The sequence below is a fragment of the Musca vetustissima genome, unplaced genomic scaffold (assembly GCF_032173495.1).
Source record: "Musca vetustissima isolate MV318-11 ecotype Yass unplaced genomic scaffold, APGP_CSIRO_Mvet_v1 utg20051, whole genome shotgun sequence".
Classification (NCBI taxonomy): Eukaryota; Metazoa; Arthropoda; class Insecta; order Diptera; family Muscidae; genus Musca; species Musca vetustissima.
Window position 1 is genome coordinate 189034 of NW_026879680.1, and position 70759 is coordinate 259792.

General features: G+C 36.0%; 8 protein-coding genes across 8 annotated transcripts in view; 3 read left to right on the forward strand and 5 right to left on the reverse strand.

Moving 5' to 3' along the window:
- Window positions 1-2228: 2228 nt before the first annotated feature.
- LOC133324727 (serine-rich adhesin for platelets) lies at window positions 2229-13816 on the forward strand. The gene is made up of 8 exons (XM_061533566.1): window positions 2229-2289; window positions 2420-2491; window positions 8794-10172; window positions 10233-10367; window positions 10484-10618; window positions 10684-10745; window positions 12138-12978; window positions 13059-13816. The coding sequence occupies exons 2-8, from the start codon at window positions 2432-2434 to the stop codon at window positions 13735-13737; spliced, it is 3291 nt and encodes a 1096-aa protein (XP_061389550.1). The 5' UTR covers window positions 2229-2289; window positions 2420-2431; the 3' UTR covers window positions 13738-13816.
- Window positions 13817-16341: 2525 nt separating this feature from the next.
- On the reverse strand, window positions 16342-21893 carry LOC133324718 (phosphatidylinositol 3-kinase catalytic subunit type 3). Its single transcript, XM_061533557.1, has 7 exons — window positions 21823-21893; window positions 21141-21762; window positions 20933-21028; window positions 19496-19581; window positions 18260-19432; window positions 16846-17207; window positions 16342-16787 (listed from the first exon to the last, which is right to left on the reverse strand). Exons 1-7 carry the CDS (start codon window positions 21891-21893, stop codon window positions 16342-16344), a joined length of 2856 nt encoding a protein of 951 aa, XP_061389541.1.
- Window positions 21894-24466: 2573 nt separating this feature from the next.
- Window positions 24467-26784, reverse strand: LOC133324725 (mediator of RNA polymerase II transcription subunit 30). The gene is made up of 3 exons (XM_061533563.1): window positions 26270-26784; window positions 25897-26167; window positions 24467-24697 (listed from the first exon to the last, which is right to left on the reverse strand). Exons 1-3 carry the CDS (start codon window positions 26780-26782, stop codon window positions 24474-24476), a joined length of 1008 nt encoding a protein of 335 aa, XP_061389547.1. The 5' UTR covers window positions 26783-26784; the 3' UTR covers window positions 24467-24473.
- Window positions 26785-27538: 754 nt separating this feature from the next.
- LOC133324728 (unconventional prefoldin RPB5 interactor-like protein) lies at window positions 27539-30479 on the forward strand. Its single transcript, XM_061533567.1, has 5 exons — window positions 27539-27568; window positions 27628-27926; window positions 27988-29443; window positions 30129-30284; window positions 30345-30479. The coding sequence occupies exons 1-5, from the start codon at window positions 27539-27541 to the stop codon at window positions 30477-30479; spliced, it is 2076 nt and encodes a 691-aa protein (XP_061389551.1).
- A 182-nt stretch (window positions 30480-30661) lies between these two features.
- LOC133324719 (RNA polymerase II subunit A C-terminal domain phosphatase) lies at window positions 30662-38154 on the reverse strand. Its single transcript, XM_061533558.1, has 8 exons — window positions 37847-38154; window positions 37585-37678; window positions 33859-34295; window positions 33618-33799; window positions 32749-33531; window positions 31348-31749; window positions 31072-31278; window positions 30662-31007 (listed from the first exon to the last, which is right to left on the reverse strand). The coding sequence occupies exons 1-8, from the start codon at window positions 38152-38154 to the stop codon at window positions 30862-30864; spliced, it is 2559 nt and encodes an 852-aa protein (XP_061389542.1). The 3' UTR covers window positions 30662-30861.
- Window positions 38155-41094: 2940 nt separating this feature from the next.
- LOC133324729 (peptidylprolyl isomerase domain and WD repeat-containing protein 1) lies at window positions 41095-43976 on the forward strand. The gene is made up of 10 exons (XM_061533568.1): window positions 41095-41239; window positions 41314-41517; window positions 41584-41767; window positions 41827-42056; window positions 42121-42334; window positions 42624-42926; window positions 42988-43106; window positions 43344-43464; window positions 43528-43747; window positions 43823-43976. The coding sequence occupies exons 1-10, from the start codon at window positions 41095-41097 to the stop codon at window positions 43967-43969; spliced, it is 1887 nt and encodes a 628-aa protein (XP_061389552.1). The 3' UTR covers window positions 43970-43976.
- Window positions 43977-46348: 2372 nt separating this feature from the next.
- On the reverse strand, window positions 46349-47533 carry LOC133324730 (uncharacterized). Its single transcript, XM_061533569.1, has 4 exons — window positions 47281-47533; window positions 46985-47140; window positions 46574-46931; window positions 46349-46505 (listed from the first exon to the last, which is right to left on the reverse strand). The coding sequence occupies exons 1-4, from the start codon at window positions 47531-47533 to the stop codon at window positions 46349-46351; spliced, it is 924 nt and encodes a 307-aa protein (XP_061389553.1).
- A 4853-nt stretch (window positions 47534-52386) lies between these two features.
- Window positions 52387-70759, reverse strand: part of LOC133324720 (cuticlin-4) — a 26041-nt gene continuing 7668 nt past the window's right edge. The window contains exons 3-6 of the mRNA XM_061533559.1: window positions 55862-56388; window positions 55641-55800; window positions 55416-55574; window positions 52387-52641 (exon numbers count right to left, since the gene is read on the reverse strand). Of these exons, the coding sequence (XP_061389543.1) occupies window positions 52444-52641; window positions 55416-55574; window positions 55641-55800; window positions 55862-56388 (1044 nt within the window). The 3' untranslated portion in view covers window positions 52387-52443. The remainder of the gene's footprint in view (window positions 52642-55415; window positions 55575-55640; window positions 55801-55861; window positions 56389-70759) is intronic.

Consider the following 70759-nt stretch of genomic DNA (forward strand, 5'->3'; position numbering starts at 1 on the left):
TGCCAATACTACACACTGTATACTGACAATTGGTCGCTAACCTTATATATGGGATATGTCAAAACATAGCTATACTGATAATTTTTTTGTATATTCAGTGCTGGCAAAAATAATAGAAACAAACATAACATAGTAGTTTGAACTCTTTTTTCATCGGAATTGAACGGCAGATTTTTATAATTAGCACATCGAAAGACGTTGATCATGGCAAAATATATAGGTATTCCTGGTGGTATCTTTACTAAAGATGTATAGTTAGCGAACGAACTAGTTCAGATGAACGATACAGTTAAAAGAGCAAGTGAAAAAGTTCAGTCAAAATCGTTCTTAATAGTTCTGTCATTTGTTATTTTTCAGCTATCAGAACTATTTCGTCGTTGGTTAAATCGCAAATGTTAGTCTTAACCTTATGAATTATCTGTTTAAAAGATCTAAATAGGAAAGAATCGTTCAGTAAATTCACAATCGTCGTTCACGAATGTGTCTGCATCGACGAACTATTGAACTGCTAAGCTAAAAGAACGAACAGGTTCATTCATGAGAGCTGAACTAAAAAGAGTGATCTTCTCAATGAACTAAAAAGTACAGCTATATTTTTTACTCGTTTTACGGGAGGCGGGCCAATATACTTAAAGAGGAAAAAAATAGCGCAGCTGATTTCTCGATTAGCTGTCAAAGTGTGTAATTTCTACTTGAATTCGATGTGAAATGTTGCCAACCAGATTGAATATTATAAGGAATATTTATTGCATCATGACGTTTAAGAGGAAAGCCTGAACAGTTTTGCACATGTGAGGAAAGATCGATTTATGAGAACATTTACAGGGTTATATCTCAGCTCATAACATAATAACAGTAGGTAGTCTCATTTGAGAAATTAATAATGGCAATTTTTTTAAATTTGAAACTCATTTATCAATTTCAAATTGTTTAAAAAATAAATTCCATAAAAGTTCCGTTCCAGAACCTAAAAGAATCTATTAATTTTACAAGTTTTGCAACTTTTTAAACGAAACAGGTTCCTGAACAGACAAAATCCACAGGATATTTCCATTTAAATTTTGTAAGCTGAATGTTGTCAAAAGTAAAATTGTGAAAAAATTTGAATCATATGTCTGCATGAGACTACCCTGTGTAATTATGCCATAACTTGAAGAATGTTGCGTCAAATCGCATGATCTTGGTAAGCGTTATGCGACTTTTCTTCCCTGGTTTTGTTAATTTGTATTTTCCTTCTTATGTGTATCTTTTCAAACTAATTTAGGTTCTCTACGACGTTTTTGAGTTCCACGTATATATATTTTTTTTGTGAGACTTTATTTCAAGTGAACGACTTTTTGTGCATTTTTTTTTAATTCCCAGCGGTAACACTGGTCTGAAATCATGTCTGCCATCGATAACTTTTCTTTAATTACAAGAAAAAATACAAAATTATGTCAATTCATTTTCTTATGATTTAAGTATTTAAATACATATATGCCAATTTAGAAGTCTTCAATATAATCCGTGTTCATTTGGCGAATTTGATGCGTTGTGATCAATTAAGCGATCCATTTTCATCAATCCACAAAATGGATAACCCTTTATAATTTTCTTCATTCATCTTTGAAATATTTCATGTCTGGCATGTTAACGCTTGACGCTCTCGTTGTGTTCATTATACCTCACACACGTAAAACGACATACAATTCAGTGTGTTGCTTGGCCGCCACAGTAAACAAAACAGCTGTGATCGAAGAAAATCAAACACAAGAGAAAATCAAAAATTATTTTCATAGAGTGTTGGCAACTCGGGCTGTGCTTGTTGGCTATTGTGTGTTGGATGTGTGAGGAAGAAATCGTCGATCGTCGTGGAAAATATTTACCAAATTCGGTTATATTAATTAATAACAAAATGTTTCGAGTTTCCATAAAATGCAATAAGAATAATTCAAATATATAAATGTTGAAAACAAATCGAAAGAAACGCGTGTGTAGCTTGTTATTTATCACCCAAAAAAAAAGAAATTGTGAAGTAGAAAAAGCCTCGCCTCGTTGAACTTGTTATTGTTGTTATTGCTACGCGACAGCAAAAGTAAAGTGCGCCCGCCGTTTCAGTAAAAAAAAGTAAAGCAGAAGTAGAGTAGTAGCAGCAGAGAAGATCGCGGTATTTTTTCTCTATTGATTCTCTATCCCCACACACTATATTTATATTTTTATCAGCTGTGTGGTTTTTTCATTTTTCCCCCAAATATATGAGAAATTTTAAACAAACATTTTTAACGTGACCATTTGTGAACTTAGGAAAAGGTAATGGTGTGAATAAAGTTGTCCACTACTATGCCTCAAAAAAATAGTGGTGGGATGCTTGTGTTGTATGAAATTACGTGACACACGACGTATGGAAATTAAATTAATTTGGTTTTTATTTTAATTCCAGCAGTACCCCCAAATGTCTCTGAAATTGAAAATTAAGATCAACAACAGCTATGAATCGGAATCGGGTTGTGGTGTAAGTATGCAATATTGAGAAGTGTTTCCCAAAATAAAATATAAATCCCATGGAAAAGAAATCAATGCCCCTCAACCAAATTGATATTGCATGTAATCAGCTGTTCTAAAATGTCCAGTCATATATATATATATGCCTGCATGTACGTGCGTGTAGATATGTATTGATTGGAATGACGACCAGCAAGGAGGGTATATTGTTTACTTTTTACCATTTCCACCATATATGGGAACATTATTATCATTATCTACCTCTTTGGTATGCTTCGCTGACATAGAACACAAGTTAACCATCAACATCATCATCACAACTAACCACCACCATTTTTGGGCGGTAAAACGTAAACTTGGAATATAACGGCACTTGCACTCTGTCGTGTAATTGCAACGTGGGGATCCCTGTGATACAAAAAATGTAAAAAGTGGAAATTTAATTATTTTCACTGTCATGTAAGGTATTTCGAAAATGTGTTTAAAATTAGTTAGACATTGTTTATTAAAAACCCTTTATTTTTGTAAATAGTTAACATTAAATATCGAAAAGGAATGTTATACCGAAGGTTCAAATACAATTGAATGTAATGTTAATTTAAATCCCAATGGAAAAACAAGATCATTGTGTATCCATGCTACCTTTTTTAATTATCAACCATTCCAATTGGAATAGTTCTGGCTTATTTACCGTTCATTGGAAAAATACCATATGCCCTGAAACACACCATGTAAGGTATATTGAAAATGTATTTAAAATTAGTTAGATATTGTTTATTAAAAAACATTTATTTTTGTAGATAACATCAAATATCGAAAAGGTCAAATACAATTGAATGTAATGTTCACTTAAACCCCAACTATGTACATGATTGGCACTTATCTACACTAGGATACAAATTCCTTATATGAAGTGTTAACAATCAATCATAAAAAATAGGGTACATATAGACATTATTTAAATATTGATCATCAATCAATTTTTCTATATATCGGGGTCAGGTTTTGTATTTGTAAATATATATAGAACAGGCATATGCATTCCCTTTTTATGTTATCAGCTGATGCACTACTTGCAGCAGCAGCGGCAGAGTGCACCCACCAACAAATTGTTTTTGTTTACAAAACACAACCGGTTTTACTTGACAAACCACACATTATATCGTTTAGGTTTTAAAATCAAAAATGTGTCTACGTGAAATAAGTATCCCCTAATTTTTTATTTCACTGTTGCCTCTCTTGACATTGTGGTGAAAACGTCTAATCATTCGTTTTTGCCTTTTTTAGATTTAATGCACTTCCGTCTTACATTACAATGTTGAACTAAAGTAATGATATGAATAAGCAATTGCGTAAAGAAAGGAAATCTAGATTTTACGACCATGCGACCCAGAATTGTTTAATCTTGTTTGGGAAGGTTTGATATGGAATATTGTTCTACTTGGCAATGATAATTTGAAAAAGTGAAACTTAGTTTTCTCTCCACCATTAGGTAGATTGTATTATATTAAATTTGTCATTTCGTTTTTAACACCCATATGTTATTAATATACTTGATCTGTCAGTTTAGACATGTCCACCTGTCTGCAGAAATCTTGATGTTTAAGATTGGGCTTTGCAATTTTGTACATACATTGTTGACCAAAACTAAAGCAACTAAAATTGCAAAGTTAATAAATGCCATATAACTTTTTCAAAAATTGGGGGTTTCAGTTTTAAATTTGATAAAATACTTACTTAGCTTGATTGTTACAGAAAGGTTGTTCCATAAGCCGAGCTTAAACATGATTTACAAGCGCGTCGGTCTTGTGCGCATCTCCTCCAATTTGAAAGACCACGTTCCAAGATGTTGTTTTCTACTTGGTCTTTTCATCTGATTCGAGGCCTTCTTCTTATACGGGAACCATCAGTAGGCTCGCTTTTATATGCCTTTTCAGCTGGGGCATTCTCATTCATGGCCAAGCCATTTTAGTCACTGCAGCTCAATACGAATGACTATGTCGATGTCCGCGTATAAATTCTAAAGCTCGTTGTTCATTCGACACCGATATTCGCCGTCGACGCAATCGGCCCGTAGATCTTTCGGAGAATTTTTCTTTCAAACACCCCAAGAGCTGCCTCATCTGCTTGCGCAAGTACCCATGCTTCAGATCCATATAACAGCACGGGTAGTATCAGCGTTTTGTAAAGTGTGAGTTTGGTCTGGTGGGAGGTGACCTTGTTTCTAAACTGCTTACATAGACCATAGTAGCATCTGTTGGCCATCTCAATCCTTCTCCGAATTTCAAAACTGAGGTCATTCGTTTTATTTATGGCGGTACCAAGGTATATAAAATCTTTAACTACCTCGAAGCTGTAGTTCTCAAGTTCCACAGCTGGTCTTCACAATTTGTTCAAAGGTGGCTGTTACCGCTCGCAATGTTTGACCCATTATATCGATGTCATCGGCTTAGGCGAGTAACATGCATCATTTGGTGTACATAGTGCCATTTCTGTTCACCTTTGCGTCTCGTATGACCTTTTCCAGCAGGATGTTAAAAAGATCTCACGACAAACTGTCACCTTGTCTGATCACCTTTGATAAAGTACCCGACTCTAAAAAATAAATAAATAAAAATGATAATTTGAATGATAATTTGTGGATAAGGGATTTATCCACAATTTTTGCTTGGGTAAAAACTAAAGCAACTCTATTGTAAAAAATGTGCTCTGAAATTTTAGTTATTTTTGCCTTCATAACATAAAGTCCAAAAATGAAAGGTTCATGCCACATTATTGCAAAGTACTGGGAAGCATGGAGGAGAGTCTGTAATGGTATTGGGCTGTTTTTCTTTTATGTAGTTCGATATATTTACGAGAATTTTAAGGTAATAATGGCAAAATTTGCTTATATAAGAAAAAATTAAAAAGTTGCTTTAATTTTGACCAAGCAAAAATTGGGTCAATTTAGTTTTCCATAGAATATTTTTTATTTCCACAATAACTTTATTAAAAAAAATGCAGGTCATTTATTCAGTTTTCAATTTTACTTATTGTAGTTTGATTCATTGTAGTTTGATTCATATAGACAAAATTGATATATGGTTTTGGTTGCGACAGTCCGCTTGATTTAAGGTATTTGATGATCTCCGTTACACTCGTGTATTTGCACAGTTCTGGCTATACATTCAGTTTCCACCTACGACGAGAAAACTGTACACAGGCTGAAGCCTGAAGTTAAATTAGCAGTCTGCCGCTGATGCCGTAGGAGAGGGTCAAAGAAAAATTGAAGTCTATAAACGAAATAGTTGGTTTAGTTGCCAAGACTTGGTCGAAAGGGACACGAAAGTCTCTACATATCTTTCGATTTGTATGAAATTTGGCATGGGGAACTGAACTAGGTCCAGAATGATGTGTACTAAGATTCGTGAAAATCGGTTCAGATTTAGATATAGTTTCGTCCGATTTATGTAAATGGCGCATTAGAGCCCCTATATTTCCTTCGATTTGCACGAAATTTTGCATAGCGTACTGAATTGAGTCTAGAATGACATGTGTCAAGTTTCGAAAAAATCGGGTCAGATTTGGATAAAGCTCCTATATATATTTTCGTCCGATTAAAGGTAAACGGGACACCAAAGTCCCTACATACCTTTCGATTTGCACGAAATTTTGCATAGGGTGGCATGTCATGTGTTGGGATTGATGTTAGTCGGTTTACTTATAGATAAATATCGCTTATTTAAGTTCGTTTAATTTCATGTCAATGTTCCTTCGAAAAGGCGATGTCTATTAGGACACATATGTAGTCGTCCCAGTCCGACTTTACTACTTTCCTTACTGGTTCAATTTACTAAAGAGTAACGATTTATTGACTTAGTCATAGCACTCTTATCTCGAAAGTGAAGCCACGAGCAGCTACTTTCGCTCAAGACCTTTGGTCCAATGTGCTCATCCTGAAAAAATAGATAAGAACAAAATATAAGAATTATAACTAAATTAATGTCTTAATTGGATGTTAGTGATCTAATCCTGTAGCGATCTGTTATGATCCCGACAGTAAATTTGATCTCATTTTTTTCCATTGTTCTACGATGTGAAATCTCAGGCCATTTTCTGCTGGCTTTGTTGCAGTTTATGCTGGATAGCACTTTATATGCGATGGGAAGAGGACTTTTTCCTCTATAGTTGGTACATATCGTCTTGTTTCCTTTTTTGTGCACGGGACACAGCATGCTAAGGTTCCAATTATTGGACATGCATTCCCCTAGCCAAATTGTACTAATCAGCTGTTATATGCTCCTGACCAGCATCTGACCACCAGTCTAGAGTAGTTCGGCTGTTAATCAATCGGCTACTGCTGCATTATTATTCTTCAGCCGATTGATTGCTATTCTGACCTGATCTTGGCTAGGTGGTATACACTCTACACCGTTATTGGTTTTGAGGTATCCTCTTCACCGCTACTATTTGATACCAGAAGTCACCTGGTTTCCTTCTTTATATCTACAGGAGGATGGGCCCGACAGTGGTACTTGGCCACTTGTCCAGGATTCCCTGTACGGAATAATTACTTTGGGTATCTACTAATTTTTTGTGGATGGTGTGAAGGCTATCGGTGAAGTATTATATACAGTGTTGTCCGTTGCCAAATTTTCAATGGACCCTTTATGTAGTCCCGATGTAATTTATGCGATTTCTTTCATTCGTGCTTCTTTCGTTTTGTATTTAGCATTTTGGGATACCAGCCCGAACTTGGTGTCATAGTGGTAGAAGCTTCGGTTTCGATCCTCAGTGGTGGTATTACAAAAACAACAACTTCAAATGAATAGGAAATGATCTATGACATGTGACAACTTTTGATCTCTTTGTAAAACAAACCGTCCAACATTTATGACCTTCCCAAATAATGCATATTTTACTTTCACAGCACCGACATTTCTGAAGAAATTTGGTGGCATTCCGACTATTGTTATATCATTCAAAGTTTTACTTCAAACCTTTACTCTGGGTTATTGAGCTTTGCATTCTATCCCAAACAGTTACTATCTGCTATCTCATCCCTAACAAAATAGAATTATTAAATAAGCAAAACTAAAAATTAAACCAATTAAGTTAACATATACTTGGAACGCTACATTATATGATTCGTTGTTGGGATAGGTAATGTGCTGCTGCTGTTGTTCACTTGGCAATAAAATACAAAAATTAATGACTGGGCTACAAAAGTTGTCTTTTCTTGACTTCCTTTCCTCCCTTTTAAAAATAAAATTTTTATTTTATCTGCTTTAAGGCCATATAAAAGAAATTAAACTTCAGTTCTGGAATTAATTTTGTTTACCTCTTACCCTCTTCAATAGATCAGAGAATTTTACAACCCATCCCTTTCGTATACTCTCTACTCTCTCATGACTCCTGTTTAAAATACAGGAATAAATTTTAGTTAATTCTACTCTTCCTTTTTCTCTAACCATAGAGAGAGAGAGAGCGAGGAAGAGCACAGCATTTGCAGGAATACCAAATAGCGTCTGTGACTGACTGGTTTTCTTGCGCCACAATTTCAATGGCACGCACATAAAACACCTCACCCATACATTGGAGGAAAATACTATGTATTTATGTACCATTGGTGTATGGATGATCACAGGCATGCACATGCGTGGCTGGTATACTAGTGGCACAATGTGCTGTTTCATTACTGCTTCTGCTGCTGCTGTTTGGTTCATCCATGGCAAATGTTATTGTATTGCAGTGGATGTGCGCTCGAATGTGCGTGTGTGTGTTTGTGTCTTTTTCTGTGCCAGCCACAATAAAAAATGCCAAAAACTCAGGTCATAAACTATTAGAGTGCCGCGCTCGGATATACACAACTAACCGCCGGGATGCAATAACATAAATATCGGTTGTTGTTGTTTTTGTTAATTTTGACATTTATGTAGAGGAGAGCAGACGACCTCTCTCTAGTCGTGAGAGAAGAGTTTCTTTTGATATTGTTTTTGGAAACAAAAATCCCTTTTTATGTAGAATAAAGGTATACACGAGAATATTTAGTAATGGTCTTCACTCTAAGACCGATAGACGTTTATTTGGACATTTTGATTACGGAATGTATACCATTTACTATAGTTCTTGTTGTTGTTGCTGCTGAGTGCACAGGGAACAAAGGCAATATTTTATGACATCTTGCTTGGGTTCCTTGAAAAGCCTGAATAAAAGATTAAAGCCATGTGTTCTATGTCCTACGATAAACTACCACAATATTCGCATATTTGACATTGGCTAAAATACAGCGTTTGCCTGCTCGGCTATTCGCGCCTCATCTTCTAATTTCAGTCTTCGATTAGTGGAAACAATGATTACAGCAGCATCTATGATGATGATCAACTCGATTATATTATAAAGCCGCCGTCCTATAGCAATGAAGTAACCATTACCACGACACAAACAATGGCTCCCGTAACCAGCCTGAATGCAAACGATAGCATATTATCATCAGTATCATCGTCGTCGTCTTCGTCATCTGCCTCGTCGTCTTCGTCTTCGCAGACAAGCAAGGATAGTGTATTGAACAGCAAGGAGAGCAAGAGAGATATGTTGTTTGGCATTCCCCTGCATTCCAGTCAGGAGTCAGCCTTTGAAGGTTTTGGCAATAGTCCATTTGACAAATTGCAACGTATTTTCTATCCCCAACAGCAGTCAAGTCTTCTGGCACCCAATGTGGTGGTGGCAAGCGCAGCAGATTCCGGTGAAAGTAAAAGTCAAATGGCACCTCGAAAACCTTCTCCCGGTAAAATAGTGTTTACCAAGTTTTATGACACTATTGTCGAGGAGAATAGCTGCAATGCTGTCGATATACAAATGTCATCCAATGATCAACCTGCCTTACCTTTGCGCCGTACCAGTAGCTCCAGTTCGATATCGAATCAAACAGCAGATGCCAATCCATCATCGGAATTGTCATTTAATGGTAAAATAAAAAGTTTAAGTAAACAGGATGAGTCGACGACATTGGATGTATCATTGGAGGCGCATAGCCGTTTGCCACCCGTTTTGGAGACTTCATTGAATACCTCACAACAGCAATTTTCCGAATCGTTTATATTGAAAAAATACAGCAATGAGAAATCACCCGATTTATTTGGTGACGATGATGACGAGGAGGAGGAAGAAGCCATTGTCGAGGAAGAAGAGGAAACCAAAGGTTGTGGTGTAGCTCTAAAAACCATTACTGAAGATCCCACAGCAATTGACACACACAAAATCTCAACCACATGCCTTAATGAAACTACTGAAAACCAATCATTTAGTTGTCCAGTTGATGGCAGTTTTGCCAATGATGATTATACCATGGATTGTAGTCTAACCCAAGCCAGCGTTGGCTTGGGAGGAGGTCCCAATGGTCCCACCGATTCCTATAGTCTATTTAAAGAGAACTGCCGCCGTGAACGTGAAATGCTGAGACGTATACGTAAATGTTTGGCTGGTGTTTTGCCTCCACCATCGGTTACAATACCACAATTGGATATGTTCAATGCCGTTCTATCACGCAAAGATGAACTAATGAATTTCTTTAAACAATTATCACCACAGAAAACGGAACAACAACCAAACACCCAGAAAGTAACCAGTCTATTTAAACCCACTCATACACTAGAAGAGGCCAAAACAATGCCATGGCGTGATATATTGGGTGTTAGACAACATGGTTTAAGGTTTGTTTCAAAAGAAACAACATTTTATTTTTAATAAATTGTTTTCAATTTTCTTTATAGTTATAACCTTAACAAGGCCTCAGAGAACAATGAATATTTGAGCTTATCAATTATGGAAAGATTTATTGGGGCCGAAACCGCCTCTTCATATCAAAATTCACCATCATCGGCCAAAAAACGTAGCACTCGAATGAAGTAAGTTTTTCATTTGGTTCAGTTCGGCTAGATTCTTGCAGTACGGGAACGGACCCATTATTATACTACAAAACATTACTTATTAAATTATTTGAATTTCTCCTTTTTCTAAATAGATTACTGTGCCAATCGCCTGGTAATCGTTTGAGTCACTTGGCTAAACGTCGTGCCATTTTTTCGTCTGCCCACTTGGCCACAACTTCACAAAAATCCAGTACATTACTGGGTCCTCAAATTGTGCTCGATAAAAAGTATGTTTTTAATATGTTTTGTTGTATATAGTCTGTAATATTTTTTTCTTCATATATTGTAATAGGAAGCCGAAAAATCGTCGCAAGGCCACACCAAAACGTATGACACCTGGCAGCAAAAAGAAAAGTGAGTAAAGTACTTTAATATTTCAAATTCAGGATAAGTCTGTAAAAAATCAAACATCGGCATCTAGCTGCAAAGAAGGGTCGGTCATTTCGTCTTAGCCAAAAACAAAAGTCGGCATCTAGCTGCAAAAGAGTGGGTCAATTTCGTCTTAGCCAAAAACATTTATTTGAGGGCAATATCGCAGATACCTTTTTGGTGTTATCTTAATTTCTATATTTTTTTGCATCGATACTTTTACTAAAAAAATAGTACGACGATGGAATAGGAATGCCGAGGAAGGCCACTATATTTTAGCATTAAGTATCAGGCAGCGCGTAGTGCCCTAAGGCTGCATGAAAAAATCTATTGCGAAATTGTACCTACGGGCATGTATTCTGAACGAACTAGATATGACATTGGACCAACGCATAAAACTAAGCGACTATATATCACCAGTCCTGAGATTTGACGAGATAGATGTCGTTATCATCCCTAGTAGAGACGACTGGAACCGTAGCGCAACCCTCTTCTGGACGGTCAGACTTTTTATACAGACGGATCCAAGATGGACGAAGGTACAGGGGCTGGCGTCTACTGTGAAATGCTAGGCCTTGAGATTACCTACAAGCTGGATAGCAACTGTAGTGCTTTCCAAAGTGAATGCAACGCTATTTGGAATGCAGCGGAATTGATTGATTGATCAAATCTGAGATCGTCCTCGAGTGTAGCAAAGTTTTCGAAACACTCACTCACAGTCATCGGCTGTATTGCATACCAGGACACCGTGGCATCATGAGTAATGAAAAAGTAGACGAATTAGCTAGACGAGAATCTCAATATACAGATCTAGCAATCGATGACTAAAGCAAACCACCCATCTGTCATCTTTTTCGTAAATTTGAGGCGTTTTTCGACGCCTCAAGATCTATCTGGCCGACTCTGTCAACCAAGAGAAAAATCTCACTGTTGAACCTGAGCAAAGTTGAAATTAAATATTAGGGCCTTTACCAGTAAATGGGACCATGATGTTACTGATTACTGCAGACTCTGTGCTGACGAGGAGGGGACGGAGACAATTGAGCATCTCCTGTGTTGCTGTCCAGTCCTGGCCTACAGACAGCACAGTGGGTGCTCCTCACTTTCCACCGTCTCCAAGCTTCTTTTCAACTATGGAACCTGCTTTAATCTACAGCATCATTAGACACATAAAGTGGTTAAGAAAGAGCAAACTTAGGTTAGATTAAAGGAAGGTTGACGGTCACCTTAGCACGTAATATGTTTTACTGTTTAATTTCTTTAGCCATCGAAACTATTCCCACCTTCCTCCTAATAATAATAGCTAGCTTCTTATTCTTTTTTTTTCGGGCCACTAAAATGATTCTAATATAATCTAACATTTGTTTCTTTTTACAGATCGCAAAACTCCTAGTTCGTCGGCACGTAAACGTTTATACCGTAATGACATAATCAAACCGGGACCATCGAGAGAAACCTCAAAACGAGCACTGTTCCAAAGTCCCGCCAAACATGTACAACAAAGAGCATCGCTGCCCAAACCGCCGCCAATGAAACCGGAGTTGGCAAATCGTGTTGAAAAGTCTAAACGGGCATTGTTATTTACACCAGAGAAACAACAAGAGCAAACCGATCACAAATTCATTACAACCACAGAAACCAACTCGTCGATCACCACCAACACAACACATTTTGCCCCATACAACAGTTCACAACTCGAATCGTTATTGAAACGTAAACGTAATCCCTGCGATGATGCTGACGATGTTGATATAGCGATGCAGAATAGTAAACTTATGAAAACAGGTAGCTCCGGTCTAACACCGCGCGCCTTGAAAATAAAAAGCCAAAGTTTTTGCATTGGGGCTGGTTCCTCATCAGCAAAACAACAATTGCCAAGTGCTTCGGCGGCCAGTCGGGGTATGACAACAAATGCCAGTTGTTCGAGCATAAGCAGCAGTAGCAGCCACTCGTTGGCAAGGGCCAGTTCGATAACATCACTGGGTGGTTCAAAATTACAAAAATCATATTCGGAAACAACGGCATCGTCGAATAGTCTAACCGAGAACCAGAAGAAGAAGCTGTTGTGGGCTGTATCACAGGCACTGCAGGAACGCAAGATTACAGCCAAACATGAAAGCTTCAAACAGTATGCTGCAACTTTGGCTCGGGTCGTGCGGCGGATATTCCAGGAATACTATCAGAAAAACAGTACAAGTAACAGTGAGACTATGTTAAGGTGTGTAACGATTTTGAGAGAAAACAAAAAGCTTTTAATAATTAAAAACTTTTATTAAATAATTTTCTTTTTTATTTCAGACTGGCCAAAAAGTATGTTTATAATGTAACAGCTGGCGGCACAGCCGATGACATTTATCTCCAAGCTAAATCCCAAATTGACGATACAAAACGCCAGTCTACCTCCCGCCTTTCTGGTTATATCGGCCCCGAGGAATACCAGCAAATGAAAAAACAACAACTTACACAACAATCATCGCAATCTCTGTTACAAGCCTCTCTGTCATCATCGTCGTTCAGCCATAAAGTTTCATCTTTGAATATATTCAACGGTGACAGTTCCTTCGATTCCTTTGGTCCAATCAGTCAAAATACCTCCGGCTTTTGCAGTGGCAACAACACAGCCATGTTGTCACAGACAAACAGTTTCTTGGGTCAAATATCACAGGACATTATTATCGAAACATCGCAATCGTCCAACACCAGGAGTGGGAAGAAACTGATGGTTGATCCCAATAAAAGCTTGCCCAACAGCTCTTCGAAAAGTAACATTTATGCTGATGCTTTGCGAGAGAATATGGACTGTGATGTAAGAAATTCGGCGCAGAAGAATTTCACCGGCAAAGACCAACGCAATATGATACCATATGCAGGCAACGGTGGTAATGGCGGCTCGGCGGTTAAGGCCCACACTCAATTGGTCACAGACATTATAACAAATAGTGCTAAGGCTCGGCGACAAATAACATTTGATACATAATGTTAAATGGTGTGTTGGTGCGGCGCTACTTCTTTAAATTATTCGTGTTTTTCGTTTATTACGACTAGTATTAAGACAACAAGAAAAGAAAAAAAAAAACAGAAAAAGAAGAAAAAAGGAAATCTACAAAAATATATTGTTGGCATTCTAAGGAAATTTATTTTGTTCTCATCAACAATGATAGTGTATAATTTAGTTAAATGTTTCAAATAGCTTTTAAATAATTTTTTAGTTACATTACTAACAAATGCGCTGCTATAGTGGATCGATGAAACCCCGAAAACGAAATGTCAAAACACACTGATCAAAGAAATAAATTTCTCTCTCAGTGTTGGTGAGGTTATTTTTGTTATAACTTTTTTGTTTCGTTTTTTTTTTATCGTTTATTTGGATTGTGGAAACCCACCTTGTCGATCTCTAAAAGTTCAATTTATTTTAAAGTTAATCCATCATTCATTCATTATTATTATTGGGAAACAATTTCTCCAACAGAGTGCACCGCACACATACCTTAGCTTGTATTTTTTTTCTTACTTATCTTTTTGGCGCCATCCTTCTAGCTGTTGTTTGCATTGTCTTTGGCGTCTAAGCAAGCAGCAGCGCCACAAATTATTTTATTACATTTTTTTCTCTATTATAAAAATTCATTGCAATATTCTTAAAAAAAATATCAATAAAAACAAATATTATATATTTTTACTGACCCTAGTGAATATTAAGATTTACCAATTACACAAATTTTCTAAAAATTGAATTATCAATAATAAAAAAAATTTCCAATACTGTGAATCAAAGTGTGTGGTCTATTTATTTATATATTGGGTCCTGGTAATGTAAATGTCGCCGAATTTGAAATACAAAATTCTGTTCAAAGTATTTTGAACAGTAACAATGATTCAATTTTGTATGCAGAGCATTGATATTCTATAATTTGGGACCTGGGCAATGCACGTGTTGCAGAATCGAGTTGGAATCTATATTGCAAAAGTAACAATGGTTCAATTTTGAATACAGAACATGAAGGAGCTTTCTATAAGAAAACGATCTATAATAGGTTAGGTTTGGGGATGTGCAGTCACTTATGTGGCTGTAGCACTCTGAGACCATTGTGATCATACAAGAAAAGAAAAGGATATGGAGAGATCTATGGGGGAGAAAAGAAGGGGGATAGAGAGATGAGAAACTTACAAGGAAGTGTGAGATAGTATCGATGACTATAGAGATCGGACGGAAGATATATATTACGTGTCAATATTGCACTTTCCCAACCACTAGGTTTCTAATTATGCTGTAGATTAGAGCAGGTTCCGTTGTTGAGAAGAAACTAAGACTCGGTGGAAAATGAGCACCACTAGTCTGTGCCGTCTGCAAGCCTGGACTGGGCAGCGACACAGGATATGCTCAATTGTCTCCGTCTCCTCCTCGTCAACGCAGAGTCTACAGTAAACAGTAGCATAATGGTCCCATTTACTGGTAAAGACCCTGATATTGCCATGACCAGTAATGATTCCTGTCATTACTCTTATTTCTGCTCTGCTCAGGTTCAACAGTGAGTGTGTCCTTTTGGTAGACAGAGTCGGCCAAATAGATCTTGACACATTGAACCTAGGTTCGTTGTGCCAGAGTTCATTGGCTCGTTCGTCGAAGAACGCCTCAAAGTTCCGATAAAGATGACAGATGGGTGGTTTGATTGAGCAATCAATTACTAGATCTGAAGATTGAGATTCTCGTCTAGCTAATTACAGGTTTTTATCACTTTCATTCCAGATTCGTTCTTTTTTTAGCAGATTTTGTGTAGAGACATGTCCGTCCGCTGTATCCTGTAGAGAAAAAGAGGTCGAAAGGGAGCCTCTAGATCAACAGGCCTACCAAGCAGGATTGAATCGTATTCACACGGATGCAGTTGAGGGAGCAATTCGAGAATATCGTGTGAATACAATCCTCGGAGATCACCCGCCTACGATGGCTGCAAAAGAGCAGCAGCTACTTCGACAAACCAGATTGGTCATGGCGCAATTAAGATCAGGATGTTATAGCGGCCTCAATTCATATTGGGCACGAATTGAAGGAGAGGTCGATAATATCTGCCCGGCATGTGGTAATGGACCACAATTAAAACAAAATATAAGGATTTTTTGAATTCGTTCAATTTTTCCATTGTTTTTTTTTTCTTTTTGTTTGTTTCGGTACTAAACCTGGTCTGCTGGAACTCATTCGTTGTGGCATATATGCTGTGAATATGTATATACTTTATAATGATAATTGTCGAACTTGTGGCTTAAAAAATAAATATTAATAAATCTTAAATTTTTAAGGGTTGAATTGCCAACCATCGTTTAAAAATCTAATGACCCGGGCACACCACAGATGCTAATGGATCGCGAGTCCTGCTGGATATATGTATCATAAAAATGAATTAATTTTAAATTTCTTTCAATAAAATTGAATTAAAAAAATAATCACAAGTACTTTCATATAAGTAAGAGTATATTTTTCCATTATCATATTAATTTAATCGCATATTATGAATTGTAATTATAATTCAACAAAATTTAATAATAACTAAAGCTTAAAAAATATAATATAAATATAACACCCACTATTTTATTTACGCCAATATTGCGCTAATTTATGTATTTGCTCGACCAAAGCAGGCATCACAGCTGTAATGGAGATATCCAAAAGACCCTGTAAATGTTGAACTGCCTCCTCATCGGTCAGGCCCAATTGTAGATTATCTTCAACTTTTTTAACAGCCTTATCGGGTTCCAATGCAATATCTGGCACAGAAGCATCGACCATTAAAGAGAATAAATTCAACACCACATTTGCATGACGTCTCAAATGTAAATATGCTGTATAACATTGTTTACGGAATTCATGATGATGTTCCGAGGTAACACCACCCATGGCTTCAACCATTTCTTTGCTCAATTTCATGGGCGGTGGCATTGGTTTGGGATCACGACCAAGTATATAGCCGAAATCGATGTGGAAAAGTTTACCGTTTGTGGTCAGTAGTAAATTATCCAAATGACGATCACCCACACCTGCAACAGGAGAGTTATTTTTAATTAATGAATTATAACATTTAATGAAAGAACCTACCCAATAAATAGGTGATAACACAATAACCAGCACAACTTTTTATATAGGTATCCATGGTTTCCGGTAGTATACCATATGGTGCCGAATCACAGGGATTATGTTTCCTAAAGAAATTCAATATACTACCTTCGCGCGCCAAAACATCAGCTACTGTATAGGAATCGATATATTGTAGAAAACCATGTTTGGAACTGGTTGCCAAAACCTTATATGGTGTTAATTTAAGATCTAGATTTTCCCGCCTCAACAATTTGTCCATTAGCGTGATCATTTGTAAAATCAATTGATCTTGCCGCAAATCGTCGCCATGTTTGAAAATTGCCACATATTCATGTTGGGCAATCGATGTAACAAATGTTAACCTGCGGAAAAGGAAGATAAAAATTATTTAAAAGCGAAGTTCATTATACCAAACAAAATTTTGATCTTCTAAGAGAAGAAAACCTTCTGGTCTTATAAAGAAGTATCAAAGAAGCTGACTTCTATGATAAGAACATCGATTGGTCGTTTATGAGAAGTTTGTAGTACAATGTTGAACAGAACTAATTTGAGAGTAAGTGTGGGAGAACGTGCTTCTGCTTCTTTCTAATTTCAGCAATGGTGATATGACGACAGTCAGGCTGGATAGGGGAAACTCGAGACCCCTGATAGTCTTTGCCGTCAATCTCCCCTACAAAGCTCTTGGAGGAGATGAGCAGCACTGGTGATCTTATCATCACTTCCACTGGGGAAGCAGCAACACTAACACGAGAGGTGAGTCCATTTTCGAATTTATACTTAGTTATAATCATAGAATGTGTAATAGGGGCAATACACCAACGTTCGATAATAGATTGAGAGGTGTCGTCATCGACATAACCCTAACTAATATGGACGACTCGGGGTTATGAACTGGGTAGTATCTGAGAAATGTTCCTTTTCGGACCATAGACTGATATTTTTCCAGATTCCTACCTTCAGAGGTAAATAGAAGCCTTATAGAATGGCAAAATCCGCTTGTTCTTCGGCGAGGTTGTCGGCAACAAATGGTCGAGAGAACCTGGATGCCTTATAGAACAAACTGGGACAAATTCAAAGACAAAACAGCAGCCTCAATCCTGGGGCAAGATCTTAAAACGATTTAGTTGGACTTCTAAAAATCCTTTGGTGCATCTATCCTACACTCCATCGGGCATATCAATCCAAATTTCTGCACCGGTTCGCCAAATACAAATGGTACCAAATTTAGTACTTTTCCAAAAAACGCAGTTTTATCTGACACCTTTGGATCAAGGGTGACCCTCACCCCAAATTTCGGGATTCTAGCTTCAGTCGTTTCGTCAGGGCGTTGATGAATCGTTAAGTCCGTCAGTCAATCACTTTACTTTTTTATTAGTATAGATAGATTTAAACAAAAAATTAAAACAAAACTTACTTTGCCGGCATCAGGGCACTCTTAAACAGCGACGTCTTCGATGGTACAATTTTCGTTATATAAATTTCCGGATCCAATGGAAATGGTATCTGTTCAAAATTTGTAAAGTTGATCTTAAATGTATCTGCTTCGGATAGCAACTTCTGAAATTTCTCCGTTTTCTTATTACGATTACCCGGTTCTTTGGCGACAATTTTCACCAAACGCACCAATTCATCGATGAAACGTTGTTGTTTTCTCAAATTATAGAATATACCACGCAAATAGAAATTGCCATTTTCCAGAACTTTTAAAAACATTTTCAATACCATATCGTACATTTCGTGTACACTTTCATCTTGTTTGCGCACTGATTCACAATCTTCCACTTCGATGGATAGATACCAATATAAGTAGTTGGCTAATGTCGGATTCCGACTAGCTCTTTGTATAAGGAATGTGGCGAGGTTTGTCGCAGCATTGGTCATTGTAGAATATTGAACATTTGTATTGTTGTCACTCATCAAGGTGTTGGATACATCGGATGGCAGGGAGCCAATTGAGGTTTCATTATCATCGGCCAGTGAGGAGTTTACCGATATTGCCATGGGCATTGTGGTGGAACGTTCTATTTGCACACCGGGACGTTGTATGCCACTGCGCTGGGTGGCAGTCAAAACAGAGGATGTACTACCCATTGTACCACCAGCACCACCACCACCTCCTATACTCAATTCTGAACACAAGGAACTTTGATCGAATAACGTTGAATTATCATCCAATGAACGTACTATATCACGATCGGGAAATAGACGTTTGTGCGACTCGATTATATCGGAGAAATTCTCATATTTTAGAGCTTGAACCAATTGCAGGAGATATAATAAAAGATCTTCGTCGGGCGCCTGGGCCAAACGGCTGATGGCATATTTCCGCACATGTGGATGTTTAAAACTTGGACTCAACAACTCTAAGGCATCTTCAACATCCATGGGTGCCCATTTATTCAGAAGTATGAGGGCCTGCTCAACTTCACCGGGTGTTTCCCAATTAATACATTTCAAAAATTTCGTCAACGCTTTCTTATGAGAACTCAAATAGAAACGGAATTTCCATAGCAAATCCTGTTCTTCGCTATTCAATACACATGTCGGGGGATAACGATAGACTATGGTATGTAATTGATCACGAATGCTGAAATTATTTTTTTTTAATTAACATATGTTAAGAAAGAAGGGTTCCAAGAAACTATAATACCTTGCTGTGGGTTTAGCATCTCGATCGGAAATACGTGACCTTACGGAACGGGCCAAACGGTGATGTTTTCTTTCGACGAGATTTTCCTACAATAACAACAAAAAATATTATAAAACACATAAAATATTGAAAACCTCAAGTTGTATTGGAAAAATATAAATAAAGCGGGTAAAACGGTTTCGGGGTTTTTCGTCCGGTTTCTGTGAAAGAAACACTTTTCTATTTTAATAGAAAACTTTAATAAAGTATTAAATGAAACTTTTTTTTCAAAAACAGGCAGTTGTTTTACAACATCACGCCTTTTGCGTGAGGTACTGGATATAATGGAAAGTATATCATTTACACGTCACATAACTATGAGCAGCCTCTGCATGAACGGGGCTTTGGATAGGTCCAGATCCATAGGCTCGGTAGGTCAAATCTTCTCCAGTATTTTAGTATGACATTTTTTTAATGACAGATATTTTCATGAAAATTATTAAAGAGAATTCTTTGGAAAGTTTTTTACTCTCCTAGGGATGTCCTATTCTGTTCTAAAAATTTAGATATAGCTCCCACATATTTTTTCCTCCGATTTTAAGTTAATTGAGCACCAAAGCCCCTATCTTTCTTTCAATTTTCACGAAATTTTGCATAGCTTACTCAATTGAGTCTAGAATGATGTGTGTTAAGTTTCGTGAAAATTGGTCCGATTGACACGAAATTTTGCACACCGTATAAAAATGAGACGTTATTGCGTTTTATGCAGACAAAGCTTCTATAGATATTTCGAACGGGTCTCAATCAGAGATTTAATTTTGAACAGTGCCTTAAATCGATGCTCATAAATTTGTCTGTAAAATATACCCATAGTGGTGAAGGGTATCATATAGTCATCCCAATCCGATTTAACTTCTTTCCTTACTGATTTTGGATGGAAATGTTCCCTTTTTGAAAAAACCACGTCCGTATAGCTCCTTACCACACAGTTTTTAAACGTTTTGTTATAACGCCACCTCCGAAAGTATTTCATTTTTAATTTTATCAATATCAAAAATCTTTTGAAGTAATATAAACATTTCGAGTAAGTAATGTTTTCGATTTCAAATCAAATAAATCGTTTCGGATAACTTTTGCTCCGGTCGCTTATTAAGTCGATAATTTTCGTTTTAGTGCGAAACAAGAAATGAAACGCAATTTTTTAATTTGAAATCGATTTTGGTCGTTTGTTATTGTTTTCTTTCCTTTCTACAATGTTGCAGACATTGAAGATATTGGCCAACGGTCAGGGTCAAGGGCTGAAGGTTATTAGTTATTCTAAATAAGGTCAATTATGAGACTGTTGTTTTGTTTGGTCTATATGGTGAAAACAACTATCAGTAAATTTTCAGACACCTTTGGAATAACATAGCATACAAATGTAAATGGTATTTTATTTTGAAATTTATTTTGTCTTACCTGCAAAATCTCCGAATCAGGAACAGTCACTAATTTTGGTTTATTGAGGAATTTATAATTCTTATCACCTTCAGGTTCAAAATACACAATGGAATACTGAAAAATGAGATAAAAGATTTAAATAACATAAGGATCATGTCAAGTTTAGAGGCTCCTCGCCGATTGCGTTTAATATATTTTTTTAAAGTTTAGGTAAATATCCACTTACCGTATAACAATCATCCACAACCACCGTAGGAAATTCAATCATTAAATACATATAATCCGACATACGCTTTTCACGTTCATTGATTAGTTCGATTTCACGGAATGTTAAACGATCCAACCAGTCGACTTTCTGAACTTGGCCATTACGATGTTTTTTCGCCAATTTACCCAAACGTTGCATTTGTGACTTCGAAGAATCTTTTCCTTTGCCAGGCGTTTTAGAGGGATATCCCCCATCGCCCTCAACACCCAACCAAACACGTAAATCATACATACCCTGACGAAACATACCATTTTTACCGAACAATGATATTGAGGTACCACCAATCACGGACGTTTGTCCGGCGCCAGCACAATCGAGTATGGTCAGCACCAGCATTGCTGTGCGTGGTAAATCGGAAAATTGTAATGGTAACGTAACCCATTCATTCCAACTCCAACGTTTGGTAAATGCTTTATAGGAGGTGGTTACTGGCAAACAATAGGGACGACCTTGATTGAAAATTTGTAAACGCACCTGAAACGAAGGACACTCTTCGGAATAAAGGCCGGAGAAGCGTAAAATGGGATCTTCGAGCAGTTTTTCATAGTCCGGTTGGCGTTTTTTGCCCTCAAGGGTGCCTCTGTAAAAAAGATGTTAATTTGTCAAAACTGGAAAAAAATAAATGGAAGATTTTCCTTACATTTTTATTTGCACCAATTCATTCAATGATGAACTATAAATATAGCGAAAATAATCGTTTGGCTGATCCATCGCTATGCTGAGATCAATAAACGTGGATTTATAGGATTTTCAAGTAACAAAATCAAAAATCTCTGTATACTCCCCCAAAACAACGTCGTTCCAATGATACGAATATTTGGGGATGGGCGGCAATGGGCGATAAAAAACAAGAACAAAACAAAATAGTTGATTTACTTTTGTGTTTACGAATGAATTTGATTCATACATACTTGTTTAGAAAATGACATAAGAAAATATGCAAAATCAGCTGATAATAGGTAGGCGAAAGGGCTTTGCAAGTCGAGAAACAAAAACAATCACAGCTGATTTACTAACCTAGCGCTTACTCTATGTTTACAAGCGACAGGACAGTTGAGTTCATGCATGAAATTGGGCATCCAGCAAATTTAAAAAAAGGTTCTTGAAGAACAAGAAACTAATAACAAATATTAAGGAGGAAGGTAAGAATAGTTTCGGTGGCTAAAAGGGAAGAAAAACATATTACTTGTTAAAACGGCGTATACATTAGAACTTTTTAACGGGTTAACTTTATGAGGATTTATTTGACGTATTAGCAAAGGACAATTGAAACCCACTGGGTTAACGAAATCCGGTTAAATGTTAACGTAATATATGGTTGCACTTTCCTAACCACTTTACGTTTCTAATGATATTGATTAGGTTTCTAAAGATATAGTTGAAAAGAAGAGACGGTGGAAAGTGAGCACCCACTTGTACTAGACAGCAACACAGGAGATGCTCAACTGTCCCCGTCTCCTCCTCGTCAGCACAGAGTCTGCAGCAATCAGTAACATCATGGTCCCATTTACTGGTAAAGGCCCTGATATTGCAATGGCCAGTAATGACTCCTGGCATTACTCTTATTTCAGCTTTGCTCAGGTTCAACAGTGAGTTTGTTCTCTTGGTTGACAGAGTCGGCCACATAAATCTTGACACATTGCAAATAGGTTCGTGGTGTCAGACTTCAATGGCTCGTTCGTCGAAGCACTCCTCAAAGTTCCGAAAAATATGACAGATGGATGGTTTGATTGAGACATCGATTGCTAGATCTGTAGATTGAGATCCTCGTCTACCTAATTCGTCTGTTTTTTCATTACCCATGATGTCACGGTGTCCTGGTACCCAACACAGCCGATAACTGTAAATGAGTGTTTCAAAAACTGTTCTACACTCGAGGACGACCTCAAATGTGATATTACAGGATTTGATGGCTTTTAGAGCCGCCTAACTATCCACAAAGATAGTCACCGGCTCAACGATCTCCGCATCCAGACTTTTTATCAATTGCTCTGCATTCCAAATAGCGAAAATTTCAGCTTGGAAAACACTACAAAACTTTGTTCAGAATTTACGGTACACGCAAATTCTGCTTTGCTCTGTTCGTTGAAAACAATTTTGTTAACATTTAATTTTAAAACTATTCCTTTTTTCCAATTAACTCCTCTCCTCCTTGGCTCACGTCCTATTTGTTGTTAGAAAAAAAACTATTCCTTTTACTGACACACAGCCGGCTTTTGTTTACAAACCTGTTGCTTTAATTTGTTCAAGTGAAGTTTAATTTTTAATTTTTGCAATTTGTATAATAAAATATATAAAAAATAATAAAATATTAAAAAATTCTTTAAAATGTAAACACTTTTGACGTTTCTTTCTTTTTGATTTTAATTCGCATATTTGGCAAAGAAAAATTTGCTAGTTGAAAAGCAAGCGAAAACAAAAAAATGCAAAATAACAATTTGCCTGTGGAAAAGGGGACCAATTGATATTAAAAACGACGTAAACTTTTCAAATAGTGACATCTATATTTGAAAATTTGAGTTTGGTATTGGTTGAAAAATTGTTTGCAGAAAAGTAATTTTCTGCATACTTTTGGGCGCCAATTATCCTGGACATCAATTCACCGTAAATTTGTTCGCTCTTCCCTTTAAAGTTTTTCTGAGCCAGAAGTAGAACTGAAATGAATTTGAAAGCGAAAAAATCCGTCTTGGAGAAAAATTTGTTAGTTAGGGAGTGGGAGAAGATCGGCCAGTAAGTTAATTCATAGAGAAAACAGCTGTTCTATTATGATTGGATTCAATTTTTTGCCGAGGCGGAAACTAATTATTTTTATTTATTTATTTAAAACTCGAAATATCTTTCAAAAACGTAATAATAGTAATGTTCTCGTATATTTTGGTTCGAATAAAAATATTCAAAATACTTGAAAATAATCTTTGTTTATTTAATCTTCAAATAATAAGTTTGACAGACAATGAAGACTTCGAATTCACCTCTCTGGTAAACTTATAAAAAACCTCGCGCGAAACAATTAGTTTCCGCCTCGACAAAAAATTGAATCCAAACGTAATAGTGCAGCTGTTTTCTCTATGAATTCACTTACTGGCCGACCAAATATAGGTTTTGCTATATGCTTTTCTTGGCATTGAATTGTTACATATACTGTTTATTTCAATTTACATTAAAATATTGGACAATATCCTTAATAAATTATAATATAACGATAGTTAGCTTTCTTCTGAATTATACATATCATCCAAAATACCTTTCCATTAAATCTATGATTAGTTTTAATAAATAGTTTTACGTTATTTAAGATCTTCTCATTGAGAGCATGGTATTAATTTCCCATACTATAATCCTTGTACGATCAATAATTTCTCTCAGTTGACGATTTTTTAATTTCACAGTGTCGATTAGCTCCTGATTTTCTTGTAAGGCTTTGCGATATTCTTCACATTGTGTAGCCTCCAGATTGCGATGTTCCGTTTCGTCTTTATAGGGTATTAAACTTTCAACATGTGCATATTCCATGCCTAAAAATAAAAAAAAAAAAAAATATCAGTTAATAATGAGCAGTAGAAATATAAAATACGATTATAAGGAAACTCAACAGGTTGTTTGTATGCAAATTATTCGACTAATAGTACGTTTACATTTAACCAGATTTTCCTGAACGTTAACCCAGTGGGTTTCAATTGTCAATTCCTTTGCATACATGTCAAATAAATCCTCATAAAGTAGGATAACCCGCTAAAAAGTTCTAATGTATATGCCGTTTAAGAAACTTTTTATTGGGAGCTACTTATTGTAATTAATCCCAATTCCCCATCGTTGGATATCGCCTACCTCGCAGTTTGCCATTGAAGTTTATTGTCGGCTAGTGCCGACACAGGACCTGTTGGAGTCAGACTTGTAGTCGGACTGTCAATAAGGTCTACGCTTCTTTCTTTAAGGCTACAACATTCCCCTGTGTAGACTTGGCCGGAATCACAGAGGTGTCCAGCTCATCATCAGTCAGGGTAAGATTTAGTAGCAGTTCTCCCGGAAGCGTTTCCCAACATTGCTCTTCCGGTACAAGTCTGTCTAACTGGTCGACGATTTCCCTACTCTGCTCCTCTAAACTATCGTGGATAGCGTTAAAGGTCCCGTGTAGGTCATCCCCTCCCAGAACTACAGTCCTGTAAGTCATAGACTGATTTGCATCAGTTTTACCCTTACCAATTGAATTGCCGGTTCGTCAACGTTATTTGGATTTGAAATGTATGTGCTTGTAGCAGATACAGTTGCAGGTGCCAAGGCATCCATCCAGCTGGCGCTTGATTTCAACGTCATGTGGCTTTTGATCTCACCAACTATTGCCGTCGGTATTGGGTTATTAACTCCCCGTAACTTTATTCCTCTTATTCTTCTTAACTATCGTTGTTTATTAATTTAATGGCACTACCCCGATCCATTTTGGTTTCCACGAAGTCCATTGAAATAGATCAGTTTCACCCTGCACAGCGTGGAGACCCCCTTCCCAACCGTCACTTGGAAAGACGTTGGAGATTCGAAACTCCTCCTTGAGTATTAAGAATTACTCTTAAGGACAGGCGGAAAACTCAGACATTTTTTTTAATTAAAATTATGTGAATTTCGTGTAACCAACGGAGAGTGTAAACTAGACTTAAGCCAATAAATTTCCAATAGTGACCGTAAACATTTGGAAACTAGGTAAAAATGCCAATCCTACCTTGTGGATAACCATCACTGCATCGTTCATAGATTAGACGCATACGCTTGAACAGCAGGCGTATGGTGCGAAAGTGTTCTTGAACTTTTTTAACAGTGCCATTGTCCCGGCTGGTTGTTGGTTGTATGACCTTGAGAGCGGTGAAAATTTCCTGGAATCTTGAAGTAATATCTTGTACGGTTTCTTGTCCCACACGTGATAGCGTTACAATATTAATTTCCTTGTGTGGCTGTTGGGAAATTGACAGCATGTTATTTGATGCTTGAGGTTGCTGCTGTTGTTGTTGTTGTTGCGGTTGTCCTGTATTTTGCATCATCTGTGGTAACTGCTGTTGTTGTTGTTGCTGCTGAGGCATTTGTTGCTGTTGTGGAACTTGTTGCTGCTGTTGTTGTTGTTGCTGAGCCATCATGGCCATGGCAGCAACATTGGGAACATTTTGCATATGTGAAGCCTGTTGTTGCTGTTGCATACCAACATTAGGTTGTTGCATTGCTGGAGACAGCTGGGGTTGTTGTTGCATCATACCACCACCTAGTGAAGCTTGTGGTACTCCACCACTACCCATACCAACATGACCCATTCCCATGCCCATTTGGGGTCCACCTACACCGCCCATTTGCTGTTGTTGCTGCATTTGTTGTTGTTGTTGCATTAGCTGCTGTTGGACATGTGATGGCGATTGCATTCCAACGGGATTCATTCCGCCACCACCGCCGGACATTCCTTGCATTGGATTACCCTGTTGTGGCATCATGCCGGCACCAGCCTGTCCATACATTTGCATTTGATTCATCATTTGTTGTTGCTGCTGTTGTTGTTGAGGATTAAATTGGCCGCGATGACCCCCCATCGGGTTGTTATAGCCACCAGGATATTGACCGGACATTTTTCGAACACGGGTATTCTCGACGAAATAATTGTTTGCAACAACTGACTTGTATCGTTCCGGACGAGCTGGTTCAACGGCATTATTCCGCTAAGGGAATGAACGGAAATAGGTCCGGCTGCATGGGTTCACATAGTTCCACCAGTCGTATTATCAAAATTGAACATAATTTAATTCATCATCAGTCGTTAACAGAAAAGATGAAATTTTTATTTTTGAACTTAAATTGTTCCGCAAAGATACTCTCTTCGAGCAAAAAGTGATCCTTTGGATTCAAAATTTGGAAGATTTTCAACTAAATGGACCTTGGTTTAAGCGTTTGACACTGGTTGCCGGATCTGTTTTCATATATTAAAAGAAATGTGAATCAAGAAACTCTTTTCCGGAACGAGCAGGAAAAACGTTGAACCATGGCCTATAAATAAGGTCACCAAGGGAGACCAGCTGATTATCGATACCTCTCAAGTTTGCTGTCAAAATGCATTATTGTGAATTGACTTCTATTATGAAAAAGTAAACAAAGTTGAAATTTTTGACATTAGACTTGAGAAAAAACAGCTGTTTTCCGATTTCGATTGCTATCTTGGTTACCTTATTAATATATCTTGCGTTGAACCGCTTCCGAAAGCACCATGCCTAGTTCCGTTCGTTCCTTTTTTTGAAACATTTCCTATGAACATGTTTAGTTTTGTTTAATTTTGTCCAAATTAACAACGTGTGCCGGTGGGCACTGGAAAAATATCCACAAAATACAACATGAATAAACGTGAAGATGCCTTGATAGAGGTATGTTTCATAAAATCCACCATCTGATCCCAATAAATAAAATTTTACTTCTCCTAAAGGCTATACAAAAGAATGCCGAAGAAACTGAACGCTGGAGGACGTATCTAAAGGAAAATGAGACGGCCAAAGAGAATTTGGCAATGTTCCAGAAACGCTACACCGTTGAGGTAATGGTGCCGGTGGGCAAGAAAGCCCTAATGCCTGGACATCTAATACACACAAATGAAGTGTTGGTTGGTCACTATCAAGGATACTTTTCAAAATGTTCGGCACACACGGCGGGTCAGATATGTGATTTGCGCATTAAAACCGCCAAGGAACACTTAAAGAAATTGGAAACCGAATTGGAGATGTGGCAGTAAGTAAAACGGGAAAATATTGGATAATGATTTCTAGGAATAATACTTGTTTGCCTTTAGAAACAAGTTGGAAAAACCTTATGTCGAAGGTGTAGTGCCAAGTGGTGAGGAACGTGAAATCATCGAAGACTTTGATGAGGAAAAAGAAAAGCTTTGGAAGGAACAACACAAAATACGAGTACGTGAGGCGAAGCAACAGGAAAAATTGGAACGTGAAAAGGAATTGGCCAAGGAACAACAAAAATCCAAAGAAAATGAAACTAAAGAAAAATCCGATGAGGAAATATTTAAAATGTTGGAGGAAGCTGAAATCATGGAAGAGTTGGAACAGGAATTGGAAAATTTGGAAGTTGATGAGGTCAATGATGAAACCATAAGGAAACTAATGTCTGGAGAAATGCATTTGCCACCGGAAAAGAAAAGAGTGGCGCATGATCTAGCCAAGAAAGAGGAAACCGAAAAGAAAAAGGATGAAAAGAAAGAAGAAAATGAAAATGTTGAAGGAGCCACTCTACAAACAAATATTGTCAAGAAAACATCCCTGAAAAGTAATAAGGTTATGGCAACAAATAATAATGTGGTTCCCAATCCGGAAATAAGCGTAGAAAACGCTGATGACGATGAAGAACCCCTGCCGGAAGAAGTGAGAATTATCAAAGAACAGGCCAAATTTCTCGACAATGAAGATCAAATTGGTTTCTATGAATATCAAATTGAAATAATACGACAAAAGATCAGATCTTTGTCATTACGCAGTGAAGAGGATGTCAATGAAAAGGTGCGACTACTAACCGTATTAGATCATATGGAGGAGTTGTTGGATTTTGCTGAAACAGCAGCCGGTAATGAAGAATTAGAATTGGCTGAAAAGCAAGAAGAGGAATCGGAAAAAGAATCAAAGAAGGAAGAGGAGGCACATAACGATAAGGAAAGTGCCAAAAGTACACAAAAGAGAAGAATCTCCTTTGCCGCCGAAGATCAAACATTGGAATTTTGTAAAAACGAGGCAGTTACACAAATGTTACCCAAGCGAGACATTATTCGTTTAGATGATGATGACGATCTGACTAAAGCAAAAGATAAGGAAAATATTCCTCCTGTTGCTGCCTCGCCCGATAAAAAAGATTTAATAAAAGCCAGAGTAGAACAAAATTTCCAATTTGCTTCGGAAACCCAAAGTAAACAAGATTTTGATTTGGTTAATAAGATATTGGAAACTTCGATGGGTAAAATTAATACGCTGCATATAAAATTTAAACATTCCCCTGCCTCTCCTTCTTCTTCTCAGAGTGATAAAGTGTCAAACACAATAATGGAAAATGTCGATAATAGAGATAGTGAAATTCCTGGAAGTCCAGCGGATTTTTACGATTTATATTTAAAATCATTGGAAGGCCAACAGGAAGAGCAACCATCCACGTTGTTCATTAACAGCTATGAGGGTGAGGATAAAGTTAAGATTCCAGTTTTAAAAGAATCGGATCGTCAACAGGCCTATACAGATCCCAAGGCAGAGGTGAGTTTGATAAAAAAAATCAGGTTGCTCTATGTAATGAAGACAAATGTGTATCTAGAATTAGTATACACCTTGAACGGCTTCTCATGGAGGTCTTCCATTGATTTGAAGAGGCATCAGAATGGCTTCTTAAGAATAATAAACACCTGAAGAAGGTTTGCATAGAATTCAGAACGTCTAAAGAGGTGTTCTACAGAATAAAAGACGTCTGAAGAGGAATTATATTTGATAGAAGGCGATAGAAGGATAGAAGGTTATATGGCATAGAAGACGTATGAAGAGGTTTATAGATTAAAAGACGTTTGAAGAGGACTTTTATAGGCAATTAAACGTCTAAAGGATAGAAGACGTCCGAAGAGGTTATCCATAGGATAGAAGACTAAGAGAATATAATAATCCTAGGAGGTTCTTGCCTTGTCCCGAAGAGATCTTCTAAAGAATAGAAAACGTCTGAAGTGGGCATCTAAAGACATATTCTGTAGAATAGGTTTCTGAAGGGTTTTTATAGAATATAAAAATATAGATAAAGGATCGTTGACTAAAGAGGTCTTCTGTAGAATAGATCTCTGTAGGTTTTTTTATAGAATATAAGAATCCTAGGAGATTCTTGCATTTTCACAAGGAAAGAATTGTGTCCATTGCGTCCCTTATCCTTATTTTAATCTGAAATTGTTTCCTTTTTTAGTTTTCAAATCCAAAATCAATATTGAGAAATAAATCTGCTGTGGACAAGGAAAATCAAAGCAATGCTGCAGAAACGGAGCAAGTCGATAAAAAGAAAAAACCAAAAAAGAAAAGGACACCGAAAGAGGAAGAGGAGTTCTTAAGTGCCTATTATAAGGTAATTTAAGCCGACAATATGGTTCTAAAATGTGTATTAATTTCTCTCATATTCTTATAGGTTATGAATGATGTTGTGGAAAAGCCAATAACAGAACCAGAACCTTTGCCTGAGGGTAAATTTGTTGATGCCCATGCGCCCAAACGTAGGGTGAGCCGTTTTAAGCAAATGCGTCAGGGAACTGAAAAAACATAAATTTTTTCTTCCAAATAAAAAAACATTTTGTTTTCAAAAAACAACATAAAAACCCACTATAGAATTAACATCTCTACTATAATTTATTTTTTAATATTTATAATTTGTTTTTCGTTTTTTAGCAAATAAATTGAAAACTGAAAAATATTCTCAAGTCATTCTCAACATCAATTTTAAGAGTAAACATAAAAACTATCAGTTTTAAAAGATAACTTTGTTACATACACAACTTTTCTTATTTATACAATTTCCTCATCAGTGTATAAATTTAAAATTGTTTTATATATATAATAGATTAGCTTAAATTATAGTAACTTATTATATTAAAAAAATAATAATAACTATTAACTTAAAGCGTACAGTTTGTATTAGCGCTGCACTTCTAATCTTCAAGACCTAAAAATTCTCTTTCTAAAGCGGCACCCATCATATTCCAATCGCCATCATCTTCTTCATCGGGATTGTTGTCATCACTACCGTCATTGGAGTCGGAATTGCCAATATCCAAATCAGATGGCAAATCTTCACCTGGAAAAGAAATAAATTTGATTTGAAATTCTTTATGGGGCTAAAATTCAAGGGAACTTCTTACCCCTTCTAAATTTCTCACTGGGCATTTCCTCTTCTTCCTCATCCTCTTCATCCTCACTGGAAGTCTTATCATCCAAATCTTCACCGCGGGCAACTTTAGCTGGCAATGCTCCCACCGAATCGGGTTGTGTAAAGAATTTGCGTGTCCTCTCCTCTTCGTTTTCTTCACGTTTACGTTTTCTCAATGTCTTATCGACGGGAGGATTCTCTGCAATACAAAAAAATGTTTTTTAATATTGCAAGAATTTCTATCAGTCCAAAATTTAAATCTACTTACCAATATTAACATGTTCATCTTCTGATGATGAATCTGAATCGAAAAATTGATCAAATTCTTGATTCATATCGGCCAAATCGGCATTCGAAAATGACAATAGCGGATTGATGGTATCAATAAATTTTTCCGGTTCCGAGGCATTCTGTTGTGCTGAACTTGAGGAAGATATTTCCGATTTATCACTGTAATTGACCACATGTTCCGGACTATGACAATGTGCTGGTGGCTGACGTTGTTTGCTGCGTACTTTACGATCGAGTGGGAACAGCTTCTCTTCAACATGTTCCCATCGTTCGGCACAGGACCACAACCAATTAACATTGACGATTTTAATGCGGGGATTCTTTTTGGCGGCATTTACCTTAAAGGTACCAGCAGTAACGGCTACCAAGTGGGTAGTATCTGAGGAGAGAAAAGGGTATACATTAAAAAAGGGTTGCCATACTAGCAACATTATCAAAGAAAACAAATGAATACACAATGGAAAAAACTCCGCGTTTTAGGTGTAGATCGGGTTGACTGAACTGGAATCCATAACGTAGTTTAACAGTTTAATACATTTTAGTAGCGATAACGATTTTCCGGTATATAGTGATACACTTTATAAGGCACGGAGCGAAACTGATTACACGGATGGTGAGAAGAGGCCCATAGAGAAGCGAAACTGGTTACACGGATGTAGAGAAGGGGTATTACATTCATCATAGGGGCGGAATCGGTTATTCGGTTTACCGATCATACGGATAGGAATCGCTAAACAGGCCCATAGAGGAGCGAAACTGGTTACACGGATGTAGAGAAGAGGTATCGAATTCATCATAGGAGCGGAATCGGTTATTCGGTTTAAAATTAAATATGCATATTGCCGTACCAAATTAGTTTTTTGATAAACGGATTTAGGAAAACCTGTTGTACCGAATCGAGCTTAGGTAGCGGTTACAGTTACCCGAGTTTTAGAACCGGTTGTATGTACGCAACTCCACATTAATTTTCCTATATTACTGATCGATTCACTTAAAGCGGTTCCGATGACTGCAATGGTTCATGCCTAACTAACCGGTCCACATGTTCCGGTTCGTAGGGTTATAAATTAGTTCCACTGTTATCTTTATGAAGAATTTTCGTTGATTATCGAACAAAAATTTGGTCCGTACCATTGATAAAATTAGTTATACGGATTTAGCAGATCCTGTTGTACCGAGCGGATCCGGTTACTCGAGTTTAAGAACCGGTTGTATGTACACAACTCCATATTAAATTTCTTATATTACGGATCAATTTAGTTTAATCGGTTCTGATGACAACAATGATTCATGCCTAACTCACATGTTCCGGTTCGTATGGTTATAAATTAGTTCCACTGTTATCTTCTTATTTAGAATGAAAATAAATTAAACCAACCTGCATTAATGTTCTGTGACACCTCCGCGCCCAAACTTTTTGCAATAAAATAGGCTCGCGATTGTTGCAATTTCATATTTGTCGGCACCAAACCGGAAAATACCAAATGACAATTACGCAATACTTCCGAACGTATTTTCGGTACGATTATTTTTAAGTCGGGTATTTCTTTTGTCTCATCGTAAATGCTATAGAAGCGAGCATGAATCTGCTTTAATATGACTTCCAAATGTAATAGATAATCATCGGGATCTTCGATTTCTATTTGTTGTGCGGGATCTTGTGGTGCTTTAAATTTGGGCGATTTTTCTTCGGCTGGCGGGGGGTCGACAACGTCTTTCGGCGTACCTGTTGTTGTTGTTGCAATTTGCACCTCTTTTTCAACCTTTTCGGTAACTTCCGCCGCTTCGGAATTTTCTTTTTCGATTGCTTCTTTTGTTGGATTTTCCGTTGTTGGCGGACTTTCTGCAGTTCCTGGTGTTGCTGCTGCTGCATTTGGGGTTTCTTCTACCTCTACTTCTTCTGAAGCCTGAATATCAGGCATATCTGTATCAACTTTTGATAATGTTTCAGTTGGGGTGGTATCATCTTCTTTAATCGAGGCAGATGGGTCATCTACATCTTTAGGATCTTCTGCGGATTTCGTTTCCATGTTATCGGTTTTTGTTTCCATTTCATTGGTTTTTGTTTCCGCTCCATCGGTTTTTATTTCCTTTTCAGTGGATGTTGCCTCAGAAGTTGGGGATTTCTCATTATCCTTTGCACCGGATTTTTCTTTATCTTCTGTGCTAAGATTTTCAATATCTAAAAAATTTTTTTTAATTAAAAAAATGAAGTTTTAAAAATTGTATTTTAAAGAATTTACTTACCTTTGAAATCCACACCTTCACCATCCAATTCATGCTTGGACAAACCTGGCGGAGCATTGATATCGCCAGTGTGTTGGAAAAAATGATAGGGCTTAACTTGAATGAGATTTGAAGCCATATTCCAAACATCTTCACGATCATCAATGATGCAGACCATCGAATCGCCATTGGGAAACAGGGCCCTATTTCAAAAGAGATTTATTATCATGTTTCAAATTTTTATTAACTTTTCATTACTCACTTCAAATTATCCGTTTTGCTGGTGGCATTAAAACACTCATCTCTCGACAGAATACGATGTGAAAAGAATTTACCCTCCGGATCCAAAAGTTGGGCAATCATATGGGCATAATTGCGTGCACCAAATGTACAAATATGCAATTCATAATATTTGGACATTCTCTCTAAGAACTCGGGTGTTCCGGGCCGTAAACGTGTATGATACCATGGCGACTGGGGGCCATACAATTGAAAATGATATATACCTTTTATGTTATTAGGTACATTATCGTTGGTTGTGTGTATAACCGTCTGATCCAAATCAACCAGTAGCACAAGTTTGCGATCCTGCAGCAAACGTCGTGTATCATCGTGTCCCAATTTTTGTGCTAGTTTTTGTGTTACTTTTAAATCGGGTATGGAATGAACCATGGGTACAGAGGCCTCAGATACATTGCCCTGATTATTGAAAATGTGAAAATATTTAATAAAAAACGTATATTGAAATAAATTAAAATACATATATAGAAGTAAAATCTTTGAGAAAATACGGCAGGGAACTTCAAAATACCTATAAGGTTAGGAACTTCAAAATACATAAAATATTAGTTATACCAAAATGTGGACATACATTGACAAATTTTACCTCGTTTTTTTTTTGTCAATGTAAACCCCAAAATAGGAAATATAGGTTTTGATCTCAAATTTTAACAATTTTTGAATCCTTAAAATACCAAATTGAAAATTTTGTCTGGGGCCTAAAACGGGGCATGGTATCTTATCTGTGAGGATTGAGGCGATTACAGCCACTGAGATAAAATCCTTAAATATTCCGAAAATCGATGGTACTCCTATAACCTATTTGCAATATCAAATATCGTAGAGTAGTACCAATATATGCCCGATCCTAACCTATTAAAATCATCATTTGAAGACGCTATATATATCAATATATTGTGCAATAAATATAAATAATACAGGCAAAAACGGTAGTACTCCCGGAAAGGTCATTCCAAGAGCTATCCAAAAACGCTTTAACTGGAAATTATCTATTTTTTATACCCTCCACCATCGTATGGAGGGTATATTAATTTTATCATTCCGTTCGTAGTTCATCGAAATATAAATTTCCGACCATATAAAGTATATATATTCTTGATCAGGTTTGTTCATCGCTCGTCGAAATATTAATTTCCGCTCATCGAAATATTAATTTCCGACCCTATAAAGTATATATATTCTTGATCAGGGTAAAATTCTAAGACGATCTAGCAATGTTCGCCAGTCCGTTTGTTGTAAGCACGCTATCTTCTATAGGAATTGCATTTGCATAGATTCATATTTTGTCTGCAGGCAGGTCAAGTTCGAAGATGGGCTATATCGGTCCACGTTTAGGCATAGCCCACATATAGGGGTACCGCCCAATTTTCGATATTTTGGTTTTGTACATTAGTTTTTTTCGGTACCAAATGTCTTCACTAAAAATTATAAATATCGGTCCATTTTTTCTGATAGCCCCCATATAACGGTACCCTCCAAATATGAGGGTTTTAAGGGTGTTTTTAAACAGAATTCGCAGAAATTTGGTACAATGGGTTCTTATTAGGCACCATATTTCTTCACTAAAAATTATAAATATAGGTACATTTTTTGGGTAGCCCCGATATAAGTTCACCCACCAATTTTCAGTATTTTTGGGCTTCTTGAGCGCGCATTTCAACCGAATTCGCTGAAATTTTGCACATTGGGTTCTTATTGGGCACCAAATTTCTTCACTAAATTTATAAATATAGGTAAATTTTTCGGGTACCCAATTTACTTTTTTTGGGAGTTTTAAGCGCGTTTTTAACCCGAATTCGCTGCTATTTGGTACAATGGGTTATTATTGGGTACCAAATTTCTCCACTAAAAAAATTATAAATATCCGTCCATTTTCTGGTAGCCTCCATATAACTGTACCCTCCTAATTTACGGTATTTTGGTGTTTTAAACGCGTTTTAAGGTGAATTCGCTGAAATTTGGTACATTGTTTTTTTTTTTTTTTTTGGTTACCAAATTTTTTCACTAAAAATTATTAATATACGTAAATTGTTGGGGTAGCCTTCATATAAGGGCACCCCCAATTTTCAATATGTTTGGGTTCTTGAGCGCGCTTTTCAACCGATTTCGCTGAAATATTGTACATTGGGTTCTTTAAGGGTACCAAATGTCTCCACTACAAATTATAAATATCGGCTACTTTTTCTGGAAGCCCCATATAACGGAACCCCCAAATTTACGGTATTTTGGGGGTATTTTGTACATTGGGTCCTTTAAGGGTACCAAATGTCTTTACTACAAATTATAAATATCGGCAACTTTTTCTGGAAGCCCCCATATAACGAAACACCCCAATTTACCGTATTTTGGGGGTTTTAGGCGCGTTTTTAAACCGAATTCGCTGAAATTTGGTACAATGGGTTCTTATTGGGTACCAAATTTCTCCACTAAAAATAATAAATATAAGTCCATTTTTTCGGGTAGCCCCATATAAGAGCACCCCAATTTTCGATATTTTGGGGTTCTTGAGCGCGCTTTTCAACCGACTTCGATGAAATGTTGTACATTGGGTTCATTTAGGGTACCAAATGTCTCCACTACAAATTATAAATATCGGTGCACTTTTTCTGGTATCCCCCAAAAAATGCCCAATTTACGGGGCGTTCTTATTGGACACCAAATTTCTTAACTAAATTTTTTTTCGGGTAGGCCCTATATAACACACCTTCAATTGTCGGTATTTTGGTGTTCTTGAGTGCGTTTTTCAACCGAATTCGCTGTAATTTGGTATTAATATTCGCCCCCTTTTTTTAGGGGTAGTTCTTACATAACCCATATCAAAATAGTAAGCTGATTAGTTCCGTGTGTAGGCGTATTTGAGGATTATAAATTCTACCATGCGTTATTAGTATCAGTCCATGCTTTGGGGTTTTCATTAAATTTGTTGTTACATAAACCGGTTTGTAGAATTATCGGTATAGGTTCACTTTTTGGTATGTTGCGTATATTTTCATTGCAAGTATCTGTCAGTATACCTATGTTAGAGGGTAACATCGATGCTTAAAATGGCACACTAATATGGAACACGGAAGCCCACTAAGAGTACTTTCAGAAAATGCATATTTCATAAAAATTAATTTTGAATTAAAAAAAAATACCAATATGGAATCCGGCATTCAAAAGCCCAATAGGTGTGTTTTTTTCTGAAATTGTTTCCGAACTTCCGGGTCAAATAATCGTGTACGTCCCCCAAGAAAAAAAAACAATTAAAAATAGTTTTCCCAAAGGGGACTTATTAAATGTTTTAACTGTTCGCAGCATTCTCCATTATCCTTCAAAGTGGCAACCCCTTTCCCATTTGTTCAACAATATAACATGGATGTGTTATTTTTGTTTTGTGATATACATTGTGTTATGTTTCCCTCTTCAATTTGTTGTTGTGTTGTTTTGGTAGCGGCCGCTGCTGCTGCCGCTGTTATTGTTGTCTTTGGCCAATACACAACAAAAGTAACAACCACCTCTACTTTCTCCTACCACCACCCCTACTAATATAATGTTGTCATGCAAATCGGTTGGCGATTGTTCGACGGCGCGAAAGCACCGCAAGATGAGTTGAGACCCAAAGAAGGTCGGTCGTTCGGTCACAACATATATTGAAAATAAAGAAAGAATGCAGAGGAGAGAAAAACAAAAAAACAATTATACTTACATTTTCATTTTGGCGCAAATCTGCACCACAATCGGCGCACATGTCTTTAATGACAGTCGTATGAATACATGGCGAGAGTTCCAATAATGGAGTACTATATAATGTATACAGCAGCAGCAACAATAATAACACATGAAAGAAAGAAGAAAAGCAAACAAAAATCATAGCAAAACATAAGCATCAATACAACATTTTGGATCGATAGATACAATTTTCCTTTTTTTTTTTTGTATATAGGTATATGACAACAAACAAAACATACTCAGCCTTAACGATGGCCCCATCCTTGTACAGGCGCTTCTTTACAACACCAACCCTTTGAGCCTTTAGTTTATGAATTGTGGCGTCTGTTGGTTTTGGAGCTGTGGTCTCGCCACTTTTCCCTTTCTCCTTGTCGTCAACATCGTCGTCGTTGCTGGCAAGAGCTTCATATAGCAATATAACTTGAGAGGCGCTAACCGGAAAGCCCTCCCTAACCCTCCAACGATTAATCTTTATGCGTGGATGCTCGGTGGGCGCTTTTATAACGATAGCGCCTTCGTTTGTTTCATCACTTAAAACGTCCGACATTTTTTCGCTGCGTCTTAGAACGGTTTCTCGGTACAAAATTTGCAAAATAATTGCCCGATTTTTCTGTATTTTTTTATTTGTGAGGGAAAAAAATACAACAAAAATTTGTCTCTTCTTCTTCCTTTTGTTTTTGTGTTGCAGGGCTATGGAAATCGAACGACTAACTTTCGAGAATGAAGATGGAATGAAAGAAATCTGAAAATGCCACTAAGCATTCACTTTGCAATGATAGTTCGGGTTATTTACAAACTAGAGATCTATAAATCGATTAATGGCTTGGGGGAGGAACTAGGCATTTGGCGGGAAAATTTGAAATGTATATAAAATATGTTCGAATGTATTTGCTTTATCATGAAGTATACAGCCTATATTCGCTACGGAGAGATCTCACTTGTGAAACATTTCACACACTAATAGTAAGTTTACATTACATTTGTATACATGCCAAATAATTCCTCATAGAGTAGGTTAACCCAGTAACAAGTTCTATTGTAAATGCCGTTTAGTTTTTACCCAAAGAGGATTTTTTGCCTTTCGAGCTTCTCTCAGAATAAGAGGGAAGTGAAAATGCAAAAAAAAAAAAAAAAAAAAATCGCTGCGAGTTCAGAATAAATTTAATTTAAGTCTGATAATATTCACAAATTTGTAATACGTTGAAAAATATATCATGGATACGGCATACCTTATAACGGTCACGTGAGACTCATATGATAGGTTAGGTAAGGGATGTACGGTTGTTAGTAACAACCATTCACTCAGATACAATTGTCCATTGTTAGTAACAACCGTTCACTCAGGAGAAAATAGTTGGAGTAGGAGAGCCATAGCCATGCCAGATTTTTGACAAAGCCTAGGATCTGATTGGGGTCTATTTTGGAGAACAAAGTTAGATTATAAATTTAATATCTTTCAAACTGTTTGTGTCTTCTGTCACTCAGCGATGGACATCTACAGAGGATATGTTCCTCTCCTCCTCTTCGTCTTCACATCGATGACAATAATTCTCTCCGTTGGAGTCCCATTTCGAAATGAGGGATATAATTTTGCAGTGACCTGTTATGATCCCCACAATAATTTAATCGCTATCTTATTATGTGACAACAGCGAAGAAGTTCTTCGGCGAGAGAATTCAGGACAGATAGCTTTTGAGATTCTGCAACCAGGTTCTCTACCATCTGTTGCCGACTATCTCGCACTAGAACAAACGGATTTTTCCAATGAAATAGTCAATGGACAATCTGTGCAACAAATCTCTCAATCGGAAGATTGGGCAACTGTGAACCCCCTCGAGCAAGCTCTCGGCTATCTTGTTCCCTTCTATGTTGCAATGTCCTGGAACTCAACATAAATTAACTATCCGTCGTATATCATGCAGAGCAGACTTGCAATCAAGAACTTCTTTTGAGTTTATAGTGCGCGACTTTAAAGCCTTGAGGGCCGCCTGACTATCGACATCTATAGTCACCGGTCCCGCAGTAAGTGTTTTGACTATCTCGGCCTCTTTCGTGATTGCAAAGATTTCTGCTTGAAAAACGCTACAAAGAATGTTAATATGAGTTGTAAATTTCTACTTCCCTATAGTAAACGCCTGCACGAGTGGCTTCCTCCATCTTTGACCCGTCTGTGAGAAATGAAAAAATAAGGAGCCACTAGTCCAGGATTCCCTATTAGGACAATCTACTCTGATGTCATTAAAGTCTCTAGGAGAGGAAACATAGTCACTAATGTGAGTATTTCTCCTAAAGAAATCACAACCTGGCGTTATGTTGAGTATGATCACGCTAGAACATAGATCAGCGTCTTCCAGGCATCCGTTTCTCGGAGCCTCAGGGCCTATCTAGCAGCCTGATATTAAATCAGGCCATGGTTGGAGATTCAAGATCGCAATCAAGGCTGCCTACGGTGTGCTTCTTAGCGCTCCGTTAGTTAGGATCGAAGCCGATCGCTATATTGAATTTATTTTTGTCAGCAGAATCTTTTTGTTGACCCCTGCCACCATACAAGGCATCCATATGTAAGAATGGGGAGTACGACCGTCACATACAACCAGTGTATGATCTCTGGCCTTAGTCCACAGCTCTTTCCTATGGAGTTCTTGCAGGAGCAGAGTTCTATTAGTCCTTTCTTTTCTTGCTTTTTCAGAAAGGGGTAAGGTCACTCCTACCAATGGCGGCAAGTGGAAATTTTCTTAGTGAAGAGCACCAATTCTGTCTTAGTGGGGATTACACCAAGACCTTTGGCGTATGCCTTGTTGGACAGTATTATATGATACTGGCATCTATAAGTATGAGATGTGTTCCAAACGCTACAATATATTGTACTATTTTACCAATTTCTGGCAGAAAGGTGCCGAAAACTAGTAACAATTGAATCAAATTAAAAAAAGAAAAATTAAAAAGACAATTTTGACTTAGCACGGAATAGTAAATCTATGAATTTGTTTCAGGTTTCTGTAGTCACACATGTTCCCATACATTGGAAAATTTAAATTTTATTCTCTACCCAAATGATTTTTTTACATTTCTATTCCTCATATTTTTGTTAAAAGATTTTTTTCCAGGAATGGGAAAATACAATACCCAATGAAAACGGAGGAAAGTTCAGTTTAAGTTTACAAATGTATATTTACCTAAAAATGTTTTAATCTGGCAATGCTGCAATGGCGCCAAATAGATTTGTGCGTTAAAAGCCATAAAGATTACCATTAATTGCATATTTATACTAACGTTGGCAACCCTATTGTTTATGCTTATTTTCGACCTAAGTGTACCAAAGGTTAATCGTGTTTGTTTTGATTCTGCTTTATTAGTTACGTTTTAATACCTATTTCACATAAGATCGCAACCTCAAAGAACGCGGCAGATTTTATTGTAATCTGAAGACGTGTGTTTCGCCAAAGAGTTTTGTTTATCTTGGAAAACTTTCTTCCCGGGAGAAAATATGAGCGACAACGAAGAAAAGTCAACAAGGAAGCGTAATGCAGATCCCGATGAGAATGTCAATGAAGAAGACGAAGAAAACGGAGGATGGATTGGACCAATGCCAACAGAACAATCAGCTGCTTCAAAACCCAAAAAGAAGAAAGGTATGGTGTCCAGGTGGTGCAGTAGAATCAAAATTAATTTACATGAAAAAAATTAATTTCCCACTTCCTTTTAGTTTTGCCCTATGAAAAAGTTTATTTGGAAAATTTACCCGATGCCGATTGTTATGAGAAAAGTTATATGCATCGGGATGTCATTACACATTTGGTGGTGACCAAAACGGATTTCCTCATAACCGGTAGTATTGATGGCCATATCAAGTTTTGGAAGAAAATGGAAGAGGGCATCGAGTTTGTTAAACATTTTCGCAGTCATTTGAGTAAGTTACCCGAAGAGAAAAATTGGTGTATAAGTGTTTTAATTTTGTTCTGGTTTGATATTTCAGTGCCCTTACACTCGTTGACCACCAATGCTTCCGGCACATTGTTGTGCTCAGCCTCGGCTGATAAATGTGCCAAGATTTTCGATGTCATTAATTTCGATATGATAAATATTATTAAATTGGGTTTTACACCGGGTACCACCTGTTGGATCCATTCACCGGGTGATGCTGTTCAGAGTTTGGCAGTGTAAGTTGCTAGTAAATTGAATATCTTTATATATTTCTATAAGTATCTGTGTTTTTTAGATCCGATAAAGATTCCAATAAAATCCATGTTTACGATGGCCAAGGTAATGGTGACATTCTACACACCCTAGACACATTGCACTCTGCCCCAGTAATATCGATATGTTATAATGTACCAATGGACACTGCCATATCTGTGGACCGTAATGGCATATTGGAATATTGGCAAAATTTTAAATATGATTTCAAATTTCCCAAAAATGTTAGTTTTGATTCGAAATTGGATACTGGTAAGTTGAGAGTGGTATAATTTAATTTGTTGAGAATTGTAATATTTGTTTGATCGTTTCTTAGATCTTTTCGAATTTGTAAAATGCAAAACAATTGTCACTGGCCTGGCAGTTTCGAATGATGGCAAACGCTTTGCTACCATTTCTACGGATCGTAAAGTTCGAGTTTTTAAATTTCATACGGGTAAATTGGTACGAGTGTTTGATGAAGCCCTATCCACCTATACACAATTGCAGCAGACACCACTAGCATTGCCCAATATGGAATTTGGTAGAAGGTGAGACAGTGTGACTCTCATATTAGGTCATTGAAAAAAAAATCCACGCCTATTTTGGGTCATTAAAAAAATATTTTTAAAAAATCCACTCCTATTTTGGGTCATTGAAAAAAATATTCATTGAAAAAAATATTTAAAAAACACGCCTATTTTGGGTGACTGAAAAAAAAAATATTTTTAAAAAACCACGCCTATTATGAGTCATTAAATAATATTTTTAAAAATTCCACGCGTTGATTCAGAAAATTTTTATTTTGTATTCCAAATAATGTGTTTTATCTTTTTTTAGAATGGCAGCTGAACGTGATTTGGAAAAATCCGATTTTAATATGAGCAATAACATTATATTCGATGTAACGGGGCATTTCCTATTGTATCCCACCTTGATTGGCATTAAAGTTATTAACATCGAAACAAATCGCTGTGTTAATATATTGGGTAAAACCGATAATATTAGACCCCTGCATATAGCACTGTTTCAGGGTAAGGGCAAGAAAACGAAAGCGGCGATAACATTGGAACAAGAAGCAAGTGAAAATCCAGCCTTGCAATCGACCACAAATGATCCAACGCTATTTTGTACAGCATACAAGTAGGTGGTCATGACAGAATATTTTCAATATTTTTTTACTAATAACTCCATTTCATTTCAGAAAACAAAGATTTTATTTGTATAGCAGGCGTTTGCCTTCCGATCTGCAAGACGTGGATCGTGATGTTTTCAATGAGAAGCCAACAAAGGAAGATATTATTGCTGTACCCGAAGGACAAGGTGGGATAAATTCAAAACGATTATTAATTTACTGTAGACTAAAGCTAAAACTAATAATTATTTTTCTAACATGCCTAACATAACATAAGCAGAAGAAGGTTATTTTGCAAAAAAAGCAACTACGTAGCAGATTTTTTTTATAATTATAAATATAAAAATCAAAATCATAAGAAACTACGTGCTTGCTTTTTGTTTCTAATTGAGAAAATATTGGTTCTAATGATTTTTTTTACTTAGGTGTCCAACGAATGTATGAGAATGTCACTATTCACACAACCATGGGTGATATACACATGAAAATGTTCTACAAAGAATGCCCGAAAACTGTGGAGAATTTCTGTGTGCATGCCAAGAATGGGTAAATAGCAAATTTTAACTTTTAATCATTTTCTTTTTTTGATTACCTTTATATTTTCTTTAGCTATTATAATGGCCACATATTCCATCGTGTTATCAAGGGTTTCATGATACAAACGGGTGATCCCACTGGTACTGGTACAGGCGGTAAATCAATATGGGGTCATGATTTCAAAGATGAATTTGTACCGACATTAAAGCATGATCGTCCTTATACGGTTAGCATGGCCAATGCTGGGCCCAATACAAATGGTAGTCAATTCTTTATAACGGTGTTGCCAACGGTATGTTAATTATTTGGAAAATCTGTGGTTATATTTGTACTGTAAATAATTATTTGTTTACTTATTAATTTATAGCCCTGGCTGGATAATAAACACACGGTCTTTGGTCGCGTCTATAAAGGCATGGAGGTTGTACAAAATATTTGCAATGTCAAGACAAATCCCAAAACGGACAAACCCTATGATGATGTTAAAATTATTTCAATACATTTAAGCAATTAAGTTATGTATTGTAATTAGATAAATCGGAGAAAAAAGTAAAGAATGTTTATAAACACATAATAAAAAACTAATTATTTAAGTAAAATATTAAACACAAAATATTTAATTATCACAATTAGGTCATGCCTATGTTAGATTATTGAATTTACATTTAAAAAAAAATCCAGACTATTTTGGGGTCATTAAAAAAAAATATTTTTAAAAAATCCACGCGTATTTTGGGTCATTGAAAAGAAAAACACATGGTACGATCAGGAGTGTCGTAATGCTACTGATGTGAAAAACGCAGCATATAGGGAACCCTGCAGACAGTAGCAACACGTAACGTGATTGAGAATTATCGTGAGAAAAGGAGAGAGGAGAAACGTGTTTTCAGAAAAAAGAAGAAGGAAGAAGAGAAACGTGAGCATGAGCAAATCGAGGTGTACACGAGTCAGAATGAAGTCCGAAAATTTTACCAGCACCCTGTGTCCCGTGCACAAAAAGGAGACGATATGTGCCAGCTATATAAGAATTAGCATTCTTCCCATCGCATATAAAGTGATATCCAGTGTGCTGTCTGAACGATTGGAGCCAATGGTCAATGACATTATTGGACCATACCAATGCGGCTTCAGACCTGGCAAATCCGCCATTGACCAGATTTTCACTCTGGGCGAAATTCTGGAAAAGACCCACGAAAAACACATCGACATATTCCATCTATTCGTCGACTATAAAGACGCATCCGACAGAGGGGTTTAAAGCCATGTCTACGTTCGGCATTCCTGCAAAATTTATATGCCTATCCAGTATAACTTTAAGTGGCACAAGGTCGCAGTTAAAATCGGAAAGGACCTATCGGAGCCCTTCAATACCGAACGAGGATTCAGACAAGGTGAATGAATCACGAGCGTCGAATGAATCACGAGCTATACAATTTATACGCGGATATCGGCAGCGACTATGAATTCCCCAGCTCAAAAGGTTTAAAGCCATATCTACGTTCGGCATTCCTGCTAAATTAATATGGCTATGTTATCCTGTGGCACAAGGTCGCAGTTAAAGTTAGAAAGGACCTATCGGAGCCCTTCAATACCGAACGAGGATTCAGAAAAGGTGACAGTTTGTCATGTGATTTTTTTGACATCCTGCTAGAAAAGGTGAACAGAAATGTCACTCTGTACACCAAACAACACATGTTACTCGCCTACGCCGATGACATCGATATAATGGGTCGAACACTGCGAGCGGTAACAGCCACCTTTGGAGTTTGCCAAATTGGGTCTACCAGTAAACGGCGAGAAGACCAAGCTGATGGTATCAACGCACAAGACGTCCAGTAGACTCGGACCAACTGTGAAATTTGAGAACTACTGCTTCGAGGTAGTTAAAGATTTTATATACCTTGGTACCGCCATAAATAAAACGAATGACATCAGTTTTGAAATTCGGAGAAGGATTGTGATGGCTAACAGATGCTACTATGGTCTAAGTAAGCAGTTTAGAAACAAGGCCACCTCCCGCCAGACCAAACTCATACTTTACAAGACGCTGATACTACCCGTGCTGTTATATGGATCTAAAGCATGGATACTTGCGCAAGCAGATGAGGCAGCTCTTGGGGTGTTTGAAAGAAAAATCCTCCGAAAGATCTACGGCCCGATCTTCGTCGACGATGAATATCGGCGTCGAATGAACCACGAGCTATACAATTTATACGCGAACATCGGCAGCGACTACGAATGCCCCAGCTCAAAAGGCATATAAAAGCGAGCCTAATGATGGTTCCCTTATAAGGGGAAGGCCACGAATTAGATGTAAAGACCAATTAGAAAACAACATGTTGGAACGTGGTCTTTCAAATTGGAGGAGATGCGCACAAGACGGACGGAAATCTTTTTAAGCTCGGCTTATGGAACAACCGTTCTGTAACAAGCCAGCTAAGTAGGTAAGTAATTAAAAAATATTTTTAATAAATCCACGCCTATTTGAGGTAATAAAAATATTTTGTTTTTGCAAAATAGTCAGGCTGAAGACTAGTTTGTTGTTTTTATAAAAAAATATTTATTAGTGAGGAATGTATGACATTGTTCGCCGAGGGTAAGGCGGGGAAGACTATAGTTTCTGATCACGTCACTGATCCTTATCAGTTCCCTTAGTTTTTCGCCTATTTTGCAAAAACAAAACACAAATGGTATGACAATTAAGCCGCCAACATTTCTGTAATAAAAAATGTTTTTAATAAATCCGCGCAAATTATTGACAATTGAAAAACTATTTAAAAAAAAACATCTATTTTGGGTAGGTCATTGACAACGTTTATATAAGACAATCAGGAAAATTTCGCTATAATTAAGGGAATCTTGAATAGATTGGGTGTTATAGAGTGTGTACTTTTTAATTGACCTCCACATTACTTTCTTCCCAGCCATCCTTCTCCTCGCCACATTTGGTTAGAATTTCACAAAAATAAGGTAATTTTCGTTTGCAGTCCACAGTTAGCCATGTGCTATGCGAAGACAATGCCACACAACTTGTGTTTCGTAAATTTGAACTTAAATTTAAGAATTACAAAAAAGCTCTTTATTTTTTCTAGACAATATTAAAAATTAAACAACCTACCTCATTTTCGGATTGCCAGGTTCCCATGCTCTATACGCAAAACATTTTAAACTGTCATCATCCATGTTGAACATTTCAAATCGTTGACCTCGAGTTCGATTAAAACTGAGACCAACATATGCTAAATTTATTTTCGATTTTAGATTTATTTCCTCCTGCTTTTGATTATGTTCCAATAGGATTTGTGTTAGAGCTGTTGTACGTGTTTCCGAAGCAATGTGGGCTAATGAACCGCATCCGGTTGTAAATTCATCTGCGTTTTGTTTGCGGCATTTTAAGGTGGCATTTTCAAAGGTTTCAGGTTCTGTGTTTAGGGTAAATAGACCAACTTCGGGTATACAAATGTAATTTTTAGCGACTAGAGAGAAAAAAATGTTTAGAAGGTGTAAGCAATTTAGCGCAAGTACTTACCAATTAACTTTTCATACAAAGAATAATAATCAAATGATCTATCGCTTATTAAGGTTTTGGATGATACACCTTCGGGACATTTTAAAATGTGACAATTAAAATATAACTGCGGTTGTTCCCAATAATGATCTCGACTTATATTACCTGTTATTGTACCTTGGGCAATATAAAGTAAGAAAAAATATATAAATTTAATTTCGAACTATTAAAAAAATTATTCAGAAATATAGTCAAATTTATCAAAAATATCATTTAAAAAATTTAATTCCTCTAATTAATTAAGTGAATATCCTTACCTTTATTCGAGTAATTCTCCTTTGTATTATAGTTGAATGCCAATCCTTTATATTGCCGTGTTATTTGTTTACATAATTCCACCGATTCGACATTCTCAACATGTAACTTATCGGCTAAAGATCGATGTGATGACTTTAGCAAATAGAAATTGTATCGTAAATCGATATGATTTTCCTTACAAGTGAGAGTTGTTACCAACTTTAATGATATAAAGGCTGTAATGAAAACAATTACCATCACTTGTAACAACATTTTATTAGATCAACGAATTGGATTTCATTCTAATACAGTACTGAATAAATTTATTTCAATGTGAACAATAAATACTATTTTAATGACGTCATCAGTTCATGTAGTTTTCAATTTAATTCATTGTGACATGTAACTGACATTTAAATTGTTATGGTATATTACATTTATGACTTTTTATATAATTTTTTTTTTAACACTGTCACATCAGAAAAATTGGAGTATTTGGGACAACTCGAGAACGATTTTTTAAATAATTTGAAAAATTACTTTCTTCAAATGAATATTTGTAGGTGTAGATGGGAGTAGGGTTTTAATAAATATTTTTAGGCATCAATTTTTATAGATATTTTTTAAGCGTTACTGCCATAGACTGCTAAGGAATATTTTCAAACGTTGATTAAAACAAATATTTTTAAGAATTGATTTTTATTAAAAAATATTTTCATTTTTTAAGAATGTTTTTCAACCTAGATATGCTTAGATTTTTAATGAATACTTACAGGCGTAAGGGTTTAAATAATAGTTTCAAGCGTATAACTTAATAGAATATTTTCAGACATGGATTCAGATATGGATATGGATAGAATATTTTAAATACTATTTTCAGTTGTATATTTTTAAACAATTTTTTTAAGTTTAGATTTTTTAAGTGTATATTTTTAAAGAATGCTTTTAGCCGTAGATTTTTAAAGACTATTTTTCAGGCGTAGATTTTTATATTCTTTCTGATAATTTAAGACGTTAATATTTAAAGCAAATTTTGCGGTGTGGATTTTAAAAAAAAATATTTTTAAGTGTAGTTTTTTAATAATATTTTTAGGTATAGATTATTAGAGACTATTTTTTAATTGTAGTTTTTAAAGAATATTTTTAGGGGTGGATTTTTAAAGAATATTTTCAGGCGTACATTTTTAAGAATATTTTCAGGCGTACAATTTTAGGAATATTTTAAGGAAAATAATTTTTAAACACTACATTCAGACACGTTTTTTTATAGATTAAGTTTAGACGTGTTTTTTACAAAATATTTTCAGGCGTAGATTTTTAACTGAATATTTTTTCAAGCTTTAAAGAACATTTTGAGTTGTGTATTTTTATAGAATTTTTTTTTCCAGGAATTGATTCTTAAAGCATAGTTCCAGGCATAGAATTTTAAATAATATTCTCTGATATTGTTTTTAAAGAAAAGTTGTCCAGTCATAGATTTTTTACCCTACACAACTATGTTGTCAGGCAGGGTATTATAGCTTTGTGCAGCCCCAAGTATTGTGCAGTTAAGTATACCGATCGTCATATCTCGACCAGCTGAGTCGATCTAGACATGTGTGTCCGTCCGTCTGTCCATTATAATTTGTAAACACGATTCAGGCCATAGTTATGCACCAATGTTCACGAAATTTTGCAAGATGGGTTCTGGCCAATGAAGACCCCTATTTTTAGTAAAGATCGGTTAATATTTAGGGGATGAAATGGACCAAATACTTAATTTTTGTCAGTTTTTCTGGTCGCTCCAGAGGCTGAAATTATAGCCCAAACATTGCGAATTTTTACATGGAGAAGGGCATCGGGCGAAAGTATAAGCATGCCTTTTTTGATAAAGATTGGTCAATATTTAGCGGGTCAAATGGACCCTGACTTGAAATTTGAAAAATTACAAAATTTGTATTCTATGGCGTATATATTTGCCCCTGAAGGACATAGACCCGAGAAGTTGATAGTATATCCAAGAGCAGTGGTTGGCCTTTAAATTGATACCAATTGTATGGTCGTATACTCAGATGTGGGAGTTACACTTAAATATTTACATGTTCTTACGTACTGAGATATTATATAGTAATCCAGTACCATACTAGAGGTCGGAAATATAGCGCTAATCGCTTTGAATTTTTTCATGAGATTCCAGGTGTGGTCGTGCACAACGACTATAATTTTCAGTGATGATCAGATAATAATTTTGAGATAAAGTGTACCAAAAACTTAATTTTTGTGCTTTTTTGTGTCGATCTATAGTCTAACATCACAACAAAACTCACGGTGAAGGGAATCTGGACAAGTAATTAGAAGGACTTTACTGAATATTAGTAATATTCGGAATATATGTAAGTGTAAGGAAGAGGTGCTGTTGACCTCCAATCGGGAAAGATATCAAGAATAAATATCCGCAGGAAATTAGAGTTCCGTGGTAGTTGTGTAGGGATGAGCTTGTCTCTTTTCTTATCTCATGATTGATTTTGCTTTGTTTCTTGCCTTCCAAAAACTTTTCCATTTGCTATCACACTTATTTGCCAGATAATCTCTGTAAGTTAAAAGAATATTTCTTTCAGTCATAAATTTGTAAGGCATATTTTTTGAGGGGAACATTTTTAAAGCTTTCGATTTGCACGAAATTTGGCATAGCGTAATGAATTAGGTATAAAATGACGAGTTTTAAGTTTCCTGAAAATCGGTCGAAATTTAGATATAGCTCCCATACATATTTTCGTCCTAGTAAATGTAAATGGTAAACCAATGTCCCTATATATTGTTCGATTTGCACGAAATTTGGCACAACGTAATGAATTAGGTCTAGAATGATGTGTGTTAAGTTTCGTGAAAATCTGTTCAGAATTAGATATAGATTCTATATCTGATCAAATGAAAAATTTGTTATCGGTTGCAGAACAACATGTTTATGGATCCAATTTCATTTTACTGGTCCTTTAAAAAGGCGACGTCTGTTAGGGTTCATCTGTCGGCCCCGTCCGACTTTACTATTTTCCTTACTGGTTTATTATTTATCTAATTTTTTTCCTCAAATAATTTTATTATTTACACAAGAACGAATGAAGGATATGGGAATAAAGAAGCGGTAAAGGAACGATATCAGAAAAATGAACTATGAGAACTAAAGAAGTGTACCTTGTTCCTATCGTTGCTTTATCGAAATAATTTCAATGAACTAGTTTGTTCCGGAACGACCCAACCATATCCTAATTTAAGTATTTTTATTGACCTACGCACTTTTTTTAACTAATTTGGCATTTCAGATTCTTAGTGATGTTTAGTATAAATATATTCGTCCAGTTTTTAGGATAGCCTCCATATAACCGTACCTACGAAATTTAGGTATTTTTGGGATTTACACAAGAAGGAATGAAGAATATGAAGAAGAAGCAAAGGAACAAGATCAGAAAACGGAACTATAGGAACTACAGAAGTGGACCTTGCTTTTTTTACGAAATAATTCCAATGAAATTGGCTTTAATTGGGTATTTTGAATTAACTAATTTGGCATTTCAGGACATCTTCATGCCAAAAAGTATCAATATTGCTCGAGTTTTTAGGATGGCTCCCATATAACCGTGTTCCCAAATGTGGGTATTTGGCCATCATATAACTGATGGCCCCTTTTTGGGGATTATGGGCGCGGTTTTTAACTGAATATGCTGCAATATTTAAAGGTCCGGAACGATATAAAATATTCCCCGAATGTTATTGACCCGTGACCCATCGTAAATCCAACTAGGATAATCTAAAATTCGTTTTTTCACTCTTTTGAGATGTCTTTAATAAAACAACAAAATATTTATTATTTAGAAGAAATAAATTAGTTAAGAGTTTTTTTATTTCAAAAAAATCAAATACATACATACATAAAAGTTTTTTTAAATACGTACATATATATTTTTGTTCTATATAAATCGATAGTTATAGATTAAAAATTATGACAAGTTCTGTTTGTTGTTTTTGTTTCTTCTTCTTTTTAACTACACTCACATTGGCAAAAGTTTAACAGCCAAGGCGCACTGCCTAAAATCCCTCCAAGAAGATGATGGATGGCTATTTTTGCAAACTTTTGCCAAAGGATTGTAGAGAAAATAAAAATTAAAATTAATAAAAAAAAATACATTTATAAGAGTGTTTTTTAAGTGTGTGTGAGTGTAAGTGTGTATTTATTTACGTTAGGATTGTTGTTTTTTCTTTTTCTTCTTCTTTGATTATACAATTAAAATACACAGTTTACAAATTATAGTTTTTAAAAAAAAAAGTTTATCACCTGAGGGCGTTAGCTAAGTATAAAATTAAATACATACATAGGGCTACAAAGCTAACCTAAAAAAACAGTTAATAGGTTTCATTTTTTTGCAGTTTTAAATTAGCAAATTGAAAGGAGACTTAGTTAAGACCCACATACCATAGCTAGTTGTTAGTTAGAATTTTTTTTTTAGTTGTCATATTTTTTTCTTTAAATTAAGTGTTAAAATTGAACAGAGATTTTGTGTGGTGTGCATATCACACCGCCAAGGCATCTCTGCGATATTAGAGGGTTTTTTATTATTATTAATTAAATTAGTTTTTTTGTTTTAATTCTTATAGAGAGTTACTAGTGTAAAAAACCCTGTAATATCTTTTAGTTAAGTGCTGAGTTTGTGTTTTTTTCTAAACAAAAAATATCAAGGACTTGTTTTTTTAAATAATTATTTTTTTATAGACTTGTTTTTAAATTATATATAAGTATATCGTCTATAGTAGTCTAAACTTAAAAATTATTTTAATTAATTTGTTTTTTGTTTAAATCAAAATTATTTTTCTTTTTTTTATGGAAGGCAGCTAAAATTGTCTTTGTGACTTATCAACTAACGTACTAAGCGAACAAAAAATATATATTGACTTTCTTTTGAGGAAATAAAATATTTCGATTTTTGTTTTTTAATTTTAGCATTACTTAAGAAATTGTTTTTTTTAAACACTTTTAGTGTTCCTTTAAGGGAGAAAATTTGGAATCTTTAGATTTTGTTTTGTGGTTATGTTTTGTTTTGGAGCCTAAAATACAATAAAACATATATCCTTATTTGTAGTGTTGTTGTTGTGGTTTTTTTTTTGTTTTCTTGTTCTATTACTAAATTTGGAAGGAGACGAAATGTGGCTGCTTAACTGCTATGCGAGAAGGCTGTGTTTGTATAGGGACCACTGTAAATGCTACTGCCCGAATTCGATACAGTCTTGGTGCTGCGTCGGGCCATTATACACAGAACGGCGGCTACAACGGCCAACATCAGAATTAGGCCAGCTATAGCTATGGCAATGGCAAAGGTACGTTGGGAGACACACAAAGCATCTTCCAGTGTCTGAAAATTAAAAGTAAAAACATATATATTAATAAAAATGTTTTTATAAAATATAATATTTATAAGAAAAGTGGAAAAAGCCTATAGAGTACGAAGACTTATTAAAAATACTTCATGAAGTCTCTCTGAGATCGTAGACTTTTTAAAAAATTTTTTTTTTAATCTCACAGAGAGTGCAGAATTATTTGAGGATAAAAGATACCAAGCAATGTCTTTGATTGGCTTTAACATGGCGAAGTGCAGGCTTATCTTGGTCCCTCTTTCATCTCAATTGTGGACACTGACCTACCCGCGGTGTCACCTGGGATAGCTATTTTCATCACCTGTTGAATAGTAAAATGTGCCACGAGATCACCCATAAAAAAGGGTTGAGGCGTCGGGTTAGTTGACCACACTCAGAAAACCCCTCCTACGATGAAAAAGCAAAGAAAAAGAAAACCAACATCCCCTAAAGTTGACGATCTGCAAACGATCTGCGAATCTGCACTTGGAATGTGCGCAGTTTTCACTTTGGCGGATGTACTCAAGAAGTACAAAGCTGATATTATTGCCTTACTGGAAATGCTATGGAAAGGGTCTGGCGTGAGTAAATCAGACGATTGCTCACTGTATTATAGCTGCCATGAAACGAGACATGAATTTGGCTGCGGATTTATGGATAACAGGAGAATAAAAAACCTTAACAGGAGAATAAAAGATTCACTCCAGTAGATGAGCGAATTGCTATAATGCGTAAAAAAGCGACGTTCTTCTACATAAGTCTTATTTGTGCCCATATTCTGACCGAAGACAAAGATGAGCAGACCAAAGACATATTTTATGAGCGCCTAGAAACAGGATATGATCGCTGCCCTGGCCATGACATTAAAATTCTGTTAGGAAATTTTAATGCAAAAATCGGAAGGGAAAATATCTTTGGCCCCACCGTCGGAAAATGCTGCCTTCATGAAGAAACACCCAACAACGGTATGAGGTTGATTGACTTTCCGGCAGCAAAAAACATGGTAGTTAGCAGCAACAGATTCAAGCATCTCGATATACACAAGGCCACTTGGTTCCCGTAGACGGATCGGTAACCTGATCAAGCAACGAGAAATCAAATTGATCATGTTGTGATGGACGGAAGGCATTCATCCAGTGTATTAGACGTCCGATCGATCCGAGGAGCGAATATCGATTCGGACCACTACCCTGTAGCAGTCAAGGTTCGCACTCGTCTTAATGTTGCAGCAAAGGTGCGATCTAACACAACACGGAAACTCGATATCGAAAAGCCCTACTGCGCTCAACTTATCCCATCCGTTCAGAGGTGTTTAAAGCCATGTCTACGTTCGGCATTCCTGCAAAATTAATACGGCTATACAGGATAACTATAAGTGGCACAAGGTCAGCAGTTAAAGTCAGAAATGACATATCGGAGCCCTTCAATACCGAACGAGTATTCAGACAAGTCGCGTGATCTTTTTAACATCCTGCTAGAAAAGGTCATACGAGACGCAAAGATGAACAGAAATGGCTCTCTGTACACTAAACAACACATGTTACTCGCCTACGCCGATGACACTGATATAATGGGTCGAACATTGCGAGCGGTAACAGCCACCTTTGAACAAATTGAGAAGGAGTCCGCCAAAGTGGGTCTGGCAGTAAACGGCGAGAAGACTAAGCTGATGGTGTCAACGCGCAAGACTTCCAGTAGACTGGGGCCAACTGTGGAACTTGAGAACTACAGCTTCGAGGTACTTAACGATTTCATATACCTTGGTACCGCCATAAATGAAACGAATGACATCAGTTTTGAAATTCGCAGAAGGATTGTGATGGCCAACAGATGCTACTATGATCTAAGTAAGCAGTTTAGAAAGAAGGCCACCTCCCTCCAGACCAAACTCACACTTTACATGACGCTGATACTACCCGTGCTGTTATATGGATCTGAAGCATGAGTACTTGCGCATGCAGATGAGGCAGCTGTTGGGGTGTTTGCAAGAAAAATTCTCCGAAAGATCTACGGGCCGATCTGCGTCGACGATGAATGAACCACGAGCTTTACAATTTATACGCGGACATCGACATAGTCAGTCGTGTTGAGCTGCTGCGACTACGATGGCTAGGCCATGTTGGGCGAATGAATGAGAATGCCCCAGCATATAAAAGCGAGCCTCTACGTCTACGGGAACCATCAGCACGTAGAAGGCCACGAATCACATGGAAAGACCAAGTAGAAAGACCAACATCTTGGAACGTGGTGGAGATGCGCACGCTTGAAAATGTTGTTTAAGCTCGGCTTATGGAACAACCGTTCTGTAACAAGCCAGCTAAAGAGCATAGAATTCTCAAAACAATTTTTTTTGAAGTCTCTTAGAGAGCGGAACATTTTTTGAACTATTTTTAAAAGTCTTCGATTTTTAAGTCTTCCTGATAGTATAGATTTCAAAAAATAGTTTTTCTAAGTATTTCGGATAGCGCAGGTTAAAAAAATTGTTAAAGCCTCTCAGAGAGCGCAGAGAGATCGAAGATTTTTTTAAAAAAATATTTTTTGGTGTCTCTCAGAGAGCGTAGATTTTTTAAAAACCTTTTTTTGAAGTCTCTCAGAGATCGTCGATTATTAAAAAATATTATTTGAAGTCTCGCAGAGAGCGTAGATTTTTTTTTAAATACAAATTGTAGTTTGGATTTTTTAAAAATACAGTTACATAGAGTTCGTATATTTTTTATTGTTTCACTCCCTCTCTCTCTCTCTCTCTGTATTTCTTATTTTTTTGTATACTTACTCTTTCTTTTGATACAGAATCATCATCACCCTCTGTTATATCCACATTTTCATTAACATAGAGGCCAGAAAAGACTTCAATGGTAGCTGGGGAACCTTCTTCGTCTTTGTTATCGTTAGTGGCTTGTCGTTTGGGTCGTTTGCCTCCACAAAGAGGAGCCTAAACAAAAAACAAAATTAAGCAATTTAGGAATCTCTCCTATAATACAAATCAATTCCTGCTTACCATTTGACATTCGGGATCAACCAAGGGACACAATTTAACATTACATTGATAGTACACGGAGGTGGTGTATGGGAATTTATGAGCCGGGAAGGTGACATTGGCTGCCAAACGATCCGAGGTATAATTAAACTGGCCCATAATTTCATTGTCCATGGGGCAACTAAAAAAGGAAAATTATACATTTTTTTTATATTTTCATAAAAGGAAAACGCATTACTTACCCATCCTCTCCCACCAAACGTTGCTCACCCCAACCCAAACCATCGCGTACAATACAATCGGTCACATGCAATCCGTATGTATCCTGTTTATCAATGTTGACGACCAATGTCAGGGGATCTCCAATTTTCACATCATTAGCGATATGATGTTCGGCATTATAGATTTTCATATGACAACCAGGCATGGGTATTTCATTTTCCATGTCGTTATCATCGCCGGCGGCAGCATCATCTTGCATGTATACATCATCTTCATCGAAATTATCACCATTTGCCCGATATTTATCCAAAGATCTACCATAACCACGACGATCACTATTGCCATCGGCTTCGGCACTTTTCAACGCCTGGGGCTTTTGGGCATATTTACTACCGACCACCTTGTGATGATGGGGTTTTTTACTGCTCATTGCGGCATCGCGTGATTTATATGAACAGCGTACATGATAACCACGACCAGCATCGGTTATCAATTTCAAATGCGGTTGCAAAACAATTGTATTGAAAAATTCAATACCGCCATCGTCCTGAAATTATACGAAAGAGATTATTGAGAATTATGTTTAATTTTTTTTTGAAATTTCGTAATTTTTTTTTTAAATTTCAATTCCCAACTTATTGTACAGCCCCTCTAGAGAATTCTCCCGTATCTTTAAATTCTAATAAGAATCTTTTGTTGTATTTTTTTTTAATTTCAAACTAAAAGCGAAAGATGTCTAAAAGATAAATGCCAAAGATCATTAGCACAACTTTAAAGCAAATCACTTTATGTCCATAACCCCCAACCACTGAACTGCTCCAACCTATTCCAATAAGAATACATCAAACCCCAGCCTTTGGGCTATAATTTTCTTCTAAATTTACAAAACTTCCTGGAAGAAGAAGAACTACAACATTACATAAAAGAATACTGCTTGCTGCCTAAGGGCTTAGGAAGTAACTTGACTTCAAAGAAAGAACAGCACATCAAATCTTTATACGCCCAAAATAAACGGGGAGTTGGTCATCAGCATCTAGCCAAAACACGCTAGATGAATAGCTAGTTTGGCTGCTTGCTTGCTTTGCGTTTTTTTCATTTTGTTGTTCTTGTTATTATATTCTTTAGCCATCATTATAATTTTATGGTTAACTAAGTGTGACGAGAAGATGATGAATATGTTGATTAACACTAATTCATCAAAAAAAAAAAAAAAAAAAATCATGCTTTGTTTGGTTCTTAGAAGTTTTTGAACTTTTTGTTTTGTTGTATCTGAGTTTTAGAACATTTCCTGTTGATATTTTTGCCCAAAATTTTCATATCTCGTCGTCGCCTTTGTCATTAAGATTTCCGGGGAATATAACGAATTGGGGTTTGGTATTTTTGGAAAGAAATGGCAAATGAGATAATTTTAATGAATAAAAATAGAACAAAAGATTTAAGCAACAAACTTTAATGATGGGACCCAACAGAAAATATATAGAACTAATTAATGCGACTTATAAAAAGAAAGGCTAATAAAGTGAAGAAAATTTGAAATTAGTAATACTCGAAAATTACTGAAATCTGTGGGATTTTAAAAGAACTTCACAAAGAACGTTTTTGTGGGTCTTGTATTCTGGCATAAGTTTTCAAAAAAAAAAAAAAATTGAAATTAAATTATAGATAGAAGTTAGCATTTTCAAAAGGCACCCAGAGGAATGCCAATAGACTTCGCAACATTATCTGTAAATAGTGTGGATGTTCTATTCATATTTGCTTAAGTTTCTAGAGATTGTGGATTTTTTTATTCATATTTCTTTAAGTGGATTGGATTAAATGAATTGAATAAAAAAAAAAAAAAAAACATCATGTGTGTGTCCGTCCATCCATTATCCATATTTTGTAAACACAATACAGGCCACATTTATGGACCAATCTTCTCGAAATTTTGCATATAGGATGGGTTCTGGCCAATGAAGACCCTTATTGTTTTTGGTAAAGATCGGTTAATATTTAGAGGGTGAAATGGATCAAATACATAATTTTTGTCGGTTTTCTGGTCGCTCAAGATGCCGCAATTATGGCCCAAAACAACGAATTTTTACATGAAGAAGGGGATCGGGCCAAAGAATAAGCATGCCTGTTTTGATAAAGATCTGTCAATATTTATGGCGTATATATTTATTCTATGGCGTATATATTTACTCCTCAATGAGATAGACCAGAGAATTTGACATAATATCCAAGAGGAGTGGTTGACCTTTAAATTGATACTAATTATATTGTCGTATGTACTCGGATGTGGGAGTTACACATAAATATTTACAGGTGCTTACGTACTCAGATATTAGTTAGCAACCCATTACCACACTAGAGGGTCACAATTATAAGCCGAATGTAACAACACAATTATAAGCCGAACGTTACAACACAACACACCGTGAAGAGAATCTGGACAAGTAATTGGAAGGGCTGTACTGAATATTAATAATATCCGGAAAATATGTCAGTGTAAAGAAGAGGTGCTATTGATTGATTGCCCAGGCTCGGAATAAAAATTCGCAGAATGTTTGAGTTCCGTGGTAGTTGTGTAGGGTATCGTATGGTCGGCCCCGTCCGACTATACTGCTCCGCTCACTGGTTTTATATTTTTGATTCAATTTATATAGAGTTTTTTTATACACTTCACCACACTGTGGTACAGGGTATTATGTTTTTGTGCATATGTTTGTAGCAGGCAAAAGGAAACGAGATGGACCCATAGTTCCTTTTGAGAATATGCATAGAATCACTATCTGAGTCGATTTATGCATCTTCGTCCATCCGTCTGTTGGTGTTAAATTGTAAACAAAGTACAGGTCGCATTTATAATCCGAATTGAATGAAATTTGGCACAAGTCACTTATTTGGCCTAATAACGAACCCTATTGAAATTGGAAAAAATCGGTTCAGATTTAGATATAGCTCCGATATATATTTTCGTCCGAATGGTGTACCAAAGCCCCTATATATCTATCGATTTGCACGAAATTTGGCATAAAGTACTGAATTGAACCTAGAATGATGTTCGCCCTAGTTTTGTGAAAATGGGTTCAGATTTAGATATAGCTCCCATATATATTTTCGTCCGATTTAAGGTAAATGGTGCACAAAAGTCCCTATATATCTTGCGATTTGCACGAAATTTGGCATAACGTGCTGAATTGAGCCTAGAATGATGTTTGCCAAGTTTCGTGAAAATTGGTTCAGATTTAAATATGGCTCCCATATATATTTACGTCCGATTTAAGGTAAAGGGTGCACCAAAGTATTTATATATTTTTAGATTTGCACGAAATTTGGCATAGCGTACTGAATTGAGCGTGGAATGATTTGTGCCAAGTTTCAGGAAAATCGGTCCAGATTTAGATCTATCTCCCATATATAGTTTCGTTCAAATTTTTGTAAATGATGCACCAAAGTCCCTATATATCTTTCGATTTGCACGAAATTTGGCATAACGTATTGAATTGAGCCTGGAGTGATGTGTGCCAAATTTCGTGAAACTGGGTTCAGACTTAGATACAGCTCCCATATATATTTTCGTCCGATATAAGGTAAATGGTACACCAAAGTCCCTATATATCTTGCGATTTGCTCGAAATTTGGCATAGCGTAATAAATTGAGCCTGGAGTGATGTATGCCAAGTTTCGCGAAAATCTGTTCAGAATTTCGATTTGCACGAAAATTTGGCACATCGTACTGAATTGAGCCTGGAGTGATGAGTGCCAAGTTTCGTGAAAATCGGTTCAGATTTAGATATAGCTCCCATATATATTTTCGTCCGATTTTATGTAAATAGTACACCAAAGTCCCTATATATCTTTCGATTTACCGAAATTTGGCATAGCGTACTGAATCAAGTCTGGAATGATGTGTGCATAGTTTCGTGGAAATCGTTTCAGAACTATGTATTTATATGTTCGTCCGATTTAATGTTAATAGTCCACCAAAGTTCTTATATTGCATAGCGTACTGAATTTAGTCTAGAATGATGTGTGAAAATCGGTTGAGATTTAGATATAGATTATATATATCAATTGATTTTAAGTAACTGACGCACCAAAGACCCAATAGTTGGCTGATAGGAACAAAACGTACTGAAATTAATACAATCTAACTTGTGACAAGTTTCGTTGAAATTGGTTCATATTTGGATATAGCATTCATATATATTTTCGTCCGATTTTAAGTAAATGGTGCCTTAAACTCCTCATGTTTGTCAAACTGACTTAAAATTTTGCACAATTTGAGCATAGAATAACGTAGATGTGTTTTGTGGAGTTACAGACACAGCCCAACGGATGTCCGATTGATATTTGTTTGAAATCGATTTACATACTTTTGTCACATTGCAACAAACGAATGACATGTATATGTATTGATCTAAGTCGGTTCACATTTAGATAAGGATCACATGTTTTAGTTCATCCAATTTCATGATAATGGTCCAGCGTCTGTTTCTTTCGTCATTTGAATTTTGCCTTGTAAGGGCAGTGATCATTTGAAAGTAATTTTTTAAGTGTGTTATTTATACTCTTTCGAGTCGTGCTTAATGATCTAAGTTTTGCAATATGGATGTATATATATATATATATATATATATATTTTTTTTTTTAATTATTGTAAATAAAATTTTTAAATTCCGTGAAAGCGTAGATTTTTAAAAATATTTTATTTACAGAATATTTTACAGTTTTTGGATTGTATTAAAAGTATTTTTATTTTTTATTTCTTTGTCTCAAAATTTCCAGATAACGTAAATTGTTTCGCCATCAAAAAGCATTTTGCTTTTCAATGAAAAGACAATATATTCTTCGTGATTGGTATAATATTAAAGTGCAAATAAACTACTTTAACGTTAAACACGACCCTTGTAGTTATTGTTCCTGAATCAGATTTATGCCACAAGGTACCGCAACCTTCCGTTTGGCGATGGCGCTATTGTTCTTTAACTAGAACAAAATAATATACGGAACTATACATATGTTGTCAACTCCCACGTAATATATGTATGTGAAAAATATTAATATAAACTTTAAATTAACTTCCATTCCTTAATTCATTTGTTCTTTATTACATTGTGTATGTGTCTTAAGTCTTTTGTATTACCTACGACCACTTTTGACTACTCACAACACAATAACTGTAGCTTGAGGGCTTTTAATATGACTTTGGCGCTTTCATTACAAAATGGAACTGCATCACATATGTTCACTTGATTTGTGTGTATATGTATGAATGTATATATGCATGTATAAGTTCGTGTGCAAGTACAACCCATTGCCATTTATGGAAAATTGAAAAGAAAAAAGAAAAAAAAAACTATTGTTTATCTTGGGGCGAAAAGAATAAACTTTATTTTAGAACAATAACACCACAAAAGTGCATGCATGCATACACATATACATACAAAAGTATATGGGCAAACTAACGGTATATGTAGGAAGTTAAAGTCATATTGTAGCGTCGTTTATTCTTATTTTCTTCATTTATTTTTCCATCTTTCGCCCATTTGCATATTATACGAACATTAATCATAACTATAGAATAACGCTGAGAGTATAGAACAACAATGACAATGGCCAACGTTATGACGACTATGACGGCGACCAAGAATTATGAACGGATTTTGTTTTTGTACCGTTTTTTGATTTCAACATGAACTAAATTTATAAGCATTGGGGAAATGCGATTTACATTGTTGCATCTTTGCAAATGCTGTATTTGTGTGGTATATGGTCATTGTATGAAGGGAAGGTTATTACAAATGATATGTAAAGTGGCATACTTATATGAAAGCTAGAAACGACTTTTATTTTTTATATTTTTTTTTCAAGAAAGCTTTAACAATTTTAAAATGTATTAAAAATTATTTTAAATTTTATTTAAATCGTTTGTAGACTTTAAAAATGTATATAAATATTATTGTTTTAATAAATTACGCTCTATTACAGATTCCTCATTTTTTTAAATATATTCTTAATTGGATACTCTAAAATAACTTAAAACCAGTAAGGAGTGTAGTAAAGTCGGACTGGGCTGACTACATTATACCCTTCACCACTTTGGGTATGTTCTACATATGTATCCTAACAGACGTCGCTTCGAAGGAGCATTGATATGAAATTTAACGAACTCAAATATGTGATCTTTATCTATAAATGAACCGACTAGCATCAATCCATACACATCCCATTCTGCAACCTATGATAAATTCAATTTCATTCGGGCAGATTTAAAGTCGATTGCGTACAATGGGACAAATTTATGTAAAACGATGTATAGCAAACATGATACACGCTGTTCAAAATTTGGTGCATCTGCACCAATTTCAACCAAACGCAATAACATCGTCTAGTTTCAATTTGATACGTTGTGCAAAATTCCGTGTCATTCGGACAAACATTAGAAGTTTGGTGCACCATTTACCTAAAATCGGACGAATATGGGATCTATATCTAAATCTAAACCGATTTCAACGAAACTTGCCAGAGATTAATTTATATTAACTTCAGGACATTAAAAAAAATTATGTGACAATCGGACAAATTTTAGTGCACAATTTACATAAAATCGGAAGAAATAATATATGGGAGATATATTTAAATTTGAACAGGTTTTCACGAAACTTAGCACACATCATTCCAGTCTTAATTCAGTACGCTATGCAAGACTTCGTGCTAATCGAATGAAATATAGGGACATTGGTACACTATATAAAATCGGACGAAAATATATGTGGAAGCTATATATAAATCGGAAACAATTTTTAGGAAGCTTAGCACACATCATTATAGACTCAATTCATTACGATATGCCAAATTTTTTGCAAATCGAAAGAAATTTAGGGGCTTTGGTGATTCATTTACATAAAATCGGATAAGCATATATAAATATGAACCGATTTTCAAGAAATTTTACACACATTATTCTAGAGTCAATCCAGCACGTAGTGCCAAATTTCCTGCAAATCGATGGATATATATGGACTTTGGTACACCATTTACATTAAATCGTGCGAAAATATATATGGGAGCTATATCTAAATCTGAACCGATTTTTCCCAATTTCAATATGGTTCGTCCTTGGGCCAAATACAATTTAACATGGACAGACGGACAGACAGACGGACATGTATAAATCGACTTAGAAAGTGATTCTATACATATTCTCAAAATGAACCATGTGTCTATCTCGTCTCCTTTTGCCCGTTACAAGCATATGCACAAAGACATAATACCCTGTACGACAGTGTGATGAAGGATATAATTATCATGTGAATTTTCAGATCGGAGTCTTGAAGAATTATTATCTTTCTAATTGTCGATTTTTATTAAAAACTTTTTAAATAGTTATACCATACACAACTATGTTGTCAGGGTATTATAGCTTTGTGCAGCCCCAAAAGTTTGTAACGCCGCGAAATATCGTCATATCTCGACTAGCTGAGTCGATCAAGAAATGTGTGTCCGTCCGTCTGTCCATTATAATTTGTAAACACGATACAGGCCACAGTTATGGACCAATCTTCACGAAATTTTGCGTGTAGGATGGGTTCTGGCCAATGAAGACCCCTATTGTTTTTGGCAAAGATCGGTTAATATTTAGGAGATGAAATGGACCAAATACTAAATTTTTGTCGGTTTTTCTGGTCGTTCCACAGGCCGCAATAATGGCCCGAACATCGTGAAATTTTGCATGGAGAATGTGGTCGGGGCAATGAATAAGCATGCCTGTTTTGATAAAGATCGGTCAATATTTAGCGGGTCAAATGGACCCTGACTTTTGTGTGAAAATGACAAAATTTGTATTCTATAGCGTATATATTTACCCCTGAAGGACATAGACCCGAAAAGTTGATACTATATCCAAGAGGAGTGGTTGACCTTTAAATTAAGACCAATTATATTGTTGCATGTGCTCTGATGTGGGAGTTACACCTAAATATTTACAGGTATCTCCGTATTTGTATGTTATTTAGTAACCCATTATCACTCTAGAGAGCCGAACATAGCGCTGAACGCTTTCAATGTTTCATGAGGTTCCAGTTATGGTCAAGGACAACGCCTATAATTTTCGGTGATGATCAGATAATAATTTTGGAATGTAGTGGACCGAAAACTTAATTTTTTGTGTTATTTTCGAGTCGATCTACAACAACACAACCCACGGTGAAGGGAATCTGGACAATAACTGTACTGAATACTCGTAATATTCGGAAAATATGTCAGTATGAGGAAGAGGCGCTGTTTACCTCTAATCGGGCAAGAGTGTGCAAATATCACGAAATATTGCCCAGGCTCGGAATACACATCCGTAGAAAATTTGAGTTCAGTGGTAGTTGTGTAGGGTATCGTATGGTCGGCCCCGTCCGACTATACTGCTCCGCTCACTGGTTTTATTTTATTTTTGCGTTTATTTATTTATCAATTTTAAATTAAATATTTGCCCATCATAGCCTTCTCAAATTTGCTAATTTATGTAAACGAAAAATAATCATGTGTAAAATATTCTTCGAATTTTGAGATAAAGACCACCCAGGTGTAACGATGAGCAAGCATGTCACAAACAAAATGATTGCTTGTCCACATTTGGACATGCTTTGTCTATATTGATTTAATGATTTTAAGATTTTATTTATTTTCATTTTATTTATTTTTTATAACCTCAAAAAAAAACCCCAACGTGATGACCAAGATGCTTGAAAGATGCGATGCCGACATTAACATCCTGTCCTTTGTTCTATCTGTCATTCTACATGTATTTATTGTCAATAACAACAACAAACATTCGATGTAGCTACTGCTGTTAATTGCTGTTTAACTTTTGATGTTCATACATGACACAAGTTGATGTTAAATGTCGGATGTGTCAGTGTGTGTGTGTGTGCGAGGCGGTGCTTTGTTTGTTTGCCCCATTCCCGTGAAGGTAAAATTAAAGTTATAAACATATTTATGATTATAAATGCTATTATTATCATCATCGTAACGTTGTGAATAGTTGGTGTGTATATAGTTGTTGCACTAGCAGTTTGTTATCTTCTAATATTGTAATGTGAAGATGAGCTCATCTTTAATGATGAGCTGTGCATAAGAGAATGTCTATAAAAGGGAATCATTTATTGTTTGACAATATCATGTATAGAATTGTTTAGTTGCTGTGTGTTTTTACTACAATAAATTATTATTATTTTGTTTAAAAAACGAAGGTCATGATGTCATGCCCTATGGTCATTATTATTTTTTCAATGGCTATTCAATATTTAGATAACGAATAATAATAATTATTTATTTATGCAATTGATGAACATGCAATTATTTTGTGTTCATGAATTTTCATGGTTGGGTGTAAACATTTGCAAAACGTTGTACACAATCAATGAATATTGAATATTGTGGCTAGGAATGAAATTTATGAAGATGTATATATTCTGTATATATTCTCAATTTTAAAATCAAAGGTTGTTATATTCTTTGGACATAACATATGTATATATAGAAGGTCAGGAATTATATATATATATATATATATATATATAAATTACGTGTATGTTCGTAATCGCTGAACTCAAAAATTACTGCACCGATTTGGACCAAATTGTATGTACGGGCTCTATGGGGCGTGAGGAGTGTTTCTGTGTAGTTTGAAGTTCATCCGACAGATGGCGCAATATTTATTTTGCACCGTAACTCAAGAACTACTGCACCGATTTTGATCAAACTTTATGTATATGCTCTATGGGGCGTTCGTCGGACACATGGCGCGCTATATATCTCCTTTGTGTTCTGCCCGATTCGAGATTGGGTGCTTGAAACTAAAGTGGGAATATTTTTGAGAAAGTAAATTTTGAGAAAAATGCGCGAAAATCTTGAAAAATATATTATGAAGGAACAGCTGAACCGATTTGCCTACCATCATGTGGTATATATACTATACCGATACTTTACAGAGAAGTTCCCTACATGAAATTAAAGGCAATTTATAGAGTACTAGCAGACCGGCAAACGTTGTTTTGCCCTATCAGAATTGCATCAATATAGGGTTTGTAAAAATTAACGATTTCATGGAAAATATATTTCAGAAACTATCTTAACATTAAATTTACCATTAAATTTATTAAATTTTCGCAATAAAAAACCAGTAAGGAAAGTTCAAAAGTCGGACGTGGCCGACTATATGATACCCTTCACCACTATGGGTATATACAAGAGGGTAATGGGTATATTTTTACAAAACTTAATACACATCATTCTAGACTTAATACATACAGATATGCGAGCTATATCTAAATCTGAACCGATTTCCACGAAACATAACACACATCATTCTAGACTTAATTCAGTACGATGTGCAAAATTCCGTGCAAATCAAATGATATATCAGAATTTTGGTGCACCATTTACATAAAATCGGACGAAAATATATGTGGAAGCTATATCTAAATCTGAAGCGATTTTCACGAAAATTAGCACACATTGTTCTACACTCAATTAAGTGCCCTGTGCCAAATTTCATCCAAATCGAAGGATATATAGGGACTTTGGTGCACCATTTACATAAAATCGGAAGAAAATGTATATGGGAGCCATATCTAATCTGAACCGATTTTCACGAAATTTAACACACATCGTTCTAGACATAATTCAGTACGCTGTGCCAAAATTCGTGTAAATCGAAGTAGATACAGGGTCTTTGGTGCACTATTTACCTTAAATAACAGACTGACGGACATGCCTAGATCGTTTTAGAATTTTACTCTGATCATGAATATATATACTTTATAGGGTCGGAAATGAATACATCGACGGAATGACAAAATTAATATACCCTCCAAATTATCGTGGAGGGTATAAAAAGTATAGAAGTAGGGAACCTAAACAGGACATTAAAAATGCTAAGTGCTTTTAGGATGGAAACAAAAGCTGGCATAGGCTCATTACATTTTGAGGTCTTATTTTTTAAGCAGAAGAAAAAAAAAATTTTCCTTAAAAAAATAGCAAGATATTTTTAAAGAGGGCTCCAATTTGATATAGAGCACTTGGATAAAATGGCAAGAACTTTTCTTATAGAAAACTAGGAAAACTTCTGAGGTTATATCAGAAGATATTCTTATTCAACATCTGGATAGCTTTGGATTAAAGAGCTTAAATTTTTAAAGGGAAGATTATAATAGTTCTGCCATTTATAGTCGATTCATTATAGAGCCTTGAGTAGATATCTTTCTTATGAAGGAACTAGAGAGAAGAGTAAAATATTTTAATATACAAAATAAGGAAATGTTCTTAACAAAAAGAACGAGGTGCTCTTAGGCGATCTTCTTATCAAAGACCTAGAGGATATCAACTTAAGTCAGTTGAAGTCATCATATAGAAGAGATGTGGATTTTTTATAGGATATCTCTTATTAATACCTTTTCCTACCTTATTAAATACTGAAATACATTTTCTTTTGAGAGATTCAAATATGTACCTTGCCTGCGCAATTACAAACAAAAAAATGTTGGATAAGATAAAATTATAGGGTTCCAAATCTTGCAGTAAGTTGAGGTACCTCGTTGGGAAAAAATAAAGAGAAATTATTTACAATTCTAGAGAATACAATAATTTTCGAGTAGACTCCTCTAAAGGCTAGGCTTGATCACATAACATTCTGAAAAGGTTAGGACATGTTAAAGAATCACAATATTATTACGGAAACTAAACGATGTTAAAACATTGACATTGTTAATATTACATGTAGCTTACGAATAATTCCAATTATTTCTTGTAATAGAGCTTTCGCACACATTTGCAACTGTGTTTTATTTTGAGTGGCTTCCAACGATGTTTGTCAAACTAGTTCAGCTTCTTTTCCTCCAACTTCATTACATTTACAACGTCCCCCCACTAATTGAATTATAATTGCCAACATTGCTTTTAATTATTGCCTAATTGAGTTATTTCAATATCGGTCGAGACTAAAAAAAGAAGCCAAACAAATTCAAATAACTAGTTTTTGAGGCTCATTAACATTTAATGAATGCTTCCACAAAGTGGAGAATGATGACTTTTTTTAAAACATAATTTGATTTTCAAAATTTGCCAAATGCTTGGCTAATTTCATTTCCAAAGTCTGCCATGCTTCCAAAAATTTGTCATCAATTTGTTTTAAGTTACCATAGCCATCCATGCCGTGATGTTTAAAATGTAAAACACAGAAATTAAATGTTAGTGGAATTGTTGTTTTTTTTTTTGCAATACAAAACAATTATTGCAAAGCTCAATACCTCCATCTATTACTTATCGATGCCAAATTGTCACACAGCCTTAGGAATTTGTTGGATTTCAAGATTGAACATTTCATTATCTATCCATTAATGGGAACAATTGCTCACACACACACACACACACATAGTGGTGACATATATTTTCTGTTGTGCGTGATTTTCGCATTGACAAACCAATTTGAAATAGATAAAATGTTGTAATTGAGTATTTTGTTGTTGTTGTTTGTTTTTTCTTTGAAAGGTATTTGTGTTAGCAGTTATTTTGTTGCCATTTAAGGTCTAATCACAAATTCCAAGGTAGATGGATTAAGTAAAAAAAAATTTTAAATGAAGTAATTAGAGATTTTCAAATAATCATGACCTAATTTTGAAATTGGAGCAAAAAAAAAACACGTATACTTAAATAAATAAATTAGAACTCTACTAGGTTATCAATTTATCTTTTTATAGAACACTTCTAGGTCCTCCTTAGGAAGAAACTGAAAAGTCTTTTTCATAGTAGGGCTAAAGTTCTTTTCATAGAAAAACTTGAGGATTTCTTCTTAGAAGTGCTTGAGGACTCCTCCGCAGAAAAGCTAGAGGTTATCAAAATATCTTTTTATAGAAGACGTTTAGGTCCTCCTTAGAGAAAAGCTGAAAAGTCTTTTCCATAGTAGAGCTAAAGTTCTTCTCATAGAAAAGCTTGAAGTCTTCTTTATAGCAGAGCATAAGGTCTTCTTCATAGAAGAGCTAAAAATGTCTTCTTCATAGAAGAGCTGAAAGGTCTTCTTCATAGAAGAGCTGAAAGGTCTTCTTCATAGAAGAGCTGGAAGGTCTTCTTCATAGAAGAGCTGAAATGTCTTCTTCATAGAAGAGCTGAAATGTCTTCTTCATAGAAGAGCTGAAAGGTCTTCTTCATAGAAGAGCTGAAAAGGTCTTCTTCATAGAAGAGCTGGAAGGTCTTCTTCATAGAAGAGCTGGAAGGTCTTCTTCATAGAAGAGCTGGAAGGTCTTCTTCATAGAAGAGCTGGAAGGTCTTCTTCATAGAAGAGCTGGAAGGTCTTCTTCATAGAAGAGCTGGAAGGTCTTCTTCATAGAAGAGCTGGAAGGTCTTCTTCATAGAAAAGATGGAAGTTCTTCTTCATAGAAGAGCTGAAATGTCTTCTTCATAGAAGAGCTGAAATGTCTTCTTCATAGAAGAGCTGAAAGGTCTTCTTCATAGAAGAGCTGAAAGGTCTTCTTCATAGAAGAGCTGAAAGGTCTTCTTCATAGAAGAGCTGAAAGGTCTTCTTCATAGAAGAGCTGAAAGGTCTTCTTCATAGAAGAGCTGAAAGGTCTTCTTCATAGAAGAGCTGAAAGGTCTTCTTCATAGAAGAGCTGAAAGGTCTTCTTCATAGAAGAGCTGAAAGGTCTTCTTCATAGAAGAGCTGAAAGGTCTTCTTCATAGAAGAGCTGAAAGGTCTTCTTCATAGAAGAGCTGAAAGGTCTTCTTCATAGAAGAGCTGAAAGGTCTTCTTCATAGAAGAGCTGAAAGGTCTTCTTCATAGAAGAGCTGAAAGGTCTTCTTCATAGAAGAGCTGAAAGGTCTTCTTCATAGAAGAGCTGAAAGGTCTTCTTCATAGAAGAGCTGAAAGGTCTTCTTCATAGAAGAGCTGAAAGGTCTTCTTCATAGAATAGCTGAAAGGTCTTCTTCATAGAAGAGCTGAAAGGTCTTCTTCATAGAAGAGCTGAAATGTCTTCTTCATAGAAGAGCTGAAATGTCTTCTTCATAGAAGAGCTGAAAGGTCTTCTTCATAGAAGAGTTGAAAGGTCTTCTTCATAGAAGAGCTGAAAGGTCTTCTTCATAGAAGAGCTGAAAGGTCTTCTTCATAGAAGAGCTGAAAGGTCTTCTTCATAGAAGAGCTGAAAGGTCTTCTTCATAGAAGAGCTGAAAGGTCTTCTTCATAGAAGAGCTGAAAGGTCTTCTTCATAGAAGAGCTGAAAGGTCTTCTTCATAGAAGAGCTGAAAGGTCTTCTTCATAGAAGAGCTGAAAGGTCTTCTTCATAGAAGAGCTGAAAGGTCTTCTTCATAGAAGAGCTGAAATGTCTTCTTCATAGAAGAGCTGAAATGTCTTCTTCATAGAAGAGCTGAAAGGTCTTCTTCATAGAAGAGCTGAAAGGTCTTCTTCATAGAAGAGCTGAAAGGTCTTCTTCATAGAAGAGCTGAAAGGTCTTCTTCATAGAAGAGCTGAAAGGTCTTCTTCATAGAAGAGCTGAAAGGTCTTCTTCATAGAAGAGCTGAAAGGTCTTCTTCATAGAAGAGCTGAAAGGTCTTCTTCATAGAAGAGCTGAAAGGTCTTCTTCATAGAAGAGCTGAAAGGTCTTCTTCATAGAAGAGCTGAAAGGTCTTCTTCATAGAAGAGCTGAAAGGTCTTCTTCATAGAAGAGCTGGAAGGTCTTCTTCATAGAAGAGCTGAAAGGTCTTCTTCATAGAAGAGCTGGAAGGTCTTCTTCATAGAAGAGCTGGAAGGTCTTCTTCATAGAAGAGCTGGAAAGTCTACTTCATAGAAGAGCTGAAAGGTCCTCTTCATAGAAGAGCTGAAAGGTCCTCTTCATAGAAGAGCTGAAAGGTCTTCTTCATAGAAGAGCTGAAAGGTCTTCTTCATAGAAGAG

Coding starts and splice junctions, on each gene's coding strand:
- LOC133324728 (XM_061533567.1), top strand. CDS start 27,539: ATGAATAAACGTGAAGATGCCTTGATAGAG. Junction 27,569..27,627: donor GTGAAGATGCCTTGATAGAG/GTATGTTTCATA, acceptor CTTCTCCTAAAG/GCTATACAAAAGAATGCCGA. Junction 27,927..27,987: donor ACCGAATTGGAGATGTGGCA/GTAAGTAAAACG, acceptor GTTTGCCTTTAG/AAACAAGTTGGAAAAACCTT.
- LOC133324727 (XM_061533566.1), top strand. CDS start 2,432: ATGTCTCTGAAATTGAAAATTAAGATCAACAACAGCTATGAATCGGAA. Junction 2,492..8,793: donor AATCGGAATCGGGTTGTGGT/GTAAGTATGCAA, acceptor TTCTAATTTCAG/TCTTCGATTAGTGGAAACAA. Junction 10,619..10,683: donor CAAATTGTGCTCGATAAAAA/GTATGTTTTTAA, acceptor ATATTGTAATAG/GAAGCCGAAAAATCGTCGCA.
- LOC133324719 (XM_061533558.1), bottom strand. CDS start 38,154: ATGTCGGACGTTTTAAGTGATGAAACAAACGAAGGCGCTATCGTTATA. Junction 34,296..37,584: donor ATTTGCGCCAAAATGAAAAT/GTAAGTATAATT, acceptor TTCAATAATCAG/GGCAATGTATCTGAGGCCTC. Junction 33,532..33,617: donor TGAAGGTGTGGATTTCAAAG/GTAAGTAAATTC, acceptor ATCTTAGCACAG/AAGATAAAGAAAAATCCGGT.
- LOC133324730 (XM_061533569.1), bottom strand. CDS start 47,533: ATGTTGTTACAAGTGATGGTAATTGTTTTCATTACAGCCTTTATATCA. Junction 47,141..47,280: donor GGAGAATTACTCGAATAAAG/GTAAGGATATTC, acceptor ATATTGCCCAAG/GTACAATAACAGGTAATATA. Junction 46,506..46,573: donor CCTGGCAATCCGAAAATGAG/GTAGGTTGTTTA, acceptor CTTAAATTTAAG/TTCAAATTTACGAAACACAA.
- LOC133324729 (XM_061533568.1), top strand. CDS start 41,095: ATGAGCGACAACGAAGAAAAGTCAACAAGGAAGCGTAATGCAGATCCC. Junction 43,465..43,527: donor TGTGTGCATGCCAAGAATGG/GTAAATAGCAAA, acceptor TATTTTCTTTAG/CTATTATAATGGCCACATAT. Junction 43,748..43,822: donor TTATAACGGTGTTGCCAACG/GTATGTTAATTA, acceptor ATTAATTTATAG/CCCTGGCTGGATAATAAACA.
- LOC133324725 (XM_061533563.1), bottom strand. CDS start 26,782: ATGTCCGGTCAATATCCTGGTGGCTATAACAACCCGATGGGGGGTCAT. Junction 26,168..26,269: donor AACAACAACAGCAGCAACAA/GTTCCACAACAG, acceptor CAACAACAGCAG/CAACCTCAAGCATCAAATAA. Junction 24,698..25,896: donor CAGTGATGGTTATCCACAAG/GTAGGATTGGCA, acceptor TTTTATTTTTAG/GCATGGAATATGCACATGTT.
- LOC133324718 (XM_061533557.1), bottom strand. CDS start 21,893: ATGGATCAGCCAAACGATTATTTTCGCTATATTTATAGTTCATCATTG. Junction 21,029..21,140: donor TTGTGGATGATTGTTATACG/GTAAGTGGATAT, acceptor CTCATTTTTCAG/TATTCCATTGTGTATTTTGA. Junction 19,433..19,495: donor GATGCTAAACCCACAGCAAG/GTATTATAGTTT, acceptor AAATAATTTCAG/CATTCGTGATCAATTACATA.